This window comes from Budorcas taxicolor, chromosome 11 (assembly GCF_023091745.1).
Source record: "Budorcas taxicolor isolate Tak-1 chromosome 11, Takin1.1, whole genome shotgun sequence".
Classification (NCBI taxonomy): Eukaryota; Metazoa; Chordata; class Mammalia; order Artiodactyla; family Bovidae; genus Budorcas; species Budorcas taxicolor.
Window position 1 is genome coordinate 34,273,312 of NC_068920.1, and position 72,089 is coordinate 34,345,400.

The following is a 72,089-nucleotide window of genomic DNA, read 5'->3' on the forward strand; positions in this document are numbered from 1 at the left end:
AGGGCCTTCCGGGATAATCCCCAGGAACAGAGGTCAGCAAGCATCATCTTCACATTCTCCCTCTGCTATGCTAAAGTAGGTGGGCACCTATTTTTTTACTCTAGGCATTTTTTTTTCTTTTCAGGGGTTTCGTTTTCACACTCCCCACTTGTTATCTCTGTAGCCAGCAGGTGTTACCTTCATACTATCCCTTTGTCACACTCAAGAGCATCAGTATTTCCTGCAGGGGAGCTTTTATGTGGGTCTGGTGTCCCGGTTTTTGTGTCTGGTGTCCCGGTTTTTGTGTCTGCCACCCAAGGAATGCCTTTGGATCACCTGGCTCTGGAGACCAGAGAGGTAGGCATTTTAGGGGTCCAATAGTATCATAAAAATCACATATGGTTCTTGCCAAACTAGCACCCCTCCCCCCAATGCACTGCAGAGAGCAGCCTGAACCACACTTCCAGTCTTTCTGAGAAAGAGGCCAATTTTTTCTCCAGGAATTTTGGCCTGATGGGGCATTCTGGTTTGGCACAATTCTAAGGGGCCACAGAGTTGCTTTCATGGAACAGAAGTCAGCAAAATCTTTGCACTCTCCCCCTGCCTTGCTCCAGCTCACTGGCATCTCCCAGAAAGAAGCTTATAACTTAGTTTGGTGCCAATTTTTTCAGCTGCTTCCAGTACTGGGTCTGGTGACTAGTAGAGCTTAGGCTCAAGAGTCACAAAGACCTGTAACAAACATAGAAAAATTCTTAAACAGCTACCAAGCCAGGGCACAACAAGTGGCAATAGACCCAGGAGCCCAGTATTTCTGTGAAAGTGGTCTATTAGCTTACCATTTTAGCTTCAGCCTGAGGGGCAGGCTTATAATTAAACACACATCTAAGGGCATACTATAACTGTTTCCAGAAACTTTGGAGGGTGGCTCTATCATTTCACTCTCCTCTGCCCTGGTCCACAGTGCCAGTAGCTCTCAGAAGGGAGCTCTTACACTCATCTGGTGCCCTGGATTTTGTGACTGCAAGACTCAACATCTGCAAATCAATCAATGTGATACACCTCATTAATAAATTGAGGAAGAAAAAAACATATGGTTATCTCAATAGATGCAAAAAAAGTTTTTGACAAAATTCAACACTCAGTTCAGTTCAGTTGCTCAGTCATGTTCAACTCTTTGCAACCTTATGAATCACAGCACGCCAGGCCTCCCTGTCCATCACCAATTCCCAGAGTTCACTCAAACTCATGTCCATCGAGTCAGTGATGCCATCCAGCCATCTGATCCTCTGTCATCCCCTTCTCCTCCTGTCCTCAATCTTTCCCAGCATCGGGATCTTTTCAAATGAGTCAGCTCTCTGCATCAGGTGGCCAAAGTATTGGAGTTTCAGCTTCAACATCAGTCCTTCCAATGAACACCCAGGACTGATCTCCTTTAGGATGGACCGGTTGGATCTCCTTGCAGTCCAAGGGATTCTCAAGAGTCTTCTCCAACACCACAGTTCAAAAGCATCAATTCTTCAGCGCTCAGCTTTCTTTATAGTCCAACTCTCACATCCATACATGACTACTGGAAAAACTATAGCCTTGACTAGACAGACCTTTGTTAACAAAGCAATGTCTCTGCTTTTTAATATGCTGTCTAGGTTGGGCCTAACTTTCCTTCCAACGAGTAAGCACCTTTTAATTTCATGGCTGCAATCACCATCTGTAGTGATTTGGGAGCCCAGAAAAATAAAGTCTGACACTCTTTCCACTGTTTCCCCATCTATTTGCCATGAAGTGATGGGACCAGATACCATGATCTTCATTTTCTGAATGCTGAGCTTTAAGCCAACTTTTTCACTCTCTTCTTTCACTTTCATCAAGAGGCTCTTTAGTTCTTCTTCACTTTCTGCCATAAGGGTGGTGTCATCTGCATATCTGAGGTTATTTATATTTCTGCCAGCAATCTTGATTCCAGCTTGTGCTTCTTCCAGCCCAGTGTTTCTCATGATGTACTCTGCTTATAAGTTAAATAAGCAAGGTGACAATATACAGCCTTGACATACTCCTTTTCCTATTTGGAACCAGTCTGTTGTTCCATGTCCAGTTCCAACTGTTGCTTCCTGACCTGCATACAGGTTTCTCAAGAGGCAGGTCAGGTGGTCTGGTATTCCCATCTCTTGAAGAATTTTCCAGTCATATATGACCTTTATTATCTTACAATATGAACATTGATTTATGATTAAAAACATTCAACACTGATTTATGATAAAAACTCTCAAAAATGGGTGTAGAGTGTTCATATTGTAAGATAATAACAGCCATATATGACAAACCCACAGCCAACATCATACTCAACATTGAAAGGTCAAAAGCATTTCCATTATGATCGGGAACAAAACAAGATTGACAACTCCAGCCACTTTTATTCAACATAGTATTAGAAGTCCTAACCATAGCAATCAGACAAAGAAAGAAAGAAAAGGAATACAGTTGGAAAGGAAGAAGTACTTTATTGGAAAAATAAAGTAATTCAGCAAGTTATAGATACAAAATTAATATACAGAAATCTGTTGTATTTACATACACTAATAGTCAGAAATGAAAACAATCTCATTTACAATTGTTTTATAAAGAATAAGATACCTATGAATAAATCTCACCAAGGAGATAAAAGACTCATACTCTAAAAAGTATAAGACATTGATGAAAGAACTTGAAGATAACACAAACAAATGGAAAAAATATAACATGGTGATGGATTGGAAGAACTAATATTGTTAAAATAACCATACTACCCAAGACAATCTACAGATTTCATGCAACCTCTATCAAAATACGGGTACTCTCCGTCCCTCTTCTGATGTCTATATCAGAAGCGTTCTCTGTCCCTTTTCACTTTAATAGAACTCTGCTATACAAAAGCTTTTGCATGATCAACCCTGATCTCTGGTCCCAAAGTTAACCCTTCTTCAGAGAACACAAATCCGACACTCTTCACCGTAAGGTATCATCTTGGGGGCTCATCTGGGATCTTCAGGACAATGTAATAACACTCACAGATCTAGCCTCTCTGCTTTCTCAGTAGGCACGTTTTCTGCTTTAATTTACTAAATCTATGGTGTGCTTGTGTGAATGAGTGACACGCCCTGTGCAAAGCTAGTGATGAGCCAGCCCTGCTCTGCAGTTTCACAGTGCCTCATAATGACTGAAGGCAGCCCCCAAACGGGAAGCCTTGTCAGGGCTTTATACCAACCAGCCAATGCCAAGAGACACCCAAGGTCCCTGTGAAGGTAGCAACCAGAAATGGGCAAAGCGTGTGGACCGAACTTCCCTTTCTCGGTCACCTTTTCTTGGTCTCTTTGACCATTTTGTAATTGTGTGGGGAATTAGAACTACTAACCTAATCTGTCAGATCATAGACTTTCAAGGGACTTATGATCCATGCTGTTACTGTGTACTTTTACTTAGATCCCTTGTATGGAAGCACTTAGCTTGCTAGACTAGGCAAGACTTGCTAGAAAGTTACTAGGAGTACATATGTAGTGAGGTGGAACTCTAGCTCCAGGAACATCTCTCAGGCTAGAGGTTACTCTCTTGGCTGCCTGCCTCAGGAGCCAGTGACCTGAAATTGAGTGTTTGCTATGGCTGTGTCTCCTATCAATATGGATAGAAGCACTGCTGGTGATCATGAGGTTTTTGCGGATACAGATCGGGAATTCCAGGATCTGGTCAGATTGGGAATGCAATGGGCTTCTTCCTTTGGGAGTGCTAGCTCTTAGTGGACCAGAGGGAGCTCTCTGATGGCTTTTGTCTCAACTCCTTAGATATTCTTTTGTGGAATCTGTGGGAATGAACTGGAAGGATTAGTCCTAATAGCTTGAGGACAAAAATCAATTTTTCCTTGTTGGCCAACCATCCACCACCTCTTTTGCTATACTGATGTGGTGACACTCATAAGGGACATCTTGGTTGTAGTTCGTCTCTTTATGACTCACCATTTCTACTGCAGTCAGGACTCTGCTCAGGAATGTGCACAAGCACACGTAAGATGGATGCTTCCCCAGAAGTCCTAGCCTGGGAAACTACTCTGGCAAATAAAACAAAGGTCTTAGTGGACTTTTTCTATAGAACTAGAAATCAATCTGGGATGCCATCAGGTCTACCCCTGGTGCATCTCCACCCCACCTTGGTGGTAGAATCAGAAAGGACGAGTAAGATGCCTGTTTTGATAAGGGACAGACTAAGTCTGACCAAGGAATGAAAGCTTTGGTGGAGAGTCTGTCTACACCCCCATCTAGAGCAGGGAAGGATGCTTCTGGTGGGAAAAAGCCATGGCTGTGGATGCTGCTTTTTTCTCTCTTACAGATGGGAGCTAGCAGGTCCAGAACCACTTATTTAAACTGTATTTTAAAAACTGGACAAGTTCAATCTCCAGAATTCAAAAAGACACACCTGATCTTCTTCTGTGATACTGATTGGCCACAGAATCCTTTGGAAGACAGGAAACTCTGGCCTGTTGAAGGATCTCAATTATTACTGTTTTACAACTAGACCAGGCTTCCCTCATAGCTCAGTCAGTAAAGAGTTGCCTGCAGTGCAGGAGACCCGGGTTCAATTCCTGGATCAGGAAGATCCCCTAGAGAAGGAAATGGCAACCCACTCCAGTATTTTTGCCTGTAGAATCCCATGGACAGAGGAGCCTGGAAGGCTACAGTCGATAGGGTCACAAGAGTTGGGCATGACTGAGCGACTAAGCACACACACTATCAAAATACCAGGGGCATTTTGCACAGAGCTAGAAAAAAATGTGTATGGAACCACAAATGAACCCAAATAGCCAAAACCACCTTGAGAAAGAAGAACAAAGCAGGAGGTATCATACTCCCTGATTTTAAACTATATTTCAGAGCTATAGTAATCAGACTACAATGGTATTGGCAAAACAGCAGATACATAGAACAATGGAACAGAATAGAAAGCCCCAAAATAAACTCACACACAAGTTTATGATAAAAAAGCCAAGAAATCAAAGTGGAAAAGAAAAGTCTTTTCAATTATATGTTTTTGGGAAAACTGGACAGCTACATGGAAAAGAATAAATCTAAAACACTATTTTACACCATATACAAAAATTAACTCAAAATAAATTAAAGTCTTGACCTGAAACCTTGAAACTCCTAGAATAAACATAAGCTGTAAGCTCCTTGACCTTGGTCATGGCAAAGATTTTTTTAATCTGACACCAAAAGGAAGGCAACAAAAGCAAAACTAAACAAGTTAGACTACATCAAACCAAAAAGTTTCTCTTCAGCAAACTATCAACAAAATGAAAAGATAATCCACTGAACTGGAGAAAATATTTGCAAGTTATATATTTGCTAAGAAGCTAATATCCAAAATACATAAAGTTCAGTTCAGTTCAGTTCAGTCACTCAGTCGTGTCCGACTCTTTGTGATCCCATGAATCACAGCACGCCAGGCCTCCTTGTTCATCACCATCTCCCGAAGTTTACTCAGACTCACATCCATCGAGTTGGTGATGCCATCCAGCCGTCTCATCCTCTGTCGTCCCCTTCTCCTCCTGCCCCCAATCCCTCCCAGCATCAGAGTCTTTTCCAATGAGTCAACTCTTCGCATGAGGTGGCCAAAGTAATGGAGTTTCAGCTTCAGCATCATTCCTTCCAAAGAAATCCCAGGGCTGATCTCCTTCAGAATGGACTGGTTGGATCTCCTTGCAGTCCAAGGGACTCTCAAGAGTCTTCTCCAACACCACAGTTCAAAAGCATCAATTCTTTGGCACTCAGCCTTCTTCACAGTCCAACTCTCACAACCATACTTGACCACAGGATAAGCCATAGCCTTGACTAGATGGACCTTAGTCAGCAAAGTAATGTCTCTGCTTTTGAATATACTATCTAGGTTGGTCATAACTTTTCTTCCAAGGAGTAAGCGTCTTTTAATTTCATGGCTGCAGTCACCATCTGCAGTGATTTTGGAGCCCAAAAAAATAAAGTCTGTCACTGTTTCCACTGTTTCCCCATCTATTTCCCATGAAGTGATGGGACCAGATGCTATGATCTTAGTCTTCTGAATGTTGAGCTTTAAGCCAGCTTTTTCACTCTCCTCTTTCACTTTCATCAAGAGGCTTTTTAGTTCCTCTTCACTTTCTGCTATAAGGGTGGTGTCATCTGCATATCTGAGGTTATTGATTTTTCTCCCAGCAACCTTGATTCCAGCTTGTGCTTCTTCCAGCCCAGTGTTTCTCATGATGTACTCTGCATAGAAGTTAAATAAGCAGGGTGACAATATACAGCCTTGATGCACTCCTTTTCCTATTTGGAACCAGTGTGTTGTTCCATGTCCAGTTCTAACTGTTGCTTCCTGACCTGCATACAGATTTCTCAAAATCTTGTACAATTCAAAAGCAGAAATATAAAATCTGATTTAAAAATGGGCAGAGGGAGAGTTCCCTGAAACAGTGGTCAGGATTTCAGGCTTTCACTGCCATGCATACATGCTAAATCACTTCAGTTGTGTCCAACTCTTTTTGAATCTATGGACTGTAGCCCACCGTAGATGAGGTTCAATCCCTGGTTGGGGAACTGAGATCCTGCAAGCTGCATAGTGTGGTCAGAAATAAAATGGGCAAAGGATCTAAATAGATATTTTCTCAAAGAAGACATACAAATGGTGAACAGGTACATGGAAAGATGCTCAACATCAATAAACATCAGGGAAATGCAAATCAAAACCACAATAAGGTATCATCTCAATAAGTAAAATCTTAAGATTAAATGCCGGGGTCGAGCCCCGGTGGATCCAGGGAATTCGAAGCGGGGACGGTGTGGCAAGGAGAGATTTATTTATTTAGAGATATAAAGAGAGATTAGGAAAGAAGAGTATAGTAGGAAATTTTAGTGGAGAAAAGAGGCTGAATAACTTGGTTTATGCGGAGAGCTAGTGAAACCTCAAGACAAGAAGTTTGCACCATCTACGTTAGGCCACCGGTGCCCGTTTGAATAGTGGAGGGTGCCCTGCCTTGGGCTCCCTCTTACATGGGTCTTAGAAGCCAGGGCAAGTAAGTAGACATGGTGAGCCTCCATGCTCCAGATGGGAATTCAGCCTGAAAACAGAGTAAAGAAGACATGGGGAAACCAGTTCAGTGACTTGCCCATCCTTTATTGTTTGTAAAGGCTTTTTATACCTTTTTTTGTACATAGAGATCAATGGATAATACAAAATTATGCAGCATCAGCAGCCCTGACTCTTATGAGACCAGGCTTTCTCTCTGCATGCCTAGCTGTATACACAAGTCTTAGGTGATTTACATCATCTTCTGGCCAGAAGGCCAATTAACATTTTACGTCCCTTTTTTGATAAGGGTTTGTCAACCAGAAGACTTATTTGTCTTAAAAGTGTTATTCTTCCCAAAGTCTGGTGCCACTCTCAGAAAGCACTAAATAAAGTTACATTCTTACATAGCAAAGACATAACAAATGAAAGAAGTACAGTGATTTATAACAAAGAGAAAAGTAATTAACTCAAAAGTCTAGTGTTGCTAACATCAAAACTACTATATTCCTTCTTCTATATCCCAATTACATTGATTAATATCTTTTAGGTGCCTGAAAGATAAAGAATATGGAGACCTGGTAGCAGTCATTGACTCAACAGTGAAACCCATCACCAATATAATTTTTAGCTTTTTAGAAAAGGCTCTATAACTTTAAGATGCTTTAAGCTTTGCACCTCTCACGGCTGGGGGGCTGTAAACAATTCACAAGTTGTAAAAGTCCGGACAGACCGGTCAGGCAAGTTAGAAAGCCATCAGAGGGATTTCTGGATTGAAACACTCTTATTATGCCCAGGAGACTTATTATCTAAAAGCTCTAAGTTAACTTTTTCCAGAAAAAGGTGGTGGGGGGACAGCCCCCTGTTAATGTCAGAAGAGTAGGTGAAAAGCATAATATAGTAAAGCAGGCAGACTCTGGTTTTGGGGGTAGATGATCAGGAAAATCCAGGGGGGACCCCTGAAGCCAGATCACACCTTTGCGTTTTGTCAGGCTTCCTTCCTCATGACCTTTGCCATGGGCAGGATTCCTCATGCTGGCTCCCGGCAATTAAAAAAACTAATTATTTTTTAAAAGAGATATCACCTCAGACCAGTTAGAATGGCTACCATCAAAAAGACAAGAAATAACAAAATGTTGACTAGGGTGTGAAGAAAAGTGAACCTTTGCACACAGTTTGTAAGCATATAAATTGATGCAGTTGCTATTGAAAACAGCATGATGGTTCTTCAAAAACTGCCACGTGATCCAACAATTTCTCATCTAGATATTTTATCAAAGGAAACAAAAACACTAACTTCAAAAAAATATATGCACCCCCATGTTCATTACAGTATATATATATATACATATACATTACAGTATATATATATACATATATATATATATACATATACATTACAGTATATATATATATATATATACAGTGTATATATATATATATATATATGCAATGGAACAAAAACACTAACTAACACTAACAAAGGAATAACTAACACTATCAAAGGAAACAAAAACACTAACTTCAAAAAAATATATGCACCCCCATGTTCATTACAGTATATATATATATACATATACATTATGTATATATATATGTTCATTATGTTCATTATGTTCATTATGTATATATATATGTTCATTATGTATATATATATGTTCATATATATATATACATATACATTACAGTATATATATATATACATATACATTATGTATATATATATGCAATGGAACAAAAACACTAACACTATCAAAGGAATAACTAACACTATCAAAGGAAACAAAAACACTAACTTCAAAAAAATATATGCACCCCCATGTTCATTACAGTATATATATATATACATATACATTACAGTATATATATATATATGTATACATATATATATATGTATACATATATATATACATATACATTACAGTATATATATATATATATACAGTATATATATATATATATATATATATATATATATGCAATGGAACATTATTCAGCCATAAAAATGATATCGACATTTGTGATAGCATGGATGGACCCTGAGGGCATTGTGCTAAGTAAAATAATAGAGAAAGACAAATATCACATAATCTCATTTAGTTTATATGGACTCTTAAAAGAATGGAACTCATAGATAAAGAGAACCAATTGGTGGTTTCCCGGGGTGGTGGGGGTTGGACAAAATTGTGAAGGTGGTCAAAAGGTACAAACTTTGGTTATAACATAGGTAAGTCCTGGGAATGCGAAACACAGCATGCTGACTATAGTTAATAATACTGTATCGTATATTTGAAAGTTGCAGAAAGAGTAGTTCCTAAAAGTTCTCATCACAAGAAATAAGTTGTGACAATGTATTGTCGTTGTTCAGTCACTAAGTGGTGTCCAACTCTTTCGACCCCACGGACTACAGCATGCCACGCTCCCCTCTCCTTCACTATCTTCTGGAGTTTGCTCAAACTCATGTCCATTGAGTCAGTGATGCCATCCAAACCATTTCATCCTCTGCTTGATGATGTTATAGTTGTGATCATTTTACAATTTATACAAATTTTAAATATCATGTTATATACCTGAAACTAATATAATGTTATGTATCAATTACACCCCAATTAAAAATGTAGGATTTTTCTTGGCTATTTACAAATTTATACTATTTGCAAATAGCGCTGCAATGAACCCTGGGGTACATGTGTCTTTTGGAATTATGGTTTTCTCAGGGTATATGCCCAGTAGTGGGATTACTGGGTCATTTGGTCATTCTGTGTTCAGCTTTTTAAGAAATCTCCATATTGTTCTCCACTGTGGCTATATCAATTTACATTTTCACGAAGTGTAAGAGGGCTCCCTTTTAGACATTTAGGCTCAAGAGGGTAGAAATATATGTATACATATGGCTGATTCACATGGTTGTACAGCAGAAACTAATGCAACATTGTAAAGCTATTATATTCCAATTTTTTAAACAACTATGATTTGCATAAAGACAATTAAAAAGAAGCCTCAGGGTATAGATGACTCATATTTGTGTTTAATTATGGTATACTCTATAGCCAGGTAATGGTTTCAATGACCTTCTCTTGAACAGTCTGTGGAGGGAGAATGGAAAGAGAAAAATCCCTTGGGGTCTGATTAGACACTGTTGGCAGCACACAGGCAGAGGCTCCAGGGTCAGTGCAAAAAGCAGCTTCACAGCCAGATCTCTGGCAGGGTGGGGAGGGAGGGGAAGGGGGTCACAGGAAGTGACCTGGTGACTGTGTCAGAATCACTGTAGAATCTGATCTCAGAGGAACAGGCTGATGGGCAGCTGAGAATTCTGGGCAAAAACAAACAGCTATTACAGAAGAGCAGAACCAGTTCCCATCAGAGCATCCTCAGGAGTCAGCGCATGAGCCCTGTAGAAGAGAGAGTGATCACACAGAGCATTCTGAGAGAGGTGCCCCTCACCTCCTCTCAAGGCCCTGCAGCATCAGAGAAAGCTGAGGTGCGGGGCATGTCATCATCACCTCTCCTAACAACTGTGTAAAGGTGAATCTGCTAAAGAGGACACAGCACTTCAGCCTGACGCAGATGTGTGGGAGGCTAGGGAGCAGCTGTTATCCTTGTGGGGAATACTGATATTTCAATCTTTTTTAGTAAATTAGATAATAACACTTCTTCTTTCCACCACACGTAGCCTCTTTCAGTCATACAAAAGCACACTATCAGCAGCTACCAAGCCCGGGGCCCAAAGTGGGCATTATTCTGGTGTCCACAATGAAGATGTGGCTCTGCCTCCAAGTTCCACAGAAAGATGCCACCAGAGTTATGGACTGATTCTGGTGAACAACCTCAGGAGCTTCTTATAGAAACTGGGTGAACTTCTCCCCTAACTCTTGATCCCATAGCAGGGAACAGGCCGATGAACGAGATCACTGTGCCCCGGCACACTCACCTGAACACTTCCTTCCTTGACCTGTTCCCAAAACCCCCACCAAATCAGAACCTCCCCCACTCACCCCAGAGGAAAATGAAATATGCAACTTAATTGGAAATTTATTTCCTTCCTATCCATTGGCCACAAGGCTTTAACTGCCTCCGAAAAAATTTCCCAAAATAAATGAAACTGTCAGTAGAAGAAAGGGAAGTCAACGCTCTGATCCTCTTATAAGAAGAAACTTTTGGAAAGGAAACTCTGAGGAAATGAAGGAATCTAAGGAAGTACACTCCACCTGTCACTTCTGTGGCAGGGCTACCTTTCAACCAGTAAAATCAAACTCCGATGTGTCCTTATGTTGTTCCATTTCCTCTCACTCCCAGCCTTGCCTCCTTCCTTTCTTGATCAGGAGGAAAGAGCTACATATAGAGAAGCCTCCTGAAGAGAGGGTCTCAGTCACAGCCTTCCCCATTTCTCCAGAGTTCCTTACCCTTCTGGCTCCTGTGATGCACAATGAGGCCCAGGCTGAGGAAGATCAGCCCCAGCACGAATCCCCCAACACCACTCAGCATCTTGCTCTGGGCAGATTCAGACTGTGCTCCTGGGAAGCAGAACTTGAGTGTCAGTGTTTGAACCCAAACTCCACAGTCACCGCTTCAGTTCAGTTCAGTCACTCAGTCGTGTCCGACTCTTTGCAACCCCATGAATCACAGTACACTAGGCCTCCCTGTCCATCACCAACTCCTGGAGTTCACTCAAACTCACATCCATCGAGTTGGTGATGCCATCCAGTCATCTCATCCTCTGTCTTCCCCTTTTCCTCCTGCCCCCAATCCCTCCCAGCATCAGAGTCTTTCCAATGAGTCAACTCTTCACATGAGGTGGCCAGAGTACTGGAGCTTCAGCTTTAGCATCATTCCTTCCAAAGAACACCCAGGGCAGATCTCCTTTAGAATGGACTGGTTGGATCTCCTTGCAGTCCAAGGGACTCTCAAGAGACTTCTGGAACACCACAGTTCAAAAGCATCAATTCTTCAGCACTCAGCTTTCTTCACAGTTCAACTCTCACATCCATACATGACCACTGGAAAAACCATAGCCTTGACTAGACGGACCTTTGTTGGCAAAGTAATGTCTCTGCTTTTGAATATGCTATCGAGCTTGTCATAACTTTCCTTCCAAGGAATAAGCGTCTTTTGATTTCATAGCTGCAATCACCATCTGTAGTAATTTTGGAGAGCCAAAAAATAAAGTCTGACACTGTTTCCACTGTTTCCCCATCTATTTCCCATGAAGTGATGGGACCAGATGCTATGATCTTAGTCTTCTGAATGTTGAGCTTTAAGCCAGCTTTTTCACTCTCCTCTTTCACTTTCATCAAGAGGCTTTTTAGTTCCTCTTCACTTTCTGCCATAAGGGTGGTGTCATCTGCGTATCTGAGGTTATTGATTTTTCTCCCAGCAACCTTGATTCCAGCTTGTGCTTCTTCCAGCCCAGTGTTTCTCATGATGTACTCTGCATAGAAGTTAAATAAGCAGGGTGACAGTATACAGCCTTGATGCACTCCTTTTCCTATTTGGAACCAGTGTGTTATTCCATGTCCAGTTCTAACTGTTGCTTCCTGACCTGGATACAGGTTTCTCAAGAGGCAGGTTAGGTGGTCTGGTATTTCCATCTCTTGAAGAATTTTCCACAGTTTGTGGTGATCCACACAGTCAAAGGCTTTGGCATAGTCAATAAAGCAGAAATAGATGTTTTTCTGGAACTCTCTTGCTTTTTTGATGATCCAGCCAATGTTGTCAATTTGATCTCTGGTTCTTCTGCCTTTTCTAAAACCAGCTTGAACATCTGGAAGTTCACGGTTCACGTATTGCTGAAGCCAGGCTTGGAGAATTTTGAGCATTACTTTACTAGCATGTGAGATGACTGCAATTGTGCAGTAGTTTGAGCATCCTTTGGCATTGCCTTTCTTTGGGACTGGAATGAAAACGGACCTTTTCCAGTCCTGTGGCCACTGCTGAGTTTTCCAAATTTGCTGGCATATTGAGTGCAGCACCTTCACAGCATCATCTTTCAGGATTTGAAATAGCTCAACTGGAATTCCATCATCTCCACGAGCTTTGTTCGTAGTGATGGCTTCTAAGGCCCACTTGACTTCACATTCCAGGATGTCTGGCTCTAGGTGAGTGATCATACCATCGTGATTATCTTGGTCATAAAGATCTTTTTTGTACCGTTTTTCTGTGTATTCTTGCCACCTCTTCTTAATGTCTTCTGCTTCTGTTAGGTCCATACCATTTCTGTCCTTTATCGAGCCCATCTTTGCATGAAATGTTCCCTTGGTATCTCTAATTTCCTTGAAGAGATCTCTAGTCTTTCCCATTCTGTTCTTTTCCTCTATTTCTTTGCATTGATCGCTGAGGAAGGCTTTCTTGTCTCTTCTTGCTATTCTTTGGAACTCTGCATTCATATGCTTATATCTTTCCTTTTCTCCTTTGCTTTTTGCTTCTCTTCTTTTCACAGCTATTTGTAAGGCATCCTCAGACAGCCATTTTGCTTTTTTGCATTCCTTTTCCATGGGAATGGTCTTGATTCCTGTCTCCTGTACAATGTCACGAACCTCATTCCATAGTTCATCAGGCACTCTATCTATCAGATCTAGTCCCTTAAATCTATTTCTCACTTCCACTGTATAACCATAAGGGATTTGATTTAGGTCATACCTGAATGGTCTAATGACCCCTTAAGAAGCCTGAAGTACAGGAGGTGGAGGTGTCAGGTGAACCCAGTTCTTCATTCTGACCACCCTTAGAGAAAGGATGCACCAGTAGATTCTTGGACACAGTGGGCAGGTGGGAGAAGAAGAAAGTGTATCTTAGCTCCTCAGGGAAACTTCCATAACCTTAGACCCTAAGTTCTAAATTAGACCCTAGTTCACCTAGGGTCTGTCCTGCAGAGGTTCCAGGGCTGGGCTCTGAGGTCATGGTGTGTAGAGTGAGCTCCCTGTATCTGGAAAGACAATATGACTAGGCTCTTCTGGGGCCCTTGCTATGAGGCATGAGCACTCTTGTGTCCTGTGATTTCAGTAGTGATGCCGAGGACAAAGGGTGAGATGGGATGAACCCAGGAAACTCTGCCCACCCCTGTCCTGTGGGGCCCACAATGAAAGGAAACCAAGTGCCCTTACGCCACTCCACCATGATGGGGCTCTGGAGGCTGGGGTGCTCCACGCGGCAGGTGTAGACATCTCCTCGCTGAAGGGTCACTTCCAACATTACAAGGATCTGGAAGGTCCAGTCCCCATTCCTAATAAGAGGGGTGGACACAATGCCAGCTGTCTCCTCCTGGTCATTCCGGAACCACTGAACCTTGATCTGGCCTGGATAGAAATCTGTCACCGAGCAGACCAGCAGGCTATGGTGGTTTAGAGCCTCAGTCCTGGATGGGGAGATGGTCACTGTAGGTTCCACTGAGGGAGAAATAGGCAGGAAAAGACACAGTGAGACATGAGACCGCACAGCATGTATCCCCCCAGGGAAGAGTCCTTCCTTTGTACCAGAATGGGAAGATCCCCAGGTTCCAAGTCTTGGATTTGATCCAAGCTGGGCCACTTTATTAGGTTGAATAAACACATTATCCAGTTTACTTTTCAGAGTCTCAAGAGATTACCATAATCATTCTATGAGAGCTACTCTGTTTATACCAACTGATAAAATAAAGCACTTCAAAATTTTAAATCGTTATAATATACAGGCCACTATTCATAAAAATTTTTTAATAAAAATAATAAACCTAAACTTGTCCTCTCCTCTACTTCATTTATGCCACATATGCTTTATTTAATTAATTCATTAATTCATTTGGACTTCCCTGGTGGCTCAGATGGTAAAGCGTCTGTCTACAACGCGGGAGACCTGGGTTCGATCCCTGGGTCGGGAAGATTCCCTGGAGAAGGAAATGGCAACCTACTCCAGTACTCTTGTCTAGAAAATCCCATGGACAGAGGAGCCTGGTGCAGGCTACTGTCCATGGGTCGCAAAGAGTCAGACATTTATTCATCTATTCAACAAATATAAATTTGACAAGCACTGGGAATCCAAAGATAGACCATAGACGCTGAATTTACAGAACTTGCAATCTAATAACAGATACAAAAAAAAATGTTATTTCAAAAATTGATAATTTTTAAAGGAAAAGAATGGGAAACTTGAAAACAAACAGCACTGATAAAAAATAAGGTTTGTAAATGCCTTGATTCCTTTATCTTTTCAGATTTCTACTCATGGTCAAACATAACATATTTCCTTACCTATTTTACACATCTTATGCTTTACCTCTTCAGTCATTTTACCACATCTGCCTCATTCTCTTAGTGTGAACTATCTGTAAATATGAGTAAATATCTGTAGATATGAGTAAATATCTTATGAAATGTTTTACTTATTTGATAATATATTATGTATTCTCACTTTCTTTTTTCCACTGTCTTTCAACATTCAAGTGAGCCACCAACCCTACTCCATTCCCTTGCTATTAAGAATAACTGCCTTTTTCAGAAATCAGATATTATTGTAATGTATGTTCTTTCTAGAAAATATTGTAAGATTCTTGCAGAAGTTGGTCTGGGTTAACAAGAAGGTAATGTGAACATTTAACTAAGACTTCCTGAGGTCAGCAGGCAGTCTTGGCACCACAATTACATGATACTCATAAGCCATCAACCGGAAAGGATCATGTCTTCTATTTTGACTTTAACTCTTGATCAGGTTCCTCTTCCTGGGCTCTGACTGAAGCTTTGATCAGCTATATAGGCTTATAAAATCTGCTCATCTCAAACAGGCTGTGAGTAAAAACATTAGGATCATTTTTATGCATAAGAACTGAAATAGAGAAAATATACCAATGTACTTGTCAGCATTAGGATGAAGAAGAAAGCAAGAAAGTGAAAAGTAAGATAAGGGTTATGTGAACATGTTTAGATAAAAGTGGGGTCAGACTAGGGGTTAATCAGTGAGTTTTTTAATCCTTCAAATGCCCTACCCTACCAACATTGAAAATAGGCAGGAACAGACTCATATTGCTCTTCTGATCATAACTGGCTTTCACAAGAGGCTTTGCTTCCTTTAGATTCTATAAACACATGATAAAGAACATGATAGCAGTTTTGTTTGGGGGAAGATTTCAAGACAGTGAATAACTGTTTATAATTACTTAAACAGTTATTATATACCAATATTAGCATATACAAAGTGGTGATGCTAATTGTTAATACACAAGGTTGCTGTGAATTTAAGGGGCATAATATAGATAGTGTTTGGTAAGACAGTTGTCTAGAATTAGGTGCTCATCCATGAGGTATAATCCACTTTCAGAATGTCTACCCTTGACGTGGATGTTGAGGGGAGCTGGGGAGGGTTTAGGCCAATATAATCTGAAACAATTTTTATTCAATAATTAAGTGGAATTAATTTATTTACTCCCAAACTTCAGCTCTATTATGCCATTTGTTAAACTTTTCCAAGAAATTAAAACTTTGCCTTACAAAACCATTCAAGTGTTGTTTTTATTTTTACTAAATACTTTTTCCCTCAGGTTTTGCATTCACAAATTCTAAATTGTTAAGATCCAAGTCAGTAATACTTTACTTTAAAGCATTAAGCAAAATAGTAAAAAATAATGAATAAAGTCAGTTTTTAAGGCCGTATTTACTTTTCTGTTTTCTCTTGAGCCTAAGTGGTTGGGCAACCCAGTACAGTTATTCATTAATTTAACCAAGGTTTATGGAGCTCATAGTATCTGCCAGTGTGTCAAGTACCATGCTGCTGCTGCTAACTTGCTTCAGTCGTGTCCGACTCTGTGGGACCCCATAGACGGCAGCCCACCAGGCTCCCCCGTCCCTAGGATTCTCCAGGCAAGAACACTGGAGTGGGTTGCCATTTCCTTCTCCAATGCATGAAAGTAAAAAGTGAAAGTGAAGTCGCTTCAGTCATGTCCGACTCCCTGCGACCACATGGACTGCAGCCCATCAGGCTCCTCCATCCATGGGACTTTCCAGGCAAGAGTGGGTTGCCATTGCGCCCTCTGCAAGTACCATGCACTCAGGGATAAATAAGGCAATCCCTTGCCTGGAAGAGGTCCAGGCCTAGTGATACAGTGACATTCATTTAAGAAACCAAGATAAAGATGAATAACTATCTGAAACCAAAAGTGAAAATGTATTATTTCATGACTGCAACACATGTGCAAAATACACAGACCCTGGCTGTGAAGCAGCCTTAACGCCACCAGGCTGAGCTGGCAGGCACCTGGTGGGAATGTGCTGAATCAGTGGAAACAATCACCCAGGATAGGACCCTGAGGGGTGACCCTCACCAGGCAGGCCGGGCCGCCTCTGCGGAGAGAGTTCCAGGGCAGCCAATTTCGATTTCCCCCATGGTGCCCTCGGTTCCCCCCTTCTCTGCGTGGGTCTCCAGGCCTCACTGTCCCCCCAGTGGGCCTGGGGACGCCGCCCCGGAGGTCCGGTCCCCTCCCCCGTGCTGAGTCTCTGAGGGTGGAGGGCGCGCCCCCCACAGCCATCAGCCCGAGAGCAGCCAGCACTCACCTCGCCGCTGCAAGGATGTGATGAGCTCCAGTTGGTAGTTGTGTCTGCACACCGTGTCCACCTCGGCCCGCGCCCGCTCCAGGATGTCCTTCTGGCTGTTGAAGTACTCGGCGTCCTGCCGCCCCAGCGGGGAAACCGCCCGGAACTCATTCACGTTGCTGTCGAATCGCACGTGCTCCTGCCGGTTGTAGATCTGTCTTTTCACACCCCGCACCCGCTCTGTCCCATTGGTGAAGTAACACTGGCCTATAAACTGGTACACGAAATCCTCTGCGGAGAGACAGCCACTAGGTCAGGGCTCAGCCCCACAGCCCCAAGTCGGCCACCACCAGCTAGGTCCATAAACCTCAAACTCAAATTCTGAGACTAGAAACCACTGCTGCTCTACACTTCCCCAACCCAGAAACCCATAGTAATAAGTCCAGACAAGGTCTTGGAGGAATGCAGTGTCTTCTCTGGATAAATCATATCTTTAAAAATGAAAAAAAGCCATGCTCACTTTGTCTTGGCACGTGTAGTAGATACACACTTGTCTCCTCCTCACCACTATAACATCCTGAGGCTGCGGGAGAGGGGATTGCCCTCACCTTGTCCTTAGAGGGTGAAAATGAGAAGGTAATATAGCCCTCATTCCCAAAGGGAGGAAATGTGTGATTAAAGACTATCCTGTGATCACACCTCACCCCAAGGGTCCCTCGGAGCTTACTCCCCAAAGTAGTGGCTCAAGGGAGCACTTACCTGGAGAGTCTCTGCCCTCGGCCCCTGGGGTGCTCAGCACCGCCAGGGTCACCATCACAGCTGCTGTCCAAAGACCTCTGGGGATCCGCAGAGCCACCATCCCAGACATACCAGAGAACAAAGGAAGAAGTAATGGTAGTCAACACAGCTCAAACACAGTGGATCTGGCGAACCCACTTCACAGAATAAAAGCCTATGAAAGCTCCCGAGTATGGCAGGATTGGAGAGTCCCTAGGAAAGGAACCAATCAGCACTGGGGCTGAAGTACCTCATCTGTCTCTAGGCAGACATTTTTTTTGACGGTCCTTGATCTATTGCTTGGCACAGTGTCCTCTTCAAATTACACTGGATTGGGCTAAAAATTTTCTCTCAGTTACAAAAGATCTGAAGATTGAATACCTTAGGAGTTTAAAAAATGAAAGGAAAAAATGATTCAAGACATCTCTGATATTTATTTAAAACCTATTGTTCTTGGGATTTGGGATAAGGGGGGGAAAGATGGGGATTATATTTCAGAGAGAGAAAACTATTGTCAGAGAGATGTTCACGTTTATTATTTCAAACATCCTGAGGAGCCTTAAGTTGTGGTGGGGAAAGCAGAATTCTTTAAATAAGTGGTTTTGAACTGCAGTTCTACCACTGATGTGCTTTATGAGAGTCAACAAAATACTGAAACATTTTGCCTCAAACTTCTCCACAAAATGTGAATCATGTTTCATGCATTTTATATCTAAACCTTCATATATACAAACCTAAGGGTAATATGACTTGTTTAATATTATAGAATGTTCCTCAATTGTCATGTGTAGCTGTTGGCAATATCAGGTTAATATGTGAAATAAGAAAACAAGCAAAGAAATTGACAACCAAGAATTCCCTGGCAGTCCAGTGGTTAAGACTCTGCCCTTCTACTACAGAAAGCATAGGTTCTATCCCTGGTTGGGGAACTAGGATTCCACATCCCATGTAGCAAAGACCTTTTTTTTTAATTGATAGTCAGTCCTGCTGGCGAGTGATTGTTTTCATTACTCAAGAATCTGTTGCATTTATTGAGTTAAAATATTTGAAAAGTTAAGTTGACTTTTCTCTTAAAATGTCTTCAGCTGCTCAAATTCTCCCTGAACAATCTGTCAGCAAAAGCACAATCCACTAACATTAACAGCATTAAGGTATAGTTAACTTAGGTTTTGAGGACAGAGAGCAAAATTATGGAGAAGCATTTCCTGGGGCTTGAATAGTACTGATGAGGGAACAGATGCTTAGAGGGCTGTGCCAGCCCTAAGCATCAAATCTCAGTGGCAGAAGTATCAGGGTGTTTTATTAAATAAATATTTTATTTATCAGACCTCTCTTACCCATGACTAGGGGCAGTATCAAATGGACATAGAGAGATTAGAACAACGCCTGACATATGAACAAGGCAATAAGTATCTCTCCCTCTAATCTTTCTCTCCTGAATTTTAGGTTCTTTCAAAATAGAGGACAGGATCTTAAAGCAAAATGTAAAGAGTTTACCAGGTAAAAAGAAATAGGGAAGAGGCAACAACACGAAGTTTCCCTTAGTTGCACATGAAAGTAATGAGTTATTTCAACATTCTGAATTAGGTACATAGCTCCAGAGCACCTGAGACTGAAAAATTTGTCACTGGGCTTCCACCTGCAGTGGTGCACTCAGGACAAAGGTAGGTCCAGAATAAGGAGGGTTTCCAGGGTGGGATGAAAGCACAAAGAAGGAACATCAAACTCAGACCAGTAATTGGGTTGTGGGGCAACAAAGAATAGTCAGAGAGGGATTCTGAAGGTTTCTCAGTTTCCTCAGGCCCACCTCAGGGTCTCTAGGAAGGGCTTTTGGCCCTTCCCCTCCCTCCTGTCATAAGACAGAAGTTCCCTCCCCCCAGTTCTAGGGCTGTACAGTGGAGGCTGCCTCAGACCTGGGAATTATCCAGTCTCACAGACCTCCTCACACAGAATTTTCAACTAGCAACAAGAGTGTCACCTTAAAATCCTTCTTCTGATTGGCGAAAACCTCACGCAAGGCTGTGGTTTGGGCTTCACCTACTGCTTCCCCAAGCCAGGCAGCATTCTCTACATGTTCTAGAGTTCTCGGCCTTCCCCTTATCTCTGCTGAGTTTCTCAGGGAAGTCACTGCTGACTTGGCCTGAGAGGAGGCAACACAGACAACATTCTGATTCCAGGTATTTAGCTGAATCACCCTGTGGAGGCAGGGAGCTTAGGATGAGGCAGTGTGTATCCCACATGAGTAGACAGAGGGATCAACAAACAGTCATTGATACAGGTGAAGGTTGCTGTAGGGAAACTTTCATGGTACATCCTCTGTTCCCCTGAAATGAAAGATAAAAGCTGTGAACTACATCCTTGTGAAAATTCAGGGAGAAATCATTTCTTTGGTCATCATCCATTGGAATCTGTACTTGGTCAATGGGGTTAACTGTGAAAGTAATAATCATCTTGTCCAGAAGGGCCATCCAGGACCCTATTCTGCATTCAACATTCATTGTATATTATGAAAATTTCCATGACCTCCTTAATGCCAGTAGTAATATAATTAGAATTATTTCTTCTCAGAATATTATTTCCCTTTCATATAAAATTGTCAAGCCATTATCCTTAAATTTTTCCAAATCTTTGTGAAGCTACCCATATATGTCCCCTATATGAACACTTAGATGTAATCCATTACATGAATTTTCCATGACATATATAAAGTCCTTTCCCTTTGCACAAAGTTCTCTCTTTAAAATCACATTTTACAGAATCTGAAGGAAGAGTCAAATTAATAACAAAGTGACCATGTATAAGCCATTTCAGTTCTAAAAAACTTAGTTTTACCTCATTGGCAGAAAGAACACACACATCGCAGGACCACTTCATGAAAACAGATATAATTTGTAAATGTGCACTGTAATCTATGGTGAGGTGCATACACATTGGTTTTTTTTGTTTGTTTGTTTGTTTGTTTGTTTGTTTTGGGAGGGTCACTTTTATTAGGTCTGAAGTTTCACCCCCCACCATGCCCTCCCCAAAAACACAGAGAGGATGCCACCAGGGAGAAGGCAGCTGGTGCAGGGGTGAGCAAGGCAAAGGTGAGGACTGCCTCCACCAACCACCACCCCCTCCTCTTTCACGGACATCTGTGGGGGACCTGAGGCAGAGGTGAGGGGCTCCCCCTCTAGCTGCCTCTGCATCTCCGTGATGGCAGTGCAGAGGAGTCTAAGATTCTCAAATGTTTCCAGAAATAAATTAATACCAGGGTAGAATTCCCGGATGCTCCCTTTGGAGTGGGGAGGGCAGGACATGGGCGTATGAAGCTGGGAGTGTCCTAGTCCCAAGCCCAAAGTGGGCCCCCAGGCGTAAAGCAGGGCAGAAAAAGAGGCCTCATAGCAGGGGATGGCCTGCGATGGGGCTGGAGTCCTGAGATGGAGTCTCTCTGATGGGTCCTCTGGTTAGGAGGCTATGGGCTGCGGCTATGCCTGGCGACTGGCCCAGTAGCGGTGGTAGGTGTCCTGGAAGAGGTCCCGGCAGGCGATGTGGGCACGGAGGCGGGCACAGGCCAGGAAAGCCCCGGCAAGCTTCCGGTGCAGAGCATAGGTCTCCTCGGGTGGTGGGTGAAGCCGGTGCCGCAGCAGCACAGGGATGAGGCCCTGCACGCGGCGGGCAGTGTCACCCGCCCCAAAGTCGTAGGGGCCCTGGGTGGCAAAGGGCTCCCCCAGGATCATCACGGCCTCCACGTGGGCATCCGAGAATGCCTTGGTCTCAAAGCCTGTGAGAAATTTGAGGTCTCTCGATTTCTGTAGGACCCGATCTTTATCTCCATTGACTGCAGCCATCACCACCTCAATGTAATGGTCTGTGAATTCGGTCCCAAATTCCCGGCTTGCCCCGAAGTCCAGCAAGGTCACCTGGTGGCTGGAAGCATCATACAGGAAGTTGGCCCAGTTGGGGTCCGTCTGCATGAATCGGAACTCAAACAGCTCCGGAAGACAAAGCCTCAGGAGCTGGAAGCAGATCTGGTTCCGGATGTCCTGGCTCAAGCCCTGGCACTGGTCCAGGGGGACCCCTCCAGCCAGCTCCATGCCCAGCACCCACGTCGTGCACAGCTCCTGAATCACCGCCGGCACCCGAAAGAAGGGGTCATCTGCCAACAGCTGCCTGAAGTTCTGGGCACAGGCCGCCTCTCGACGATAGTCACACTCCCACGCTAGCTCCCGCTGCAAGGCCTGCAGGCTCTGCTCAGCAAACAGGCCCTCCGGCAGGGCCACGCTCATCTTGAGCACCGCCAGCAGGTTTTGGACGTCGCTCTGGATGCTCTGGGCAACGCCTGGGTACTGGATCTTCACGGCCACCTCTGTGCCGTCCCTCAGCACGCCCTGGTGCACCTGCCCTACACATTGGTTTTTAATGTACTAGTAGTCAGTTCATCTTTCCTGAGGTCATTAACAAAGTCTTGTTATTTCTCATTTCTGTTCAGGTGACGGAATCATTGTGGTTTCAGATCCCTAACTCTTATCTCTTTATGGAGATAAAGAGAGGAGAAAACTCAAAATTAGCCACATTTGATCATGAATCCCCAGCATTTTCTCTCTCTGAACCCCATGATCACCCTTGCAGAAAACTGCCATTTTAACTATAATTTCAGATCTTAGAGCCTGGTCTTCTTTTCAGCAGGCTCATAAATGTGGAAACATGAGTGCAAAACAGAATGTAGTAAAAACTGCTGAAAGAAGAAAGTGAAGGCAACTTTATGAACTTCATAGATTGTTAATGACAGAGAGTCCAGGGTTGTATGTCACACATCTTGATTTGATATAGAGAAAGAGGGACTGGCCACTCCTCATTGTAGCTTCTTCCAAACGTCTAAACCCTGTCCTATTCCACATGCCTGAGTGCCCTACTTTCCTAGCCCTCATTGACACGGGTTCCCCCGTGTCTGAGCTCTGACACTTCTATGTGGTTTGGTCTCTAGTGGCTTTTGTCTTCCTTCCCCAAAAGCCAGCAGACCCAGATGGTGGTTACTGTCAGTTACCAATATTTTTATACACCTCCAGAGTTAAGGTCCTGGGTTCCAAAGATGAAAATACATAGATCCTGGATTCTAGCAGTCCACACGTTGGAAGGGAGAAACATATGGGAAAAATAACAGACAAAAGTTTGTAACAGCCACTAAGGAGTATGTCAGATACTACTGACTATAAATAAGACTGCAGTGTTCAAGATTCAGGGGACATTTAAAACTACAAGCTGATAATGATACACATTGGTTCAGTTATTTTCTCTTCTCTTGGAAAGGGTTGGCAATGCAGACCTAGGAGGTGATGATTATCTGTGAATTAATTCATAAATAATAATTTTTCAAGATGATGAGACGAGGAATAAATGGTGTAGAGGTCATGGCACGGTTGAAATAAAGGCTTTTAAGATGCAGTTCTCAGAGGAAATGTTGGCTTAGAAGATAGGCTGTGATCATTCCAGGCAAAGACACACACCTGAGTGGAGACACAGAAGTTTGGCAAGACTGTGGCTGAGGAGTCGGGGGTCATTCACAACCTGTAGTTTGGTATGAGTAGAGGGTAGGATTCAAGTACCCTATGCTTTGTGAGATTTGATCATAGTACCATTGGAAGTTGCCTGGATTTTCATCAGCTTAACAAGAAAACAGAAGGAATTCAAGAAACAGAGTCCCATGACATGCTTTTCCATTCATGAAGCTACCTTGGAAGCAGTGTGAAGGAGACCTTTTCAGAGGGACTGTAGATTACTTTCTGTGATCCAGAAAGGATCCAGGTTAATGTGATGAGCCCAATCCACCAACAGCTATCTTACAGAGGAACCAATGTACCAATGACCAGTTTCGTAAATTTACCAAAATTAATGTACCCTAAACTCTTTTCATTTTTTCTGTTCCTGGTGTTTGCATAAGTTCATATTTGGAAGTGTATCAGAGGCCTGAGAATCATAGACCTCCAAATGTCTGGAGCCCTCCTGCTCTCTCATAGGAGCCCTATTCTCATGCTCCCTGGAACTCCACTCTTTCTGCAAACAAAGAGCTCCAGTTTCCATGAAGCTTCATATCAAATGCATTTGAAAAGACAAAATGAAAACAGGTCACAGATAACTTTAGAAGATGTTTTAAATGTTTTTAATATAAATTGGCTTCCCTGGTAGCTCAAATGGTAAAGAATCTGCCTGTAGTGAAGGAGACTTGGGTTAAATCCATGGGTCAGGAAGATCCCCTGGAGAAGGGAACGGCAACCCACTCCGGTATTCTTGCCTGGAAAATCCCATGGATAGAGGAGACTCAACAGTCCATGGGGTTGCAAAAAGTCAGACATGACTGAACAATTAACACATTCAATATAGATTGGAATAAACATTATAGATAGTTTTTAAACATTTTGCTTGAATTTTGTAAATTTTATGAATTGATTCTCCAAAGAAATTAGCAAAAGAGCCCTTAAAATACTAAAATCTTGACTAAACAAAATGTACTTTTAAAAGGAGTTGAGAGCCAGTATAAATATAAACTGAGATTTTTCTATGTGAAGTGATGACATAGCTGTAATGTTCATGTCCTACGCAAAACCAACACTTCAAAACTGGAAGAGGTGGCTGTTCCAGCTAATGCATAGAAATAAATACAGAAAGTCAATCAAAATAAAGAAATAGAGGCATGTGTTCCAAATGAAAGAACAAGAAAAAAAATCTCATTAGAAAAGGATGATGCTCACTTAAAAAAAAAAATCCTACAAGAAATATGGAAGGACACTCTCATATCTTAAAATACATAAAAAAAAAAAATACTCATAAACTTGGGAGTAAAATAGACGAACATGGTAAGAACGTCAACAAAAAGAGAAATATATATTTAAGAAAATTAAACAGAACACACAGATCTGAAATACAGTAACTAAGCTGAAAAATGTATACAAGAGGTTCAGCAGCAGAACAGGTGAAAGAGAAGAAAGAATCAGTGAACTGGGAGAAAGGCCAGATCTACTCCCCTGATCAGCGAAGCAAAATAACAAACCAAAAAAAAAAAAAAAAAAAAAGGAAAACAGTGAAGACAGCTTAATGAATTTACAGGACAATCTCAGGCACTAACATTTGCCTCTAGGACTCCTGGAGGAGAAGAAAAAGAACAGGACAGAAACTTTATTTGAAGAAAACATAGCTAAGAATTTCTTTAACCTGGAGAAAAATATGGAAGTCCAGATCCAGGAAGCTGGTAGTTTAAATAAATCAATCTTAAGAGATGCATGGGCTTACCTGGTGGCTCAGCTGGTAAAGAATCCACCTGCAATACAGGAGACCTGGGTTTAATCCCTGGGTTGGGAAGAGATGCATTTCAAAACACATATAATTAAAATGTTAAAAGTTAAAGACAAGGAGAGAATCACAGAAGCAGCAAGAAAAAAAAATTACATAAAATGTAGCCCCCATAAGACAATCACATTTTTTAGCACTAACTTTCTAGAAAGGAAAAGTTATTCAAAGTGCTGAAAAAAAAAATTTTTTTTCAACCAAGAATACTCTACTTGGCCACTGTAATTCAAGATTGAAAGAGTGATGAAGAGTTTTCCAGACAATGAAAGCTAAAGGATTTCATCAGAACTAAACTGGCCTTACCAAAAAAAAGAACATATATATGCATATATATATTTATATAGAGAGATCCTTCTTTAAGCTAAAAACAATGAGTGCTAACTAGTAACAAGAAAATAAGTGTAAACTTGCAAGTGTAAGGCTTAAAGGTAAAGGCAAATATACAGTAAAAGTAGTTGATTCATCACTCCTAAAGCAAAAAGGATTAAAAGACAAAAGTAGTAAAAGTAAAATTACTAACTACAATAATTAGTTGAGAAGCAACAGATGAAAAGATGAAAAATGTCATATCAAAAACATAAAACATGAAGGGGATAAAAAGGTAGAGCTTTAGAATACATTCAGATTTAAGTTTTTATCAAATTTAAATAGGCTATTACAAATGTAAGTTATTACATATAAGCTTCATAGTAACCATAAAGCAAGAACTTATAGTAAATACACAAAAGATAAAAAGAAATAAATATAAGCATACTACTAACGAAACTCATGAATCAAAATTCATAAAAACAAGAGAAGAAAGAAACAGAGAAACTACAAACCAGAAATGAATCATTTTTGCTGGTCACAATGGTGTAAAACTAGAAATCAATTACAAGAAGAAAACTGGAAAAAAACACATATATGTGGAGATTAAATAATATGATAGTAAACAGCCAATAGATCAATGAGGAAATCAAAAATGAAATTTTTTAAACTTTCAAATAAGTGAAACTGCAAATAAAGTATACCAAAATGTATAGGATACAGTAGAAGAAGTTTTAAGAAGAAATTTAATAGTCATTTTCACTGCATACCTCACAAAACAAGAAAAATCTAAATAAACAGCTTAACTTTACACCTCAAGGAACTAGAAAAAGAAGAATAAACAAAGCTTAAAGTTGCTAGAAGGAAGGAAATAACAAGGATCAGAGCAGAAATAACAGAAATAGAAACTAAAAGAAAATAGAAAAATCAATGAAACTAAAAGCTACTTCTTTGAAATAATAAAGCTGACAAACTTTTAGCTTGACTCATAGAGAAAAAGATAGAGATCTCAAATAAATAAGATCAGAAAAGAAAGAGACGTTATGACTAATACCATGAATATAAAGGATGATAAGAGAGTGCTGCAATTTTCTGCCAATGAATTGGAAAATATACAAAAATGGATAAATTTCTAGAAAAGTACAATCTTGCAAGTCTGAATCATGAAAGAACTGAAAATCTGAAAAACCAACTAGTAATAAATAGATTAGTTCAGTAACTGTACACCCATGGCGGATTCATGTTGATTTATGGCAAAACCAATACAGTATTGTAAAGTAAAATAAAGTAAAATTTAAAAAAAATAGGATAAATAAATAAATAAATACAACCTCTCAACAAAAAAAAAGAAAGGCAATGCCAAAGAATGCTCAAACTACCGCACAATTACACTCATCTCACATGCTAGTAAAATAATGCTCAAAATTCTCCAAGCCAGGATTTAACAATATGTGAACCATGAACTTCCAGATGTTCAAGCTGGATTTAGAAAAAGCAGAGGAACCAGAGATCAAATTGCGAACATCTGCTGGATCATCGAAAAAGCAAGAGAGTTCCAGAAAAACATCTATTTCCACTTTATTGACTATGCCAAAGCCTCTGTGTGGATCACAATAAACTGTGGAAATTCTGAAACAGATGGGACTACCAGACCACCTGACTTGCCTCTTGAGAAACCTGTATGCAGATCAGAAAGCAACAGATAGAACTGGACATAGAACAACAGACTGGTTCCAAATAGGAAAAGGAATATGTTAAGGCTGTATATTGTCACCTTGCTTATTTAACCTATATGCAGAGTACATCATTAGACATGCTGGGCTGGAGGAAGCACAAGCTGGAATCAAGATTGCCGGGAGAAATATCAATAACCTCAGATATGCAGATGACACCACCCTTATGGTAGCAAGTGAAGAGAAACTAAAAAGCCTCTTGATGAAAGTGAAAGTCGAGAGTGCAAAAGTTGGCTTAAAGCTCAACATTCAAAAAACGAAGATCATGGCATCTGGTCCTATCACTTCATGGCAAATAGATGGAAAAACAACGGAAACAGTGGCAGACTTTATTTTGGGGCCGTCCAAAATCACTGCAGATGATGACTGCAGCCATGAAATTAAAAGACACTTACTCCTTTGAAGAAAAGTTATGACCAACCTAGATAGCATACTCAAAAGCAGAGACATTACTTTGCCAACAAAGGTCCATCTAATCAAGGCTATGGTTCTTCCAGTAGTCATGTATGGGTGTGAGAGTTGGGCTATAAAAAAAGCTGAGCTGTTTACAATAGCCAGGACATGGAAGCAACCTAGATGTCCATCAGCAGACAAATGGATAAGAAAGCTGTGGTACAAATACACAATAGGATATTACTCAGCTATTAAAAAGAATACATTTAAATCCATTCTAATAAGGGAGATGAAACTGGAGCCTATTATACAGAGCAAAGTTAGTCAGAAAGAAAAATATCAATACAGTATATTAATGCATATATGTGGAAATTAGAAAGATGGTAACGATGACCCTATATGTGAGACAGCAAAAGAGACCCAGATGTAAAGAACAGACTTTTGAACTCTGTGGAAAAAGGTGAGGGTGGGATGATTTGAGACAATAGCATTGAAACCTGTACATTATCATATGTGAACCAGATTGCCAATCCAGGTTCAATGCATGAGACAGGGAGCTCAGGGCCGGTGCTCCAGGATGACCCTGAGGGATGGGATGGGGAAGGAGGTGGGAGGGGGTTTCAGGATGGGGAACACATGTACATCCATGGCTTATTCATGTGAATGTATGGCAAAAAACCACAATATTGTAAAGTAATTACCCTCCAATTAAAACAAATTAAAAAAAGAAAAACAAAAAAAAAAGAAAGCTGAGCACTGAAGAATTGATGCTTTTGAACTGTGGTGTTGGAGGAGAATCCTGAGAGTCCCTTGGACTGCAAAGAGATCCAACCAGTCCATCCTAAAGGAGACCAGTCCTGGGTGTTCATTGGAAGGACTGTTGTTGAACCTGAAACTCCAATACTTTGGCCACCTGATGTGAAGAATTGACTCATTTGAAAAGACCCTGATGCTGGGAAAGATTGAGGGCGGGAAGAGAAGGGGACGACAAAGGATGAGGTGGTTGGATGGCATCACTGACTCAATGGGCATGGGTCTGAGTAAATTCCGGGAGCTGGTGATGGACAGGGAGGCCTGGCGTGCTACAGTCCATGGGGTCACAAAGAGTCGGACACTACTAAGAGACTGAACTGAACTGAACTGAACAAAAAAAATCCAGGACCAGATGTTTCCACTGATGAATTTCACTAAACATTCAAGGAAGAATCTGTATCAATTCTATTCAAACTCTTCAAAAAATAGAAGAGAGAACACTTCCAAAACATTTTATGAGGCCACTATTACATTGATACCAAAACCAGACAAGGACAACACAAGAAAAGAAAATTACAGGACAGCATCCCTGGTAAGCATAGATCCAAAACCTCTCAAAAGAATGTTAGCAAACCAAATTCAACAATGCGTTAAAAGGATCATACATCATGATAAGCAGTATATATTTCATGAATGCAAATTTCAACATCTACAAATCAACCCATGTGATACACAACGTTAACAAAATAAAAGATATTAGTATGATCATTTTACTAGAAGGGAGAAAAAACATTTGACAAAATTCAACACCAAAATAGGAAAAGGAGTACATCAAGGCTGTATATTCTCACCCTGTTTATTTAACTTATATGCAGAGTTCATCATGAGAAATGCTGGGCTGGAGGAAGCACAAGCTGGAATCAAGATTGCTGGCAGAAATATAAATAACGTCAGATATGCAGATGACACCACCCTTATGGCAGAAAGTGAAGAAGAACTAAAGAGCCTCTTGATGAAAGTGAAAGAAGAGAGTGAAAAAGTTGGCTTAAAGCTCAACATTCAGGAAACTAAGATCATGGCATCTGGTCCCATTACTTCATGGCAAATAGATGGGGAAACAGTGGAAACAGTGGCTGACTTTATTTTTCTGGGCTCCCAAATCACTACAGATGGTGATTGCAGCCATGAAATTAAAAGAAGCTTACTCCTTGGAAGGAAAGTTATGACCAACCTAGACAGCATATTAAAAAGCAGAGACATTACTTTCAACAAAGGTCCATCTAGTCAAGGCTATGGTTTTTCCAGTGGTCATATATGGATGTGAGAGCTGGACTATCAAGAAAGCTGAGCGCCAAAGAATTGATGCTTTTGAACTGTGGTGTTGGAGAAGACTCTTGAGAGTCCCTTGGACTGCAAGGACATCCAACCAGTCCATCCTAAAGGATATCAGTCCTGGGTGTTCATTGGAAAGAGTGATGTTAAAGCTGAAACTCCATACTTTGGCCACCTGATGTGAAGAGCTGACTCGGTTGAAAAGACCCTGATGCTGGGAAAGATTGAGGGCAGGAGGAGAAGGGGATGACAGAGGATGAAATGGTTAGATGGCATCACAGATTCAATGGACATGGGTTTGGGTGGACTCTGGGAGTTGGTGATAGACAGGGAGGCCTGGAGTGCTGCAGTTCATGGGGTCGCAAAGAGTCAGACACAACTGAGCGACTGAACTGAACTGAACACCCATTTTTGATAAAAATGCTAAACAAAGTTGGTGGAGAGGGAATGTGTCTCAAACATAGTAAAGACCATTTATGAGAAGCCCACAGTTAACATCATACTCAATGGCAAAAAGTCTAAAGCTTTTCTTCTAAGATTGGGAATAAGGCAAAGATTTGTACTCTCAATATTTTTATTTAGCATAGTACTGGAAGTCATAGCCAGAGCAATTAGTCAATAAAAATAAAAGAATTCAAATTGGAAAGGGAGAAATAAAACCATTGCTTAATTTGCATGTCACATGATATTATATATAGAAAACCCTAAAAGTGAAGTTACTCAGTCGTGTCCGACTCTTTGCAACCCCATGGACTGTAGCCTATCAGGCTCCTCCATCCAAGGGGTTTTCCAGGCAAGAGTGCTGGAGTGGATTGCCATTTCCTTCTCCAGGGGATCTTCCCGACTCAGGAATCGAACCCTGGTCTCCCACATTGCAAGCAGACGCTTTATCGTCTGAGCCACTAAGGACTCTGCCAAAAAGCTATTAGAACTAATAAATGAATTCAGTAGAGTTTTAGGCTGCAAAACTAATATACGGAAATCTATGCATTTCTATATACTAATAACAAATTAGAAAGAGAAATTAAGAAAACAATCTCATTTATACTTCCATCCAAAAGGATAAAATAACCTAGGACTTAATTTAACCAAGAAGATGGTCGACCCATACACTGAAAATAATAAAACATTAATAAAAGAAATTGAAGAAGACACAAATAAATGGAAAGATATTCTATATTCATGGATTGGAAGAATTAATATTTTTAAAATGTCCATACTACCCAAAGCAACCTACCTAATTCAGTACAATCCCTATCAAAATTCTAATGGCATTTTTCATACATATAGAAGAAATAATTCTAAAATGTGTATAGAACCACAAAATACCCCCAAATAGTCAAAGCAATCTTGAGAAAGCTACAGGCGACATATATTCCTAACTTCAAACTATATTTTAAAACTATTAATATATTTGCGGAGACTTCCCTGGTGGTTCAGTGGTTAAGAATCTGGCCTTCAATTCAGAGGACTTGGGTTCAATCCCTGGTCAGGCAACTAAGATCCCACATGCTTCAGAGCAACTAAACATTCATGTCACACTGCTGATCCCGTGGGTCAGAACTAGAGTGTCCATAAGGTGCAGCAAAAGATCCTGTGTGACGTAACAGAGACCCAATGTGGCCAAATAAATAAATAGATTTTTTTTAATTGTGTTTGTAGTATAGTTTTCTTGACTAATTTTATAGTAATCAGAATAGTATGATACTGGCGTAAAAATAGACACACAGATTAATGAAACAGAACAGAGAACCCAAAATTAAATCCATGCTTCTATGGGTCAATTAATTTACAACAAAGGAAGCCAAACATACACACTGGAAAAATCACAGTCTCTACAACAAAGTGTTGCAAAAACTGAACAACTATATGCAAAAAAAAACTACACTGAACCACTATTTTACATCATACTCAAAAATTAATTCAAAACAGATTAAAGTCATGAAACCATTAAATTCCTAGAAAACAACATAGGTGGTAAGATCCTTGATACTGGACTTGGTAATAGTTCATAGGATGAAACTACAAGATCTAGAAAAGAATAATCCAGTAGCTGTAATCTGAAGAGTTCCTAGAGGACACACATTGAGTGGAACAGAAATTTTAATCAGAAAGAGCATAGATTCCGTTTGTGGTTAATGGATTTTCATTTGATATTAAGCTATAGACTCAAAGGGACACTATGTAGATTTCTGGAGCCCTTTCTTCAGCTTTTTCTGTTTTTCTCCGATATCTGCCTTTCAAAGTTTATCCTTCTTAACCTTCCCAAACTCAAATCACTTTCTCTTCAACACATCAAATGCATTTTGTTCCTTTTGAGACTTCCTCCTGTGTGCCCTGTTTTGAAAAGGTACTTCAGGAAGAAATTCAAATGAATCATAGTGTTCCTCTTGCTTATGTCCCTCTTGCAGTAACCACAGTCTGATAGGATTTGTTTTCCAATATTTGAAAACAATCACCTTATATATTTTTCCTGTTTTCTAGTTGTTTACATCAGTAGGTGATGTCTGTTACTAATTACTCTATGATGGCCTAAAGTGAAAGTCCTAGCTCAAAATTTTGACCATTTCTATCACAAAACATGTTCCAAAATTTGACCACTGGAAAACTTCTGTTACAGTAGGTTTGCATGAACCTACATTCCCTAAAGATAAGACCAAATGTGCATCTTCTTCCCTATAAGCACTTAGAATATTAAATCACTATTTTACTTGATACTGGATGTTATAGGAATCATAGAGTCATAGGTTTGGGCATACATAACCAAAATCCATTGTGTAATTAGAGTGATATATATGGAACCAGATTTGAATAGATCCAACAGTTAGAACTGGACATGGAACAACAGACTGGTTCCAAATAGGAAAAGGAGTGCATCAAGGCTGTATATTGTCACCCTGCTTATTTAACTTATATGCAGAGTACATCATGAGAAACGCTGGACTGGAAGAAGGACAAGCTGGAATCAAGATTGCCGGGAGAAATATCAATAACCTCAGATATGCAGATGACACCACCCTTATGGCAGAAACTGAAGAGGAACTAAAAAGTCCCTTGATGAAAGTGAAAGTGGAGAGTGAAAAAGTTGGCTTAAAGCTCAATATTCAGAAAACGAAGATCATGGCATCCAGTCCCATCACTTCATGGCAAATAGATGGGGAAGTAGTGGAAACAGTGTCAGACTTTATATTTTGGGGCTCCAAAATCACTGCAGATGGTGATTGTAGCCATGAAATTAAAAGAGGCTTACTCCTTGGAAGAAAAGTTATGACCAACCTAGATAGTAAATTCAAAAGCAGAGACATTACTTTGCCAACTAAGGTCCGTCTAGTCAAGGCTATGGTTTTTCCTGTGGTCATGTATGGATGTGAGAGTTGGACTGTGAAGAAGGCTGAGCACCGAAGAATTGATGCTTTTGAACTGTGGTATTGGAGAAGACTCTTGAGAGTCCCTTGGACTGCAAGGAGATCCAACCAGTCCATTCTGAAGGAGATCAGCCCTGGGATTTCTTTGGAAGGAATGATGCTAAGGCTGAAACTCCAGTACTTTGGCCACCTCGTGTGAAGAGTTGACTCACTGGAAAAGACTCTGATGCTGGGAGGGATTGGGGGCAGAAGGAGAAGGGGACGACAGAGGATGAGATGGCTGGATGGCATCACTGACTGATGGACGTGAGTCTGAGTGAACTCCAGGAGTTGGTGATGGACAGGGAGGCCTGGCGTGCTGCGATTCATGGGGTCGCTAAGAGTCAGACACGACTGAGCGACTGAACTGAACTGAACTGAAGGTACATTAACGAATGAACAGTCTAAACTCCCACATGTTACCTACTTCTACTGAGCTATCATTTCTCCCTGAACCTACATCATGACAATTTTGTTTAAACAACTAGTGAAGGAAGAAAGAATTCTGACTCAGTTTCCAAAAGGGTTGGATTGCATAGTGACATTATTTGAAAGTAGACTGCTGCTACATTACAGCCTCACTTGATGCTGGCTCTCCAGGACTTGGTTACCACCTTAGAATATCGGGAGATGTGGCCTGAGGTATAGATACTCACTCTTGGGCAGTAAATAGTTCATCTGAGTGATCAAACTTCTAAAAGGAACGGGCCTAGTAGATCTAGGACAGAGGAATGTGAAAGAGGTATATAAGTGGATCTCTATGAAAGATAACGTGTTATTTATTTTTTATTATTATGTTATTTTTTCTGGTAAGACTTAATGTGTTTTATATAAAGTCTTACCAGAAATCACCTACATCAAATATCATTCTTGAAAGTGACTAGGAGAACTTACCTTATAGACATCCTGTTGCTTCCCTCCTTGGCCACAGCAGTGATTGTGCAATGAGCCCATGAATAGCATGGCTATAACAGCAGGAAAGAAAGATATACATCCACTCACTAATAGACTTCTTCTCAACAAGGGTGATCTAGTTAATGGCATAGCTGAGTCCCAACATACCAAAAATAGAGAATGACACTGAACTTTTAATATGGCATCATTCTTTGGGAAGATCAAGTTAATTGGCAACAGATTGACTATATAAAAACTTTCCACCTTGGTAGAAAGTGATTTTTCCTTCCTAGATTTGGTATATATTTTGCATATGGGTTCACCATTTTTTGCCCACAGTGCCTCCAATATTATTACCATCCAAGGATTCATGATACATCACATTTATTGGCATAATACCCAGCCACAATATTGCCTTAGATCACAGAACCCATTTAATTACAAAGGAATAAAGGCATTGGGCAACATGGCTCATTATAAAGATGTATCTACACAACAGAATGATTGAACAGTGTTGACTGGAGGACACTGTCCTCTAAGATGTGATATCAGCCTTAAACTAAGGATGTAAACCAAGATGGAGTGACTCCTCTTACTATGAAACTTAGTTGTGGAATTTATGCTAACTGTTCCTATAAACTTGGGTTCTCCCAATTTAGATGTCCTGATTCCTGGAAGAGAAATGCTTCTGGAAAATGACACAGTAAGATTTTAATAAAATTTGACTATGATTGCCATCTCATGCCAGTGGACCAAGAGGTAAACAAAGGAGTTAATGTACTGAATGAAGAAACTAATCTTAATTGCAATAGAAAGCAGGTTGCTCACACACAATAAGGGCAGGGAGGAATATATTTGCAACCCATGAATTTTACTTGACGGTCTTTTAGTACTTTTATGTATGGTAATAACTGACAACAGGTGCTAAAACAATCATCACCCAACAAGTGGAGAGTAAATAAGAATACAGATATTTGTGGGATGGTCGTCTCTGTAATCAATTCAGAAAAATAATCTAGACTAAATTCATAGGATGGGGGGAATCAAGAATGGCTTGTGAAGGAGAGACATGATAAAGATTACTTACAGTCTTAAGGTTGATTGTAGCAGTGGACACTGTTGCAAATCTCACTAACCTTCTTTTCGTCTTCCAGATCAAAATTGTCCACCTTTCCTGACGTCTCTTCTTGAGGAAAAATTGAGGTGTTAATTTTCATTTGAAGATGGAAGGAGACATGTTGAAATATGGGAGCCTGGGTCCCTGCATCGCCACCTAGAGGAGTTACTAATCATCAACATCAACTGCCTGTTGCTGCTGCTGCTGCTGCTGCTAAGTCACTGCAGTCGACTCTGTGCAGCCCCATAGACGGCAGCCCACCAGGCTCCCCCATCCCTGGGATTCTCCAGGCAAGAACACTGGAGTGGGTTGCCATTTCCTTCTCCAGTGCATGAAAGTGAAAGTGAAAGGGAAGTCTCTCAGTCGTGTCCGAGTCTTAGCGACCCCATGGACTGCAGCCTACCAGGCTCCTCCGTCCATGGGATTTTCCAGGCAAGAGTATTGGAGTGGGGAGCCATTGCCTTCTAGTGAGATACAAACTTCTGTATTTGAAGCCATCATACATTTATGAATTTGTTTCAGCAGTTGGACCCACTCTAATTAATATAGGAGGGAAAATTGAGGTAATCAATTTTTACTTGTAAAATAAGCAAATCTCAAAAAGTGTTAATAATAAACTCTCATACATTGATGATGAGTTGCAAATGGAGGAAAATTTGGCGCTAATGACCAAGATTTCAAATATGAAGTCTCTGACCTAGCAATTCTACCCCTAACAATTTATCCTTCATATATCTTGAAGATGTATAAATTAATGAATTTATGAAGTTATTAATTGCATCATTGTTTAAAAGAACAAAGATAGAAAACAACATGACAGTCTCTCACTATCAGACAACTAAGTGGCTATTTTCAAAAAGAAGCAGATATTTAGGTCCAGATATGAAAACACATTAAAGATAAATGATTAATTAGAAAAATCAAAATATCTATAACATATAACGCCAGGGAGGCCTGGCATGCTGCAGTCCATGGGGTCTGCCACAAAGACTCAGACACAACTGAGTGACTGAACTGAACTGAACTGATAATGATTTAATGTTAATAATAGACAGATATTCAGATACTAGATGGAATAGATAATTTTTTACTTGCATATATTTAGAATACTTCTGGAAGGATAACCAGAAAGGGGTAACAATGACTGCCTTCTCAGAGGTATACTTGATAACTCTGTGTTTGGGTTGGGGAGATAGATGATAAATTTTCTACTATAATGATTCTTTGTACCAAATTTTTTGCTATGAACATGTATCAGTTATTTAAAATAAGTTGAATTTTAAAACAAACCAAAAAAAGCATGAAGAAAAATAAAGGAGAATATGACCATTTAATGGTTTCTGTGGACATGTTTCAAAGAAATGACTCTCAATTTGGATGTTAGGATTGTCAGAGATGTAACACAGGATGTCACAAAAACATTCAAGCTGATGATGCCAAATTAGCAGCTAGGGTATGTGTCTAGAATTCAGACCATGTCAATCCTCCCTGCCCATTTCATATCCTATCCTTTAGGGCAAGGCCTTTTCCTCATTGACCTCTCATCTTCTCATGTGCTAAATCAGAACGTAGTGTTTGCCTTTCATTGACATATTACCTCCTAAGTCTACATGGATCAAATCAATGTTTTATTATTTTGAAAGCACCTTATAGAAAGACAACTTTGTTGAAAATTATATTTGAATCTGGGCAGTCTGTCCTATGCTCTTGTACTGATATTACTTCAAAACTACATATATCTATATTCTTCTCACTTGTGGGAAGTTATTACACTGTAGATCAGCTTGAAATAGTTGTGAATCCAAAGTTACTGTATGAAGTTGAGAAGAAAGGCTTTAGTTAGAAATTAATTTATCAAACTAGCAGCCCAGACACTCAGGACAAGAGGAATGATAGCTAAGTGACCACAGAGGATTCTTTTTTAATCACATGGCTAGCTCTTGGAGCAGTGGAAGGCGTCCTTGGCAGCATAAAGTGGTTACTTCACCACAGAGTAACCAAATATGGAATGGTGCTTTAAAAAAAAATTACAGAAGTTGTAATTCAACAATGTAGATCAAACCATTAAATACTTTCCTTTCCAGCTAATAAGGCAGCGTCACTTGTCTCTGGCAGACTAAGTCACTAAGTCTGGTCTAGAAAACAACTTACTTAGAAGAGCAATAAATGTACAAAATATCAAAGCAATAAACTCTACCAGCCGTTTGCACAGTCTAAAGGAAAGAACAGGAGTTGAACAGAAAGTTAGATTTGGAGTTACTTTAATCTAAATATCAATAAGATAGATTTTTACTAAAAATTTTTTTCAGTAATAATAAATGTACAAAATAGTTATTAATAAGAAAAGTGGGATGAGTTTCTCTGTGCTCAGTTGTTCAGTCCAGTCCAACTTTTGTGACCCCATGGGCTGTAGCCCACCAGGCTCCTCTGTCCATGGAATTTTCCAGGCAAGAATATTGGAGTGGATTGCAGTTTCCTACTCCAGTGGACCTTCCTGACCCAGAGATCAAACCCTCATCTCTTGTCTCATGCATTGGCAGGCAGATTTCTGATCACTGTGCCATCTGGGAAGCCCAAGTTTTTCTGTACATGTGTACAAGTGATTATAAAGTTAAATAATTAAAGTATGTTTGTACAGCTACAAAAAAAAGACATTTGTCAAATAAGATTGACTGCACTGAATTATATTAAGATTAATGAGATTGAAAAATTTATTTACAGTATTTTGAGGAAAAGTTTAGTCCTGTGAGTAAATTTTAAGATAGGAAACAGAAGCTTTCATATTATAGATTGTGTTCTCCACTTTTTCATGGCACAGAAGGAGCCACTTTACACCCCTGTAGTCAATCCTGGTCTGTCAGATAAAGGGCAGTAGCTCATGGGGACAGGAAGTCAGTGGGGTATGAGAGGTCAGGAGACAAGTCTTTTGAGAGACTTTTGAGAGATGCTTGATCATCATGACACCTACAGGTGGAATGGAAATGAAAGCAGCATGGTGGTGAGGAAATGCAGTGAGTGAGGAAATTCTAGTGTAAGATCTTAGGGAAAGATGATATTTGAAAAGAATTTTACATCATACTTCTTGGTGTTAGAAATATAATTCAAATTTGATACTCCTCAAGAGACTAAAATAAAGGTTTGAACTGTGTTTTAATTATATGCAGGGAAATTTACTCTTGCTTATTTAAAAGAATTCTACACTGGGGACTACTTTCAAGGCAGAACAAGTTATCCTACTTTTATGTTGGATAAATTCAGAAAGTAGTATAAGCATAATAAAAAGTACATCTTTTTAGTTCAATGGAGTGACGAAAATGTGCTAAAAATGGCATTGTCAATTGCTTTATTATAGGTGAACAAACACATGGATGGTATTCAATTCAGTTCAGTTCAGTTGCTCAGTCGTGTCTGACTCTTTGCAACCCCATGAATTGCAGCACACCAGGCCTCCATGTCCATCACCAACTCCCAGAGTTCACCCAAACTCATGTCCATCAAGTCGATGATGCCATCCAGCCATCTCATCCTCTGTCGTCCCCTTCTCCTCCTGCCCCCAGTCCTTCCCAACATCAGGGTCTTTTCCAATGAGTCAACTCTTTGCATCAGGTGGCCAAAGTATTGCAGTTTCAGCTCCAACATCAGTCCTTCCAATGAACACCCAGGACTGATCTCATTTAGGATGGACTGGTTGAATCTCCTTGCAGTCCAAGGGACTCTCAAGAGTGTTCTCCAACATCACAGTTCAAAAGCATCAGTTCTTCGGTGCTCAGCTTTCTTCACAGTCCAACTCTCACATCCATACATGACCACTGGAAAAACCATAGCCTTAACTAGACGGACCTTTGTTGGCAAAGTAATGTCTCTGCTTTTTAATATGCTGTCTAGGTTGGTCATAATTTTCCTTCCAAGGAGTAAGCCTCTTTTAATTTCATGGCTTCAATCACCATCTGCAGTGATTTTGGAGCCCCAAAAAATAAAGTCTGACATTGTTTGCATTGTTTCCCCATCTATCTACCATGAAGTGATGGGACCGGATGCCATGATCTTCGTTTTCTGAATGTTGAGCTTTAAGCCAACTTTTTCACTCTCCTCTTTCACTTTCATCAAGAGGTTTTTTAGTTCCTCTTCACTTTCTGCCATAAGGGTGGTGTCATCTGCATATCTGAAGTTATTGATATTTCTCCTGGCAATCTTGATTCCACCTTGTGCTTCTTCCAGCCCAGCGTTTCTCATGATGTACTCTGCATGTAAGTTAAATAAGCAGGGTGACAATATACAGTCTTGACGTACTCCTTTTCCTATTTGGAACCAGTCTGTTGTTCCATGTCCAGTTCTAACTGTTGCTTCCTGACCTGCATACGGGTTTCTCAAGAGGCAGGTCAGGTGGTCTGGTATGCCTATCTCTTTAAGAAATTTCCACAGTTTATTGTGATCCACATAGTCAAAGGCTTTGGTATAGTCAATAAAGCAGAAATGGTATTAAGATGAATTAAAAGTTCAAATGAAAAATAATAAGGAACTCAAAATATAGAAAAATATGTATAAGTTAATATTTATTTTCTTTAAAGTGGTAGGATGCTTTTAAACAACAAAAAACAAACTATAGAGAAAATAATGTTCAACTGTATGTTTAAAGCTTCTTATTTCTACATTCAAAAGTTGAAATCTGAAAGAGTGGATATATGTATACATATGACTGGTTCACTTTGCTACACAGCAGGAAACTAACACAACACTGTAAAGTAACTACAGTCCAATAAAAATTAATTGAAAATAGTTTCTGAGAAAGAAAAGTCATCATATGACCACAAGTTACATGAAAAATCAGGAATTACTATGTGAAACACATATCAATCATTAAGTTTTCTAGTTATGTTTTTTAATAAGTATTTAAACCATAAGGGAAAAGAATAAGAAAAATAACATATGTGTATATATATATGTGTGTGTGTATATATGTATAACTGAATCACTCTGCTGATGCTGCTACTAAGTCACTTCAGTCATGTCCGACTCTGTGAGACCCCATAGACGGCAGCCCACCAGGCTCCCCCGTCCCTGGGATTCTCCAGGCAAGAACACTGGAGTGGGTTGCCATTTCCTTCTCCAATGCATGAAAGTGAAAAGTGAAAGTGAAGTCATTCAGTCATGTCCAACTCTTAGCGACCCCATGGACTGCAGCCTACCAGGCTCCTCCACCCATGGGATTTTCCAGGCAAGAGTACTGGAGTGGGCTGCCATTGCCTTCTCTGAATCACTCTGCAGTACAGCAGAAACAACACGATATTATAAATTAACTATACTTCAATAAAATAATTCTTTTTGAAATGCTTAAGATTCAGTATGTAAAACTTAAATGAGCCAGCAATGCTGTATTTATTTTTAGCCATTGTCATAAATTAATTCAAACTCAGCAGTTTAAAGAATACTCATTTATTATCCAGTGTTCTTGGCCAGAAGTGCATGACAGTCTCTCTGCTTAAGGTCTCACCATACTGAAGTCACAAACTGAGATTGCAGTTCTCATCTAAAGGGTAAGGTCCTTTCTATACAAACTTGCTGGATGTTGGTATATGCCAGGAGCCAGAGTGAGGAATCCCACCAATGGCAAAGGTCATGAGGAAGGAAGCCCGACAAAACGCAAAGGCATGATCTGGCTTCAGGGGTTCCCCCTGAGTTTTCCTGAACATCTACCCCCAAAAACCAGAGTCTGCCTGCCTTATTGTACTGTGCTTTCCACACACCACCACTTTTCTCTGGAAAGAGTTAACTCAGGGCTCCAGTTAACAGTCTCCTGCATATAAAAAAAAGGAGTGTTTCAGCTCAAACACTTCTGATGGCTCTCTAACTTGCCTGACAAGTTCCCCAGGACTTTTTACAACTTGTGAATTGTTTACAGCCCCCCAACTGTGAGAGGCACAAAGCTTAAAGCATCTTAAAGATACAGAACCTTTTCTAAAAAGCTAAAAATTATATTGGTGACGGGTTTCACTGTTGAATCAATGATTGCTGCCAAGCTTCCATATTCTTTATCTTTTAGACACCTGAAGGATATTAATCAATTGGGATAGAGAAAAAGGAATATAGTAGTTTTGATATTAGCAACACTAGACTTTTGAGTTAATTACTTTTCTTGTGTTATAAATCACTGTACTCCTTTTACTTGTTATAAATTGTTGTATCCTTGCTATATAAGAATGCAACTTTATTTAGTGCTTTCTGAGAGTGGCACCAGACTTTGAGAAGAAGAACACTGTTAGGACAAATAAGTCTTCTGGTTGACAAACCCTTATCAGAAAAGGGCCGTAAAATGTTAATTGGCCTTCTGGCCAGAAGATGATGTAAATCACCTAAGACTTGTGTATACAACTAGGTATGCAGAGAGAAAGCCTGGTCTCGATAAGAGTCAGGGCTGCTGATGCTGCATAATTTTATATTATCCATTGATCTCTATGTACAAAAAAAAAAAGGTACAAAAGCCCTTTCCGGACAATAGAGGATGGGCCAGTCATTGGAAAGAATGGTTTCCCCCGTGTCCTCTTTACCTTATTTTCTGGCTAAATTCCCATCTGGGTCGTGGAGGCTCGCCATGTCTACTTACTTGCCCTGGCCTCTAAGATCCGTGACAGAGGGAGCCCAAGGCAGGGCACCCTCCGATATTCAAACGGGCGCCGGTGGCCTAACGTAGATGGTGCAAACTTCTTGTCCTGAAGTTCTATTAGTTCTCCATGTAAACCAAGTTATTCAGCCTCTTTTCTCCACTAAATTTTCCTACTATACTATTTTTTCCTAATCTTATATTTCTAAATAAATAAGTTTTTCCTCGCCTATTCGTTTCCCCTTCGAATCACCCTGGATACACCGGGGCTGGACTCCAGCAGGTATAATTCATTCCTACCCATTCACTTGTTGCCTCTGTTCTGAAATTTCAAACTTTCTTCTGTTATCATTTTCTTTCTGTTTGGAGAACTTCCCTTAGCCATTGTTTAAGGGTAGATTTACTACCAAAAACATTTTCTTAGTTTTCTCTTGTCTAGAAATGTCTTTATTTCCCCTTAATTCCTGAAGGATAGTTTTGTCAGATACAGAGTAATTCATGATTGACAGTTCTTTATTTTCAACACCTGCAAACCATTGTTTCACATCTGTCTGGGCATTGTGGCTTCGGGTGACAAATCCATGGTCATCTATCATAAAATTTGATGTTCCCTTATCATAATGTATCATTTTTCTCTGACAGATTTTAAGACTTTTTTCCCCTTTAATTTCAGAAGTTTAATAACCCATGTCTCTTGGTGTGAATTTTTTTTATTTTATTTTTACTTTATTTTACTTTACAATACTGTATTGGTTTTGCCATACATTGACATGAATCCACCACAGGTGTATACAAGCTCCCAATCCTGAATCCCCCTCCCACCTCCCACCCTATATCATCTCTCTGGATCATCCCCATGCACCAGCCCCAAGCATCCTGTATCCTGTATCGAACATAGATTGGCACCTCGTTCCTTACATGGTAGTATACATGTTTCAATGCCATTCTCCTAAATCATCCCACCCTCTCCCTCTCCCTCAGAGCCCAAAGGTCCGTTCTATACATCTGTGTCTCTTCTGCTGTCTCGCATACAGGGTCATCATTACCATCTTTCTAAATTCCGTATATATGTGTCAGTATACTGTATTGGTGTTTTTCTTTCTGGCTTACTTCACTCTGTATAATCGGCTCCAGTTTCATCCACCTCATTAGAACTGATTCAAATGTATTCTTTTTAATGGCTGAGTAATACTCCATTGTGAATATGTACCATGGCTTTCTTATCCATTCATCTGCTGATGGACATCTAGGTTGTTTCCATGTCCTAGCTATTATAAACAGTGCTGCGATGAACATTGGGGTACATGTGCTTCTTTCAATTCTGGTTTCCTTGGTGTGTATGCCCAGCAGTGGGATTGCTGGGTCATAAGGCAGCTCTATTTGCAATTTTTTAAGGAATTTCCACACTGTTCTCCACAGTGGCTGTACTAGTTTGCATTCCCATCAACAGTGTAAGAGGGTTCCCTTTTCTCCACATCCTCTCCAGCATTTATTGCTTGTAGACTTTTGGATCGCAGCCATTCTGACTGGTGTGAAATGGTACCTCATTGTGGTCTTGATTTGCATTTCTCTGTGAATTTCTTTAGGTAAAACCTATTTGAGTTTTGTTCAGATTTTTGAATCTATAGGATTCTTATGTCTTTATCCAAACTTGGGGATTCTTTAGCCGTTATTTCTTTGACTGCTTTTTAACAATACTCCCTTTTCCTTCTCTTGGGCTCTGATAATTAAAATGTTAGGTATTCTGTTATTAATCCATAAGTCTCAGAGTCTCTGTTTATATTTTTTAGTTTGTTTTCTCTCTATTGCTCAAATTGAGTAAATTCTATTAATCTGTCCTCAAGTTCACTGATTTTATTCTCTGTTGTCTCCAGTCTACTATTGAATCTTTTTGACAATTATTTTATTTATTTTTTAGTTCTGTGATTTCTACTCGGCTCTTTTTTTATAACTTCTACTTCTTTACTTAAATTTTCCATTATTTTCATTTGTTTTGAGATATTTTATAATTGCTAATCAAAGCACTTTGTGATGGATGTTTTAAATTTCCTCTCAGACACTTCCAACATCTGACCTGTCTTGGTATCAGTTGATTGTTATTTCTCATTCAAGGTTCTCTTCCTGATTCTTGGTATGAAAAGAGCAATATTTTATTATATCTTGGACATTTTGGCTATTATGTTAGGAAACTCTGGATTCTGTTCAAATATCTTATTTTAGCTGATGGTCACCCAATTCTAAAGGAAATCAACCCTGAATACTCACTGGGAGGACTGATGCTGAAGCTGAAGCTCCAATACTTTGGCCACCTGATGCAGAGAGTCAACTCATTGAAAAAGACCCTCATGCTGGGAAAGATTGAAGGCAAAAGAAGAAGTGGGGGGCAGAGAATGAGATGGTTAGATGGCATCACCGACTCAATGGGTGTGAATTTGAGCAAACTGCGGGAGATAGTGGAAGACAGAGGAGCCTGGCGTGCTGCAGTTCATGGAGTCGCAAAGAGTCAGACATGACTTAGTGACTGAACAACAACAACTTGATATTCATGGCATGGTAAGCTTCTTTTATTCAAAGCTTCACTGTCTCAAAGCTGTCTACTAGTTCTCTCTCATGATGAGTAATGTTGATTCTCTGGTGTTGATTTGTGGAAGAAATAAGCACAAGATAGAGTCTCTGGTAAATAATGTCCACAGGTCTGGATCACTCTAAGAGTTGAGGAATCTGTCTCCAATAGGTATGGATGTGTCAGTTTGGACAATATTAAGACTATATTAAGAGATCCCTTGCATGTCACAACACCTAGAGTTTGGCTGTAATTCAGGGGAACTCTGATTTTTTTTATCAGGAGACTGATGGCAGCTGGAGTGTGTTGGGAGTGGATGACTGGGGTGAGTGGGTTCAATAGACATGAACTTGGGCAAACTTCAGGAGGTGGTGAGGGACAGGAAGCCTGGTGTGCCACAGTCTGTGGTATTACAAAGAGTCGGACACGACTTGGAGACAGAACAACAAGACTCTTCTTGATCTTGGCACTTGTTCTTGGCCTAATTTTCAAGCTGTGGTTCTAAAAACAGTTTTGTTTTAGGATCCCCTTTAGTGCTATTCTGGTGTGTTTCATTTATGTTATACCACTGGGACTTCCATTCAGACCAAGCCTGTGTCATCTACGGTGGCAGAAAGCACTGCCAGGACCAACCAGCACTGCTGGGTGGAGGATGGGCAAAGGTATTTCTTGGCTGCCACTAACAGAATTCCCCTGGGTCAGCTCAATATTTAGAGAATTCTGTATGCACTATGGAAGCAAAGAGAAAGACAGTTAATCTACATATGGAGGCACTGGGCTTCCCTGGTAGCTCAGCTGGTAAAGAATCCGCCTGCAATGTAGGAGACTCCGGTTCGATTCCTAGGTTGGGAAGATCCCCTGAAGAAGGCATAGGCTACCCACTCCAGCATTCCTGGACATCCCTAGTGGCTCAGCTGGTAAAGAAGCTGCCTGCAATGTGGGAGACCTGGGTTCAATCCCTGGGTTGGGAAGATTCCTGGAGAAGAACATGACAATCAACTCCAGTATTCTTGTCTGGAGAATCCCCAGGGACAGAGGAGCCTGGTGGGCTACAGTCCATAGAGTCACAAGGAGTCAGACATGACTGAGAGATTAAGCACAGCACAGCATGGAGGCAGGGGATAGGGGAGGTGGGAGGTGGCAGGGCCTCCCAGGGAGGGGACAAACTCAAGGGAGAGTTCTTGGGAGTTGTAATCCAGAAAATCCTGTTGGGACACCATATCAGTGATGACCTCATCTGTCCATGAAGTTTCTTTGAAATTCCCACCCCTCTTGTCAGGAGCAGGCTTACACACATGTGAAAAGACTCTGATTTAATATCGTCCCTCCTTTCATAGACAGATCCCTCTGGTCCACTCTGAGTGGAGGCTGCATCAGAACCAGGGGATTTCCCAGTCCCTTCCAGGCCTCTGAGTACAAAGTCTTCATCTAGCAACTGAGGTGTCATCAAAGGGGATTTTTCTGATTGGCCACAACCTGACCAGGCAGAGTATGGTTTGGGTGTCTTCAAAGTTCCTTCTCAACTCAGTCCTCATCATTGCTCTGCAACTCAGAACAGCCACTGCTGAGCCCACCTTGAGAAGAGGATGGTCCTGAACAGAGCTCTGATTCTGGGGGCCCTCGCCCTGACCACCATGATGAGCCCCAGTGGAGGTGAAGACATTGTGGGTGAGTGCACAGTTGAGGGATGTAGAGATTAGAATTGGGGAACAGGGAATCAGAGGGAAAATCAAGAAAGACTGGCCTAGAAATAGTAGAGACCCTCACACCTTTCTCCATACTCAGTCAGTTAGTTCAGTCACTCAGTTGTGTCTGACTCTTTGCAACCCTATAGACTGCAGCACGCCAGTCTTCCCTGTCCATCACCAACACCCGGACCCTGCTCAAACTCATGTCCATCGAGTTGGTGATGCCATCCAACCATCTCATCCTCTGTCAACCCCTTCTCCTCCTGCCTTTAATCTTGCCCAGCATTAGGGTCTTTTCCAATGAGTCAGTTCTTCGCATCAGGTAGCCAAAGTATTGGAGCTTCAGCTTCAGCATCAGTCCTTCCGATGAATGTTCAGGACTGATTTCCTTTAGGATCGACTGGTTTGATCTCCTTGTAGTCCAGGGGACTCTCAAGAGTCTTCTCAGTATTAGGCAAATAAAAAATTACAGTTGTTCCTCCTTCAGGAAACCAGAGTCCAGACACACTCTCTTTATTACCGGTGCTGTTGCAGAGTTCACCAAGGTCGTCACTCAGTTTCCAATACTGGAGCCAGTGAATGTGTTCTGGAGGGCCCTAAGGCAATCAGTTCATTTTTGATTGCCTCAAAGATTAGCGATGTTTCCACAAGTAGACGTCTTGTTACCAAAAATTCCATAAACTATCACTCCCAAATTTATCTGAACAACTTTGGAAGCCTTTTATATATTTCTTCTAAAGTTTTTCTTGGGGTGAATAGTTCCATGAATTATGAATACTGTGTGGATATGAAGAAGGTTGACCTTTTCTTAGTCTCAGATCTAAAACTGGCATTTCCATGATGGCATCTGGCACAGCGGGTAGATGAGCAAGCCCAGTCGAGTACTTTTATATAAAGCACTTTGCCACATGGGCATCACTTGATCTCAGTTACTCCATATATGTCACCTCACAAATAAAGTTGTGAGGCATGCTTTCTAAGTAATTAAGATACACAAATGTCAAAGATTACTCTATTTTTTAGTATTACCATTATAAGTGTAGCTTTGATTTTTTTCTTTAACAAAGTAAAAACCTTCCTTATTTTTATTTTAAAATTGAGAACTTTATGATAAAAAAAAACTTGCTGAATTAAATTGTATTGTTTTCAAACTGTCAGTTCAAATCACCTGTTCTTCACCATATCTGTAGAAGTCCTTCAAGGAGAATGGGCAAGCACAGGTTATTTATTTGGTTCCTTAGGCCCCTCTGCCTTTGCTGTCCCCCTCTTTCTACCCTCTGTTCATACATGCCTTCATCTTCCTTTCCTTCCAAGATCCATCCCTTGCCCACATCTCTGTTGTTTATGGACAAGAAGAGTGAGTTTGTAAAACCAAAGTAGAATGGCCAGATAGTTCAAAGGGGAAGAGAAAAGGAGGTTACTCTAATCTTCAGCAACTTTATTAGCCGTGGCTTCTCCCATTCTAATTTTGTGTGATAGCAAGTTTCACCTGCTTCCCCAGAGCACTTCCACATTTTCTTTCTTCAACATCACACCAGAGTGTCCTGGTCAAGCTCAACTTACCCATTAGGCACACTGGGCACAGTGCTGAGGGCCTGAATGCTTATAAGGCCCCATGAAAATACTTTATTATTTTAATTAGAAGAAAAACTGAAAATTTATGGTAGAAGAAAATGTTTTAATTTTAATTTAGCCTGTACTATTTTTGCCTTTATACCAATATAGTCGAAAATATGATCTTTAGTATTTTTATGGGGGTGGGCCCACCTGAGCAACAGTGCTTAAGGCTCACAAGTCATAATGCTTCCCTGGTCACTGCTGATTCTGACCGTCATATAGCTCTGCTACCTATGTGTCTTTAAGTCTTCCCCAAAGTTTCTTTGATCCTCAAGAATAGTAACTGACATTTTGTACACATTTTTGAGCACATAGCAAGCTAAGTTTTGGGGGATTCAAAAATGAAAAGACATGCTATCTGCCTCATTTGGGGTGCTAAGATTAGTCATGCTAAGAAAATGGTGTAGAAAAGCAGAAGGTGTATTGCTGAGCAGGGCAATGGACCCAGCTGAGGCTGAAGCTATAAGAGTGATTGGTTCCAGTTGGCGCAGCAGTGTAATGTGGTTCAGTGTGGGCAACCCAGGACAAGTACCAGATGAGAAGGAATAATTGCATATATTCATGTTTGAAAAGGAGTCAAGAATACTCACTACAAGGATAAAGAAGTTTTGTTAGAAGGCCTTTCATTATAATTGATCCAGAAAGGGGGTAAAGATGAGCAATAGACTAACTTGAAAGCAGGACATTGGGATGGAGAGATTGGAGATTAGAATGCAATTTTTTTTAAAAAATGTGTAATGAGAGAACTTGGTTTAAATAGTTGATAACTAAGTAGAAACTTCGGGAATGAGCTAGAGGTGTCCAGGAAATCTTAAAAGATCATTTCATTCCAGGGGCAAAAAACAGACCCCTGAAAAGACCAAGGAACATGAAAGGAAAATCTCATTTGGTTTGATTGACAGATGAGGTCAGATGAGGGTGCAGGATATACCCATCACAGAACTGATCAGTACGCAGCACTTGGTCCTTTTCTCACCTGACTCCCATTACTCAACAGATTCCTTGTTGACAGAGACCATGCCTGATTGATGTTTTATTCTTTGTCTCTCCCAATGTCTGAAACCCTGTTGATATTCATGAAATGAGGAAGTTGGGAAAGAGAAAATATTTAAAGACTCATATGTGTCTGGATAAAATTGTCCATACTTGGGCAGAGTCTAACTGAGTTGGTTGCCACTCTTCTTTAGCATCCTTAGAAAAGTACATTGTCCATTTGAAGAAAAGGGCTATAATTCACTCTGAATCCTCAACAAGTTTGTGTTGAATCAGAAAAAGGAGTTTAGTTACCTCCTTAAAGAAAAATATGGTTTTCCCTGATGGCTCAGACGGTAAAGAAGTCATCTGCAGTGGAGAAGACCTGGGTTTGATCCCTGGGTCGGGAAGATCCCCTGGAGAAGGAAATGGCTACCCACTACAGTATTCTTGCCTGGATAATCCCACGGACAGAGGAACCCAGCAGGCTAAAGTCAATGGGATCGCAAAGCGTTGGACACGACTGAGTGGCTTTCACATTAAAGAAAGAAATAAGGGGAAGGAAGTGTCAGAAATGCAAAATAAAGCTTCCATTTTTTTATTTCAGAAGGAATCAGGCATTCTTCTTTAAGAATCACTACAGTTAACAAAATGGACACCTTAGAGGCATTGTTTATTCTCTATATGCTTTGTTATGTTGTCACTGTGCTTGTCATACTGTTTCTTATACCTTATAAAAGAGGACTCTCTTTTAAAATAGTAGGATCATGTGTGCTTTTCCTTGGTTAAAAAATAAAATAAAGAAGGAATCTCTATGCAGTAAATGTTCTGCTCTGAGTCAGCCCCGAGGGGAAAAGAATCACAATGAATGTGTTATTATCTGATGAAAAATTAAGTGAGAGAAAAAACTTTTGAAGAAGAGGAAACAAAGCTAATACCAGGAAAATTCATTCATTCCCTTCTTTCTTCTCTCTTTCCATTATAATCTTTATTACAGACTACAATGTGCCAGGCACTGAGCTGGGCAGGCAGGAAATAGCAGTAAACGAAGCCTGTGAAATCCTGCCCTTGTGAGCATACGAGCTCAGTCGTGATGGACTCTCAAACCCATGGACTGTAGCCTTTCCCTTCTCCAGGGGATCTTCCCAACCCAGGGATCGAACCCAGGTCTCCTGCACTGCAGGCGGATTCTTTACCAGCCAAGCCACAAGGGACTCTCAAGAATCACATATGTTACAGTGCAAAAGCAGCCTGGATTCTAACAGGACAGCTACCAACACTTAGGGAAAAGGAAGCAGGTGCTGGCACTTTGCTTAGAGACATTGTGCCAAAGGTGAAGCCCACCGTGTTTGAAAGTTAGTTTCTTCAGCTACTTTGTTTAATATGGCCTTTTCTCTCTGTTTTCCACCTTCCTGCTCCTCACCCTCACTTATCAGCTGACCACTTTGGCTCCTATGGCACAGAGATCTACCAATCTCATGGTCCCTCTGGCCAGTACACCCAGGAATTTGATGGAGACGAGCTGTTTTATGTGGACCTGGGGAAGAAGGAGACTGTCTGGAGGCTGCCTATGTTTAGCCAGTTTGCAGGTTTTGATCCACAGGGTGCACTGAGTGAAATAGCTACAGCAAAACAAAACTTGGATATCCTGACTAAACGCTCCAACTTTACCCCTGCTATCAATGGTAAGTGTCCACCATTCTACTTCTCTTTACTGAATCTATTCTTTCATATCAGGCTTCACTCCCTTCTTCTCTAAGGAGAGATATCGTTCACCACGCTATGAAACTTTCCCAAGTGTCCCCAGATTTCATAGTAATTATTGAACACTCATCCTCTCCCACCTCAAAGATCACATATTTCCATGTAATATAAGGACCTTTACTCCCATAACATATTCCTTGAATCCCTCAAGGAGGAGTCCCACAGACCTCCTCCTTAACAAGCATGCCCACAGACAGCACGGGGATAAAGCATGGGCAACGTATAGCATCTCCCAGCAGAAGGCGGACAAGAGCTCCTCCTCTGTCAGACTGGGAAACGTTGGTGAGAGGGCTCCCCCAGGAGGCAGTGCAGAATCAGGGCCAAGCTTTTCCCATTTCACATCTGTGCTGTTTTCTCACCATAGAGGTTCCTGAGGTGACTGTGTTTTCCAAGTCTCCCGTGATGCTGGGTCAGCCCAACACCCTCATCTGTCACGTGGACAACATTTTTCCCCCTGTGATCAACATCACATGGCTGAAGAATGGGCATGCAGTCACAGAGGGTGTTTCTGAGACCAGCTTCCTTCCCAAGGATGATCATTCCTTCCTCAAGATTGGTTATCTCACCTTCCTCCCTTCTGATGATGACGTTTATGACTGCAAAGTGGAGCACTGGGGCCTGGATGAGCCACTTCTGAAACACTGGGGTATGTACGAGTTCCACCCCTTTCGGTACTCTCTCTTTTTCTACCAAGTACAAAACACTCTGAGTTTTGGTCCCTCAATCTCACAGTCCAAAGCTTGTTTTCCACACTTCAAGGTTTCTAAAATTATAGAAACCTTCATTCTCTTCCCTAAGCCTGGTGCCCTGAGTTTTTGTAGCATGAACACCACACCTCCTGCCCAATCTCATACACAGGCACATGAACCAACACTCAGTATTCTGACTTTCATAACTTCACTTTTCCAGAGCCTGAGACTCCAGCCCCTATGTCAGAGCTGACAGAGACTGTGGTCTGTGCCCTGGGGTTGACCGTGGGCCTTGTGGGCATCGTGGTGGGCACCATCTTCATCATCCAAGGCCTGCGCTCAGGTGGGGCCTCCAGACACCAGGGTCCCTTGTGAGTCGCACCCTAGAAAGGAAGGTAAGGATTCATATTTGTCAGTGCCACAGACACACTTCAGGAGAAAGTGAAGCGGGAAGAAATTGTAGACACAAACGTGGTTGAAAAGTTGTGGGAAAGTTGGGAACCAGCATGACTACAGCACAGAAGCTCCCTAGGACTCATCAGTTTCATGCCTTTCCTGTTGCAGGTGCTCTGCCCATCTATGATTGCAGAAGAGAGGACGTTCTAGACGACCTAGAACTAGTTTCTGGCCAAGTTCATCATATACTCTCTCTTCCCCTACACTCTGCCCCTCCTCTCTTCTCTGGGACTTAAGATGCTGTATCATCTCAGAGCTCACATATACCCCAGAGTTCTCCCCTGACTTTCTGATATTTTTTTCTGTTCTCAGTAGTTGCCTACCATGAGATCACTGGCTCCCTAGTGACCCCAACCCCATATCACCATGGAAGCAATAAACTCCCCTTCAATAGAAATGTTTCCTGTCTTTCATCTCGGAGCTGACCAAGATCATGTTCTCTTATGCTTTAGGCCCCTTAATTTCATTTCTCAGATCATGTTTCATGCTGAAGAACATAAGAGCAACTTTTATAAATTCATAATATTTCAGTATGTTCACTATGGTTAATATTTCTCTCTTCCTACTATTTCCAATCTTGGCTCTTGGCACTTCCATCCACCCCTTAATTCAGGCATCAGTGAAAGTAATATATACCTTTTTTCCTTGGTTTATATTTGTTATAGCAGAAATACAAAAACCAAGAGAGAAGTCTGTACTCATCTTTTTTTTTTTTTTTTGGCTGCACTGTCCAGCCTGTGAGATTTTAGTTCTCCAACCTGGCATCGAACTCAGAACCACAGCAAAGAAAGCTGGGTGTTAACTACTGGAATGCCAGGGAATTCCCAATTCTGTACCCATTTTAATACAGCTTTTTAAAGCTATGACAGAAAAATAAGAGAAAAGAATTTTGAACTCAAAAGTACGGAAAGTCAAATGTTTGATACCAAATGTCAAAATTTGTTTCCAATACTTTAAATTTGTGAAGAATGCATTATAATAGTAAAAGCATTGTCTCCTGTCCTCAACCTTAAGGAGATAAGAATTCTCTAGATATAGAAAGAATGGAAAGTCAGTTAGGAGAGGATTAGAGTAAGATAATAATACAGATATTTGAGAAGGACCAAAAACTTGTCCTTACTTAGGGTTAGTAACCCTAATGTGAATGGGATGGAGTAGAAATCACGGACATACTTAGGGTCCCTAGAACCCAGGTGTAGTTTGTCTCACCTGCTAGGTGAATTCCTGCTATATAAGCACACAGACTTTCCTGGCATGGCCTGTGAGGAACGGGAGAGTGAATATGGCTGCAGTGTGTCTCCAGGCAGATAAGCCTAAGCCAGGCCCGCTGGATTCCTGTGCATCCCTGTTTGCCCTGGAAATAGCAAAACACCCAATAACCCCAGCCCTCTGCCCATGACCCCCCTGGCTAAGGAAAGCATGAATCTATGAGAGAGAAATCCCAGGAGGGACAACGTCACTGAGGTAATGCCGCAGCACCTATGAGTGCGATGTTCTCCTCTAGATTCACTGTCTCCAGCGGAAATCCGTGTGGAGGAAGTGGATCAACAGATGGATCCCCTGGCTTTCCTGAGTGTGTCCAAACGTCACTCTCGAGAGTGTGTGTGACTTGACTTGGAGTCATTGTGCCTTTGAGAATGTTTTACGCACATTGCCTCAGACTTTCCACTCTGCAATTATTGAGTCCATGCATTGCATCTTGGATGGTATTATGGAGCAGCTATGAAATGTATGAGACGGTCCCTGCCCCATGCCTGCATCAGGGAGCTCAAAATATAATTGGTAAAAAAGACACAATATTAACACAATATCGTACAGCTTAGTTTGGTGCAAAGAAACCTAAATCCAGGTTCAGGACTCAGCACTTTATACCTAGTATTTATATTTTATAACCTTGGCTAAAGTATTTAACATTTCTAAGCTGTAGTCTTTTCATCCATTATATGGGGTGTTGATATGTTCCTTGTAGACCTAGTGACAGAATTCAAATAATCTTGTTATATAGGAAGTGTCTTACACACAGTATACAAATACATTTAAAAAAATTTCTAGTTATATTCACAATTAGTTTATTTAAAAGGATAGATCAAATCATATAGAAAGCACATTTTCTGAGCCTTTTAGTGATTTAAGAGATTCAAACATGCAGTATAGATGAATTTTTTCACATATTAGTTGGACAGTTATTTTTTCCAGAATGAGAGAAGCTGAGATTGAGCTAGACTAACAGAATAAATAGGGTCCAGTTGCCAAAGACCTATCATTGGTGAAGGGGTTGCTAAGAGAACACTTCAGGAAAGTTGTAACATTTGATTTTGGATTTGTTATGAACAGTTGACTCATTGGAGAAGACTCTGATGCTGGGAGGGATTGGGGGCAGGAGGAGAAGGGGACGACAGAGGATGAGATGGCTGGATGGCATCACTGACTCAGTGGACATGAGTTTGGGTAAACTCCAGGAGTTGGTGAGGGACAGGGAGGCCTGGCATGCTGCGATTCATGGAGTCACAAAGAGTCGGACATGACTGAGCAACTGAACTGAACTGAACGAAAAATATATTCCCCTCTCCCATGACCTATAATTTTTAGCCAAGTTGTGTTACATGTAAATGGATATTTATGCATGTTTACTTGGAAAAGGAGTAGGGAAGATTCAAGGAGAAAAAGCTATCTGTGAGGGAGAAGTAAGAGAATAATTGAAAATGCAGAGTAGGAATTAGCAAATGCAGGAAATCTGAACCAGAGGTGATCAAGAAAAGGTAGCTAACAGAGCCCAGAGGATTTCTAGGGAACAGAAACTACTCTGAAACTATAATAAGAGATACATGTCATACATTTGTCCAAACCCATAGAATACGTATCAAGTGAGCCCTAAAGTAAACGATGAACTTTGGGTGATAATGATGTGTCAAGGTAAATTCATCTAGTGTAAAAAAAAATGTAGGGGATGTTGATAGTAGCATAGGATATGCTTGATGGAGCAACTTCTGCTTTACTTTGCGAGTGTATTTTTCTTTTTAGGTTATTTACTTTTATTTTTAGCTTAAAAATTTTTTAACTGGGGTATAATTGCTTTGCAATGTTGTATATTGTCTGCTGTACAACAAAGTGAATCAACTATATGTATACATATATTCCCTCCCTCTTGGATTTCCCACTCACTTCACCCCCATCCCACCCATCTAGGTCATCACAGAGCACCAAGCTCAGCTCCCTGAGCTATACTGCATGCTCCCATTAGCTAGTTATTTCACACATGGTAGCAAATTTGGAAAACTCAGCAGTGGCCACAGGACTGGAAAAGGTCAGCTTTCATTCCAATCCCAAAGAAAGGCAAGGCCAAAGAATGCTCAAACTACCGCACAATTGCACTCATCTCACATGCTAGTAAAGTAATGCTCAAAATTCTCCAAGCCAGGTTTCATTCAGCAATATGTGAACCGTGAACTTCCTGATGTTCAAGCTGGTTTTCGAAAAGGCAGAGGAACCAGAGATCAAATTGCCAACATCCGCTGGATCATGGAAAAAGCAAGACAGTTCCAGAAAAACATCTATTTCTGCTTTATTGACTATGCCAAAGCCTTTGACTGTGTGGATCACAATAAACTGTGGAAAATTCTGAGAGAGATAGGAATACCAGACCACTTGACCTGCCTCTTGAGAAATCTGTATGCAGGTCAGGAAGCAACAGTTAGAACTGGACATGGAACAGACTGGTCCCAAATAGGAAAAGGAGTACATCAAGGCTGTATATTGTCACCCTGCTTATTTAACTTACATACAGAGTACGTCATGAGAAACGCTGGACTGGAAGAAACACAAGCTACAATCAAGATTGCGGGGAGAAATATCAATAACCTCAGATATACAGATGACACCACCCTTATGGCAGGAAGTGAAGAGGAACTAAAAAGCCTCTTGATAAAAGTGAAAGAGGAGAGTGAAAAAGTTGGCTTAAAGCTCAACATTCAGAAAACGAAGATCATGGCATCTGGTCCCAGCACTTCATGGCAAATAGATGGGCAAACAGTGGAAACAGTGTCAGACTTTATTTTGGGGGGCTCCAAAATCACTGCAGATGGTGACTGCAGCCATGAAATTAAAAGACGCTTACTCCTTGGAAGAAAAGTTATGACCAACCTAGATAGCATATTCAAAAGCAGAGACATTACTTTGCCGACTAAGGTCTGTCTAGTCAAGGCTATGGTTTTTCCAGTAGTCATGTATGGATGTGAGAGTTGGACTCTGAAGAAGGCTGAGCGCTGAAGAATTGATGCTTTTGAACTGTGGTGTTGGAGAAGACTCTTGAGAGTCCCTTGGACTGCAAGGAGATCCAACCAGTCCATTCTGAAGGAGATCAGCCCTGGGATTTCTTTGGAAGGAATGATGCTAAAGCTGAAACTCCAGTACTTTGGCCACCTCCTGCAAAGAGTTGACTCATTGGAAAAGACTCTGATGCTGGGAGGGATTAGGGGCAGGAGGAGAAGGGGACGACAGAGGATGAGATGGCTGGATGGCATCACTGACTCGATGGATGTGAATCTGAGTGAACTCCGGGAGTTGGTGATGGACAGGGAGGCCTGGCGTGCTGCGATTCATGGGGTTGCAAAGAGTGGACACGACTGAGCGACTGAACTGAACTGAACTGAACTGAGTGAACATGTGTCAATGTTACTCTTCCAACTCATCCCCCCTCCCCCGCCCTCAGACTCCATATCTACATATCTGTTCTCTACATCTGTGTCTGTTTCTGGTTTGTAAGTAAGATTGTCTATATCAATTTTTTCAGATGCCATGTATATGCATCAATATACTGTGTATATTTTTAAGTGAAAGAAAATATCAGCAATTATTATCCTAAACATATAAAATTTAAATTTCAGTAAAAAAAAGATAGATCACCTGCATATGAACAAATGTACATTTTGGCAATAGGATTTTGAGTAAGAAAATTTAAGTGTCAATGATTCATAAGGTAAGAACTCAGCATAGCATAATAATACACTCCAGGTCTACCTGTGCTGTTGCAAAAGGAAAATTTCATTCTTTTTATGCTGAGTAATATTCCATTTTATATATATGCACACACACCACATCTTCTTCAACCATTAATCTGTTGATGAACACTTAGTTTGCTTCTGCATCTTGGCTATCATAAGTTATGCTACTAAGAACATTGGGGAGTATATACCTTTTTGAATTAGTTTTTTTCTTTCCTTCAGATATATACCCTGGAGTGAAAGTGCTGGATACTTTAAATGAAGTATAACCCTATAAAAACATCAAATCACTATTCTGTACACCTGAAACTAACATTGTAAACAGCAATCAAAAAATAAATAAATTTTAACTTATTTATTTTTTATTGCTGTTTACAACCTGCCTGACTTCAGGCTCTACTACAAAGCCACCGTCATCAAGACAGTATGGTACTGGCACAAAGACAGAAATATAGATCAATGGAACAAAATAGAAAGCCCAGAGATAAATCCACACACCTATGGACACCTTATCTTCAACAAAGGAGGCAAGAATATACAATGGATTAAAGACAATCTCTTTAACAAGTGGTGCTGGGAAAATTGGTCAACCACTTGTAAAAGAATGAAACAAGATCACTTTCTAACATCATACACAAAAATAAACTCAAAATGGATTAAAGATCTAAATGTAAGACCAGAAACTATAAAACTCCTAGAGGAGAACGTAGGCAAAACACTCTCCGACCTAAATCACAGCAGGATCCTCTATGATCCACCTCCCAGAATACTGGAAATAAAAGCAAAAATAAACAAATGGGATCTAATTAATATTAAAAGTTTCTGCACAACAAAGGAAACTATAAACAAGGTGAAAAGACAGCCTTCGGAATGGGAGAAAATAATAGCAAATGAAGCAACTGACAAACAACTAATCTCAAAAATATACAAGCAACTTATGCAGCTCAATTCCAGAAAAATAAACGACCCAATCAAAAAATGGGCCAAAGAACTAAATAGACATTTCTCCAAAGAAGACACACAGATGGCTAACAAACACATGAAAAGATGCTCAACATCACTCATCATCAGAGAAACGCAAATCAAGACCACAATGAGTCAGAATGGCCGCAATCCAAAAGTCTACAAGCAATAAATGCTGGAGAGGATGTGGAGAAAAGGGAACCCTCCTACACTGTTGGTGGGAATGCAAACTAGTACAGCCACTGTGGAGAACAGTGTGGAGATTCCTTAAAAAACTGAAAACAGAACTGCCTTATGACCCAGCAATCCCACTGCTGGGCATATACACCAAGGAAACCAGAATTGAAAGAGACACGTGTACCCCAATGTTCATCACAGCACTGTTTATAATAGCCAGGACATGGAAGCAACCTAGATGTCCATCAGCAGATGAATGGATAAGAAAGCAGTGGTACATATATACAGTGGAGTATTACTCAGCCATTAAAAAGAATACATTTGAATCAGTTCTAATGAGGTGGATGAAAGTGGAGCCGATTATACAGAGTGAAGTAAGCCAGAAAGAAAAACACCAGTACAGTATACTAACACATATATACAGAATTTAGAAAGATGGTAATGATAACCCTGTATGCGAGACAGCAAAAGAGACACAGATGTAAAGAATAGACTTTTGGACTCTATGGGAGAGGGAGAGGGTGGGATGATTTTGGAGAATGGCATTGAAACATGTATACTATCATGTAAGAACGAATCGCCAGTCTAGGTTCGATACAGGATACAGGATGCTTGGGGCTGGTGCACTGGGATGACCCAGAGAGATGACATGGGGAGAGTGGTGGGAGGGGGGTTCAGGGTGGGGTACTCATATACACCTGTGGCGGTCTCATGTCAATATAGGGCAAAACCAATACAGTATTGTAAAGTAAAAAAATTAAATAAATAAATAAATATTCATAAACAAACAAATAAATAAAAATTTAAAAATAAAAACAAATAAAATCATGTGTTATATAACAAAAAGTTTATGGGACTAGAAATATTTGATATATAAAATAAATTACAATTAATTAATTGGAATATATTTTGCTCTGAATGACTAATGAAGGTATAATATAATTAGCTTAGTGTAAAAACTAATAAGAATTGATGCTTTTGAACTGCGGTGCTGGAGAAGACTCTTGAGAGTCCCTTGGACTGCAAGGAGATCCAACAAATCCATCCTACAAGAGATCAGTCCTGAGTGTTCATCGGCAGGACTGATGTTGAAGCTTAAACTCCAATACTTTTGCCACCTGATGCAAAGAACTGACTCATTTGAAAAGACCCTGATGCTGGGAAAGATTGAAGGCGGGATGGTTGGATGGCATCACTGACTCAATGGACATGAGTTTGAGTAAACTCCAGGAGCTGGTGATGGACAGGGAGGCCTGGCATGCTGCAGTTCACGGGATCGCAAAGAGTTGGACACAACTGAGCAACTGAACTGAACTGAATACAAACTTTAAAAATTTAATTCTAAAAAATAAAGGCTTTGTTAATACCTGATATAGTGCTATACAAAAGTTACATAATTGAAAAATCACATTTCTTCAGCAAATAATTTGCAAGGAAAAATAATGAACAGGGAAATTTATACATTTAAAACAAAACTGAAGAACCATATAAACCAAATGCTAGTTTTTTTTTGGATTCATATTCAAACTAAACAACTATTTAAAAATTATTGTGAGACAAAAAAAATGAACAGTGACTGTATTAAGCAATTATTTACCTAAATTTAGGTATGATAATAGCATTGTTTTTATATTTCTAGAGTTATTATATTTTAGATTTTCATAGTAAAATAGTTAGGAATGAAATGATATAATATCTAAGATTATCTTAAAAATAATCCAGTAGGCATATAACATTAAGTGGGTGAATTTACAGAACTGTCTATGAATTGGCCATTGTTAAAACTGGACTACTGATACACGATACTGTTCTCCCTACTACTGTATATAGTTGAAATTTTCCATAATACAATGGTCTTTCTAAGTATTCAGGAATGCCCAAAGAAGTAAACAGAAAAACATTCTATTTGAAGTTATGCTGGTTTTTAAGGTTTTCCTCATTTTTATTGCAGTTAGGAAACCTAGAGACTCCAAATCCTGCTCTAGAGCACAGAACCTCTCAGATATGTAACCCTAAAGAGTGTTCATGCCATGAGAAATAACAGCAAAGGAAAGCAAAGTTAATGCTCACTTTATTATTGGCTGAACTAAGCCCCAGACTATTGATATGATTATTAATTCAATCTATAATGCACAAATGGTCATTAAGCAGCAATGCTGTGACACATACCATACTACATTCCAAGTGTAATTTTTAAATAGATTTATTTGTTTGTTTATTTTTGGCTGCATTGGGTCTTTGTTGCAGCACACAGACTGTCTCTAGTTTTGGAGAGCAGGAGCTACTCTCTAGTTGCAGTGAGCCAGCTTCTCATTGTGGTGGCTTCTCTTGTCGTGGAGCATGGACTCTAGGGTTCGTGGGCTTAAGCAGCTGAAGCACGCCAGCTCAGTAGTTGTGGCATACAGGCTCAGCTGCCCCATAGCATGTGGGATTCTCCTGGACCAGGGATCAAACCAGTGTCTCCTGCACTGGCAGGTGGACTCTCTACCACTAGACCTCCAGGGAAGTCCCCCAAGTGTATTAATGTCATATGAAAAGAGACACATTCATTGTCTTTGAAGAATTTACACTCCAGAAGGAGGAAATATACACATACGGAATAATTTCACAAATATATCATTATAAATGCTAAGGAAAACAAAAATGCAATATGATAAAGTATTACACAGAAATCAAGCCTTACAAATTGCTGTGAAAAGGAGAGAGGCAAAAAGCAAAGGAGAAAAGGAAAGATATAAGCATATGAATGCAGAGTTCCAGAGAAGAGCAAGAAGAGATAAGAAAGCCTTCTTCAGCGATCAATGCAAAGAAATCGAGGAAAACAACAGAATGGGAAAGACTAGAGATCTCTTCAAGGAAATTAGAGATACCAAGGGAACATTTCACGCAAAGATGGGCTCGATAAAGGACAGAAGTGGTATGGACCTAACAGAAGCAGAAGATATTAAGAAGAGGTGGCAAGAATACACAGAAGAACTGTACAAAAAAGATCTTCATGACCCAGATAATCATGATGATGTGATCACTAATCTAGAGCCAGACATCTTGGAATGTGAAGTCAAGTGGGCCTTAGAAAGCATCACTACGAACAAAGCTAGTGGAGGTGATGGAATTCCAGTGGAGCTATTTTCAAATCCTGAAAGATGATGCTGTGAAAGTGCTGCACTCAATATGCCAGCAAATTTGGAAAACTCAGCAGTGGCCACAGGACTGGAAAAGGTCAGTTTTCATTCCAATCCCAAAGAAAGGCAAGGCCAAAGAATGCTCAAACTACCACACAATTGCACTCATCTCACATGCTAGTAAAGTAATGCTCAAAATTCTCCAAGCCAGGCTTCAGCAATACATGAACCGTGAACTCCCTGATGTTCAAGCTGGCTTTAGAAAAGGCAGAGGAACCAGAGATCAAATTGCCAACATCCACTGGATCATGGAAAAAGCAAGAGAGTTCCAGAAAAACATCTATTTCTGCTTTATTGACTATGCCAAAGCCTTTGACTACGTGGATCACAATAAACTGTGAAAAATTCTGAAAGAGATGGGAATAGCAGACCACCTGACCTGCCTCTTGAGAAATCTGTATGCAGGTCAGGAAGCAACAGTTAGAACTGGACATGGAACAACAGACTGGTTCCAAATAGGAAAAGGAGTACATCAAGGCTGTATATTGTCACCCTGCTTATTGAACTTATATGCAGAGTACATCATGAGAAACGCTGGACTGGAAGAAACACAAGCTGGAATCAAGATTGCCGGGAGAAATATCAATAACCTCAGATATGCAGATGACACCACCCTTATGGCAGAAAGTGAAGAGGAGCTAAAAAGCCTCTTGATGAAAGTGAAAGAGAAGAGCGAAAAAGTTGGCTTAAAGCTCAACATTCAGAAAACAAAGATCATGGCATCCGGTCCCATCACTTCATGGGAAATAGACCGAGAAACAGTGGAAACAATGTCAGACTTTATTTTTGGGGGCTCCAAAATCACTGCAGATGGTGACCACAGCCATGAAATGAAAAGACGCTTACTCCTTGGAAGGAAAGTGATGACCAACCTAGATAGCATATTCAAAAGCAGACATATTACTTTGCCGACTAAGGTCCATCTAGTCAAGGCTATGGTTTTTCCAGTGGTCATGTATGGATGTGAGAGTTGGACTGTGAAGAAGGCTGAGCACCGAACAATTGATGCTTTTGAACTGTGGTGTTGGAGAAGACTCTTGAGAGTCCCTTGGACTGCAAGGAGATCCAACCAGTCCACTCTGAAGGAGATCAACCCTGGGATTTCTTTGGAAGGAATGATGCTAAAGCTGAAACTCCAGTACTTTGGCCACCTCATGAGAAGGGTTGACTCATTGGAAAAGACTCTGATGCAAGGAGAGATTGGGGGCAGGAGGAGAAAGGGACGACAGAGGATGAGATGGCTAGATGGCATCACGGACTCGATGGACATGAGTCTGAGTGAACTCCGGGAGATGGTGATGAACAGAGAGGCCTGGCGTGCTGCAAATCATGGGGTCGCAAAGAGTCGGACACGACTGAGCGACTGAACTGAACTGAAGTGAGAGAAGACTTGAATAAGTGAGATGAAATAATATGGTTTATAGTAAGTTAAAGACAAGGTTAAATTAAGGAGGGCAAAGCACAGGTTTTAGAAAATTTTGCAGTACAAAAGAGATTATGAAAAAAAAATTATCACATTTAGTAAAAAAAGTTTATGTAAGAGCAAGAAAGTTATTTAAATTCTTTCTAATTAGAATCCTAATGAAAAGAAATTGTAGTTTTAAAAATAATAATGAAAGGCTAAAGAAAATGGAAGATGTAATACATGTAATGGAAAGATTGAAAATTAAATCAACAAAATCTCCCTGAAAAAAAAGACAAAGAAATGTAATATATGGTAGAAAAGATAAAACACAGAGATTTGACCTCAGAATATCAAGTAACAGAGTTAAAAAGAGAAAGAGAAACATGAAGGAGGAAAATTATGGAAAGAAGTAAAAGAAACTTTTCCAGTTATGAATGACTTAATTCTTTACATAGAATGAGGACTTTCATATAGTCAGCAAAATTAATGAAAAAAGACTCATCACTATATACATTTTAAATTTTTAAAGTCATTTTAAAATTCTAAACTCCTTTATGGATCACTACCTGTGGCAAATGGGATAGCATAATTCAAAGAAGCCATGAGCCATGTCATGTATGGCCACCCAAGGTGAATGGGTCATAGCAGACAGTTCTGATAAAACACGATCCACTAGAGGAGGTAATGGCATACTACTCCATTATACTTGAGAACCCCATGAACTGTATAAACAGGCAAAAAGATATGACACCGAAAGATGAGCTCCACCCCCTCCCCAGGTCAGAAGGTGTCCAATATGCTACTAGGGAAGAGCAGAGGACAACTACTAATAGCTCAGAAAGAATGAAGCGGCTGGGCCAAAGCAGAAGTCACACTCAGCTGTGGATGTGTCTGGCGATGAAAGTGAAATCTGATCCTGTAAAGAACAGTATTGCATAGGAACCTGGGATGCTAGGTTAGGTAAACTGGAGGTGGTCAAGCAGGAGATGGCAAGAGTAACCATAATATCTTAGGAATCAGTGAACTGAGATGGACAGGAACGGGTGACTTTAACTCAGATAACCATTATATCTATGACTGTGGCCAAGAATCCCATAGAAGAAACAGAGTAGTCCTCATAATCAACAGGAGTCCAAAATGCAGTACTTGGGTGCAACCTCAAAAACAACAGAATGATCTTGTTTTGTTTCTAAGGTAAACCATTCAACATCACAATAATACAAGTCTATACACCAACCACAGATGCTGAAGAAGCTGAAGTTGATCAGTTCTGTGAAGACTAGAAGACCTCCCAGATCTAACACCAAAAAAATATGTCCTCTTCACCACAGGGGATTAGGATGTACAAAAGTAGAAGTCAAGAGATACCTGGAGTAACAGGAAAGTTTGGCCTCAGAGTACAAAATGAAGCAGGGCAAAGGCTAACAGAATTCTACCAAGAGAATGCACTGTTCATAGCAAACACCTTTTTTCAACAATACAAGAGAGAAGACTCTACACATGGACATCACCAAATGGTCAATATCAAAATCAGATTGATTATATTCTTTGTAGCTGAAGATGGAGAAGCTGTATACAGACAGCAGAAACAAGACCTGGAATTGATTGATTGTACCTCAGATCATCAGCTCAGTTCCTCACAACAAAATTCAGGCTTAAACTAAAGAAAGTGGGGAAAACCACTAGGCCAGTCAGGTACAACTTAAATCAAATCCCCTATGAATATACAGTGGAGGTGATTAATAGATTCAAGGGATTAGATCTAGTAAACAGAATGCCTGAAGAACTAAGGACAAAGGTTCATAATATTGTACAGAAGACAGTGAACAACCCGTTTCAAAGAAAAAGAAATGCAAGAAGGGAAAGTGCTTGTCTGGGGAGGCTTTATAAATAGCTCCTATAAATGAATAGAGGAAAGAAGAGAAGCAAAAAGCAAGGGAGAAAGGGAAAGTTACACCCAACTAAATGCAGAGTTCCAGAGAATAGCAAGGAGAGACAAGAAAGTGTTCTTCAACAAACAATGCAGAAAAATAGAGGAAAACAACAGAGATCTCTTCAAGAAAACTGGAAATATCAAAGGAACATTTCATCCAAAGATAGGCACAATGAATGAGAGAAACAGTAAAGACCTAATAGAAGCTGAATAGATTGCAAGGATACAAAGAACTGTACAAAAAAGACCTTAATGATCTGAATAACCACAGTGGTGTGGTCACTCACCTAGACCCTGGAGTGTGAAGTCAACTGGGCCTTAGGAAGCACTACTGCCAATAAAGCTAGTGGAGGTGATGGAATTCCAGCAGAGCTATTTAAAATCCTAAAAGATTAAATGCTGCACTCAATATGTAAGCAAATTTGGAAAACCCAGCAGTGGCCACAGGGCTGGAAAATGTTGATCCTCATCCCAATTCCCAAGAAGGGCAGTACTAAAGAATGTTCAAGCCACCAGACAATTGCATTCATTTCCAAAACTAGTAAGGTTATACTCAAAATCCAGCAGGCTAGGCTTCAGCAGTATGTAAACTGAGAACTCCCAGATGTTCAAACTGGGTTAAGAAAAGGCAGAGGAACCAGAAATCAAATTGCCAACATTCACAGGATCTTAAAGAAAACAAGGAAATTTCAGAAGAGCATCTACCTCTGTTTCATTGACTATGCTAAAGCCTTCGACTGTGTAGAACAAAACAAACTGTGGAAAACTCTTAAAGAGATGGGAATACCAGACCATCTTACCTGTCTCCTGAGAAACCTGTATGCAAGTCAACAAGCAACATTAGAACATTGTATAGAAAAACTGGTGGGTTCAGGACTGAGAAAAGCATATGACAAGGTTATTTATGGTCACCTCGTTTATTTAACCTATATGCAGAGCACACCATGTGAAAAGTTGGGTTGGGTAAGTTACAGGCTGAAATCAAGATTGTCCCGAGAAATATCAACAACTTCTGATATGCAGAGGATACCACTCTAATAGAAGAAAGTAAAGAGGAACTAAATAGCCTCTTGATGAGGATGGAGAGTGAAAAAGCTGGCCTAAAACTCAATATTAAAAAAACTAAGATCATGGCATCCAGTCTGATCACTTCAAGGCAAGTAAAAGGGGAAAAGGTGGAAGCAGTGACAGATTTCCTCTCCTTGGTCTAAAATCACTGTGCGTGATGACTGCAGCCATGAAAATAGAAGACGATTGTTTCTTGGAAGGAAAAATATGACAAACCTAAACAGTGTGTTAAAAAGCAAAGAGATCATTTTGCCAAAAAAATGTCCATATAGTCAACGCTATGGTCTTTCCAGTGTCACCTACGAATGTGAGAGAAGTCAGAGCACCAAAGAAATGATGCTTTTGAACTGTGGTGGCGGAGAAAACTCTTGAGAGTCTCTTGGACAGCAAGGAGATCAAACCAGTCTATCATATAGGAGGTCAATCCTGAATACTCATTGAAAGGACTGATGCTGAAGCCGAATCTCCAATACTCTGGCCACCTGATGTGAACATCTAACTCGTTGGAAATGACCCTGATGCTGGGAAAGATTGAGGCAAGGAGAAGAAGGGAATAAGAGAGGATGAGATGGTTGGATGGCATCACCGATTCAATGGACATGAACTTAGGCAACCTCCAGAAGATGGTGAAAGACAGGGAAGCCTGATGTGGAGTTGTGAAGAGTCAGACACGACTTGGAGACTGAACAGCAACAAAATTCGGAAAATCTCAAGGGTTAAAAGAAGATCATCTCAGTAGAAGAAACAAAACAAACAAAACAGACCTATGTTAAATTGTCAAATACTTCTATCATTAAGAAATGAGAAACACCTCTAAGTTCTAAAAGAAAATTATTTTCTTTAATAAATATATACCTTTGCAAAATCACAATCAGGTACGAAGAAAGAATATAAGTACTGTTAAACATGAAAGGATACAAAATGAACCTACCACATATGATTTTAATGGAAACTGATTAAGAATGTGACTCAGTAAAGTGAGGTTGTTAATCAGGAAATAAGAATGTGCTTGCGGAATGAAATCGGCAACATGATCGAAAAAGAGTCTTTCACTCGTATCTCCCTCTCAACAACAATTTGACGTCCATTCCTGGACAAAGATGTCTTTGTGGGAGCTATGGAATCCAACAGCATATGCTAAAGAATCCAGGAGGAGACTCGCCCACCCATGCATCACATAACAAGCATACAGAACTTGGTCATGGCTAGGGACCCTGCAATGGCCCACAAACTGGCTCAGAGCTTCTTAGCTATGATCTGGAAGCCCCTGGAGAACAATTTTAGACACTTTGTGGAAGTCCAACTTTGCAGTGGAGAACTTCAAGGACACCACTGGAGCAGAGAAATACAATTTGGACACACTGGAGAGAGTAGGAGGAAGACCTCACTCCTCCCCAAGGCAGCACAGATTGGTGCCAGGAAGGACCTTCTCAACCTATGAATTATCCTGGAGGGGAAAGTGAAAACTTGTGAGGGAACATCTGTCTTCTTCAACTGTGCAGGAAACTGCCAAAGAGATTCATTTCTCTCTTACCCTATCCAGAGTACACTATGTCATGAGCTACATAACTGGGGTGGGAAGAGGCTGGTACGGTGGCAGATAGAACTTTAGGAAGGTATGAAAAAGGCACAGATTCCTCAAGAAGTCTACTAACAATCCACTGGGGAGGCCTCATCACTGAATCCCATCAACCTGCCCACAGGCACTCCTAACAGTACCTGCACCTCACCCATGCACACTCCACACTGTAGTCAGCTTCCTGTGTGCACTCCTGACAGCAGCAAGAGTGAGCTCTGGCAGACAACTAAAAAGCAGCACAGAAAGCCAGTCCAAAGCCAGTCCCTGTAGGCCAGGGAGAGAACAGGAACTTGAACTTCAGCTCCATTCTTGGGAAAGCAAAAGGGAAGCTGTCAGCATCCAGCAAGTTGCATTGCAGAATCAAGAGAGGGCATACAATTTAAAGAATTCTGTCGCAAGAAAGAACAAGAAGTGTGGTGCAGGCACATCCATAAAAGGTCTGAGAGGGTCTAAGAAGCCCCAGAAGAACCGACAAAAAAAGATATTACAGAAAAACTGAATGAACGTTTTGGCTTTCTTTCCTGAAGTCAGCTAGTAAAAACTAGTATGGATGTGAGAGTTGGACCATAAAGAAAGCTGAGCACCGAAGAATTGATGCTTTTGAAATGTGGTATTGGAGAAGACTCTTGAGAGTCCCTTGGACTGCAAAGAGATCCAACCAGTCCATCCTAAAGGAGATCAGTCCTGGGTGTTCATTGGAAGGACTGATGCTGAAGCTGAAGCTCAAATGGTTGCATGGCATCACCGACTTGATGGACATGAGTTTGAGCAAGCTCCAGGAGTTGGTGATGGAAAGGGAAACCTGGCATGCTGCAGTCCATGGGGTTGCAAAGAGTCAGACATGACTGAGTTATTGAACTGAACTGAGAGGTGATGATTGCTACTTCAAAGGCAGAGACAGAAATGCAAGACTTCAATAAACATGAAAAATCAAAGAAACATAATATCACCAAATAATCTTCCAGTAACTGACACCAAGACATGGAAATCTATAATTTACCCAATAAAAGTTTATTTTAAAGAAACTCAATAAATCACAAGAAAACACAGTAAGACAATTCAGTAAAATCTGGAAAACAATACATGAGCAAAATTATAAGTTTAATAGAGAGATAGAGGTCATAAAAAACAGAAATTAGGAATATGAAAAACACAATAGATTAAATGAAAAATGCAGTAGTGTCGAGAATAAAGTGTATCAAGCAGAAGAAAGAATTAGAAGCTAAGAACTTTGAAATTAGCCAAGTCGGAATAAAAAAAGAATAAAAAGTGAAGAAAGCCTACGTGATCTATAGAATACCATCAAATGTAACCCTTGTTGAATTGCTGGCATCCCAAAAGACGAGAGAGAGGAAAAGGAACAAAAAGCTTATTTAAAGAAACAATGGCTGAGAACTTACCAAATCAGAGGAGAGAGCTGTATGTAAGTTCATAAAGCTCAAAGGTTAAGAAACAAATGCAACTTAAATAGATCTTCTCAAAGATGCGTTATAAAAAAAACTGCAAAAAAATTCAAAGATAAGAATATAATCTTAAAAGCAGCAAGAGAAACTAAACTGGTAATTTACACAGAAAACATAATAAGGATATCAGGTTTCTCAACAGAAACTTGATATTTAAGGACAGAGAATGATGACCTATTTAAAACTTGCTGAAAGAGGCTGGGTCATGAGGTAGCTGAAGGAAGGTCATGAACTCACCTCCTCCAATGGACACACTCAGTCTACAGCTACAAATGGAATAATTTCCTCTGGAAGAAAAAAAAAATCTAAAAATTGGTTCAACAATGCCTGCACATCAGGCAAATGAGAAGAAACCCACATCAAGGCAGGAGAGGGAGAGTCATAAGCTTGCCATAAACCCCACCCTGGGCACAGCAACCCACAGTTGGGAAGGAACTCAAAACCAAGAGCTTCTCCTGAGGAGCAAGGGGTGTGAGCACAACAGTGGGCATCCCAATCAGTAAGGCCTGCACCTAAGAGATAAGCCCCCCAGACATCTAGCTTTGAAAGCCAATGGGTCTCATGTTTTGAGTGAACTCAAAAATGGCTCTCAAAGGAATCACACACAGACTCACTTGACCCAGGTCCCAGTGCAGAAGCAGCCATTTGTAAAGTATTCAGACTTTATGGGAACGAGGCTCATTTGATGACCTTAAAATGTTAGCCTAAGGGACAGGGGCCTGCTGGGATACTCTCCCGGGACAGAGGCTGGCAGGCACCATTTTGCTGTCACTTTCTTCTATGCTAAAATGGGCAGGCATCTATTTTTTCATTCTAGGAATTTTTTTTTTCTTTTCAGATGTTCAGTCTTTAACTCCTCCTTTGCATCACTGTAGCCAGCAGGTGCTGGCTTTACACTTTCCCTGTGCTACCCTCCAGAGCACCACTATGTCATGCAGGTGAGCTTTCACATAGGCTGGGTGTCCCAGTTTTTATGACTGCCACCCAGAGGATGCCTTTGGATCACCTGGCTCTGAAAGTTTGCGGTCTATCGGAGCACCACACAGAGAGCAGACTGAAACACACTCCTAGTCTTTCTAAGAAAGAGGCCTATTTTTTTATCCAGGAGCTTTGGTATGAGGGCAGGTTTCTGGTTTGACACAGTTCTAGGGGGCTATAGAGGTGCTCTCATGAATCCAAAGCCAGTAGACAAAATCTTTGCACACTTCCCCTGCCTTGCTCCCGCTCACTGGTATCTCTCAGAAAGCAGCTTATACATTTGTCTGGTGCCCTAATTCTTCCAGCTGGTACCAGGAGATAATTCTATACTGTCTGGCTCTGGTGACTAGTGGCGCTTAGGCTCATGGGTCACAAAGCACTATAACAAATGTAGAGAAGTTCTTAAATAGTTACCAACCCAGGGCACAGCAAGAGGCAACAGTATTTCTGTGAAAGAGGCCTATTAGCTTACCACCATAGCTGTAGCCTGAGGGGTAGGTTTCTAACTAAACAAAGATCTAAGGACTGACTTTAACCCTTTCCAGAGAACTTGCAGGGTGGCATTATCATTTTACTCTTCCCTGCCATGCTCACAGTGCCAATGGCTCTCAGAAGGGAGCTCTTACACCCATCTGGGGCCCTGGATTCTGTGGCTGCAAAATTCAACATCTGTGTGATACATCATATTAAAAAATCACAGAATAAAAATCATGATTATCTCAATAGATGCAGAAAAGGCTTTTACAAAATTCAACACTTGTTTATGATAAAAAGTCTCAACAGAAGTGGGTCTAGAGGGTTCATGTGCTATGCTAAGTCACTTCAGTCATGTCTGACTCTTTGTGACTCTATGGACTGTAACTGGCCAAGTTCCTCTGTCCATGGGATTCTCCAGACAAGAGTACTGCAGCAGGTTGCCATGCCATCCTCCAAGGGATCTTCCCAACCCAGGGATCAAACCCACATCTCCTGTGTCTCCTGCATTGGCAGGTGAGTTCTTTACCACTAGCGCCACCTGGGAAGCCTCAACATAATAAAGACCATGTATGACATACCCGATGCCAACATCCAGAGGCTCAAACAGTAAAGAATCCACTTCCAATTATATTAATAATATAGGTAAGTCCTGAGGATGTCATGTGCAGCATGGTTACTACCGTTAACAATACGGTATTGCATATTTGAAAGTTGCTAAATCTTTTTAAGTTTCACTATGCTTTAATTATTTTGACCCACAATAACTCACAAACCTCTCTGTGACACAAAAGATTGTCATGGGTATTCCTCATTTCATTCAAAATATTGTAAAGATTCCACTATTTGCAATTCTGTTATTTGAAAACTAAAATAGTCCACAAATTTCTTTAACAGGGCACAATAAACTTCAACACATGGAGATATGCTGATGTGACTGAATGAATGAAGATATAGCTGCAGCTTTCAGGGCTGGAGTACTGCTCTGTCTACTTTATCTTACGTGACTTCTCAGTTGTGACACAGGATGTTTGTTAGCTAGACATTATAGTGATCATTTTGCAATATAAACAAATATTATATCACCATGCTGTATACCTGAAATTAATGTTATATATCAATTATGCCTCAATAGAAATTCTTAATAAACAAGAAGGCTCACGGTACAGATAATTTATATTCATGTTTAATTATGATATACTCTATAACCAGGTAATGGTTTCAATGTGCTTCCCTTGAATGATCTGCAGAGGGAGAATGGAAACAGAAAAATCCCTTGGGGTCTGAGTAGACGCTGTTGGCAGTGCACAGGCAGAGGCTCCAGGGTCCATGCAGGAAGCAGCATCGCAGCCAAATCCTTAGGGCAGGGGTCACAAGGGGTGAACTGGTGATTGTGTCAGAGTTAATCTAAGAAAGACTCTGATCTCAGAGGAGGACAGGCTGAACATGGGAGTGAAAATGGGAACAGAAACAATTCTCAGGGTCTGAGCAGATGCGGTTGGCAGTACATAGGAAGGTGCAGGAAGCAGCATCGTTACAGCCAGATCCCTGTTGGGGCGGGTGGTCACAGGAAGTGACCTGGTGACTGCATCAGAGTCACTATAGGATCTGATCTCAGAGGAACAGAGAGACGGGCAGCTGGGAATTCTGGGCAAGAACAGGCAGCTATTACAGAAGAGCGAAGTCCAATCTCCATCAAAGTATCCTCGGGAGTCAGCGCACGAGCCCTGTAGAAGAGAGTGATCACACACAGCACCCTGAGGGAGGCGCCCCTCACCTCCTCTAAGGTGCCTGCAGCATCAGACAGAGAAAGCTGAGTTCCAGGGCGTGTCATCATCACCTCCCCAACACCTGGATAAAGGTGACTCTCCCAAAGAGGACGCAGCACTCCAGGCTGACACAGATGTGCGGGAGGCTGGGGAGCAGCTGTTATCCTTCTGGGGGATATGAAGATTTCAAT

At 40.7% G+C, this 72,089-nt stretch overlaps 4 protein-coding genes across 4 annotated transcripts in view; 1 reads left to right on the forward strand and 3 right to left on the reverse strand.

Moving 5' to 3' along the window:
- Window positions 1-10,090: 10,090 nt before the first annotated feature.
- LOC128055330 (boLa class II histocompatibility antigen, DQB*0101 beta chain-like) lies at window positions 10,091-18,430 on the reverse strand. Its single transcript, XM_052647841.1, has 5 exons — window positions 18,288-18,430; window positions 17,550-17,819; window positions 14,136-14,417; window positions 11,439-11,549; window positions 10,091-10,427 (listed from the first exon to the last, which is right to left on the reverse strand). The coding sequence occupies exons 1-5, from the start codon at window positions 18,394-18,396 to the stop codon at window positions 10,414-10,416; spliced, it is 786 nt and encodes a 261-aa protein (XP_052503801.1). The 5' UTR covers window positions 18,397-18,430; the 3' UTR covers window positions 10,091-10,413.
- Window positions 18,431-21,772: 3,342 nt separating this feature from the next.
- Window positions 21,773-34,512, reverse strand: LOC128055607 (atypical kinase COQ8B, mitochondrial-like). Its single transcript, XM_052648201.1, has 2 exons — window positions 34,444-34,512; window positions 21,773-22,711 (listed from the first exon to the last, which is right to left on the reverse strand). Exons 1-2 carry the CDS (start codon window positions 34,510-34,512, stop codon window positions 21,773-21,775), a joined length of 1,008 nt encoding a protein of 335 aa, XP_052504161.1.
- An 11,742-nt stretch (window positions 34,513-46,254) lies between these two features.
- On the forward strand, window positions 46,255-52,291 carry LOC128055331 (SLA class II histocompatibility antigen, DQ haplotype D alpha chain-like). Its single transcript, XM_052647843.1, has 5 exons — window positions 46,255-46,389; window positions 50,435-50,683; window positions 51,127-51,408; window positions 51,672-51,846; window positions 52,016-52,291. Exons 1-4 carry the CDS (start codon window positions 46,308-46,310, stop codon window positions 51,824-51,826), a joined length of 768 nt encoding a protein of 255 aa, XP_052503803.1. The 5' UTR covers window positions 46,255-46,307; the 3' UTR covers window positions 51,827-51,846; window positions 52,016-52,291.
- A 19,044-nt stretch (window positions 52,292-71,335) lies between these two features.
- LOC128055329 (boLa class II histocompatibility antigen, DQB*0101 beta chain) overlaps window positions 71,336-72,089 on the reverse strand; it is a 9,292-nt gene continuing 8,538 nt past the window's right edge. The window contains exon 5 of the mRNA XM_052647840.1: window positions 71,336-71,856. Within this exon, the coding sequence (XP_052503800.1) occupies window positions 71,843-71,856 (14 nt within the window). The 3' untranslated portion in view covers window positions 71,336-71,842. The remainder of the gene's footprint in view (window positions 71,857-72,089) is intronic.

Coding starts and splice junctions, on each gene's coding strand:
- LOC128055330 (XM_052647841.1), bottom strand. CDS start 18,396: ATGTCTGGGATGGTGGCTCTGCGGATCCCCAGAGGTCTTTGGACAGCA. Junction 14,418..17,549: donor CACATCCTTGCAGCGGCGAG/GTGAGTGCTGGC, acceptor TTTCTCCCTCAG/TGGAACCTACAGTGACCATC. Junction 11,550..14,135: donor CCCCATCATGGTGGAGTGGC/GTAAGGGCACTT, acceptor TCTGCTTCCCAG/GAGCACAGTCTGAATCTGCC.
- LOC128055607 (XM_052648201.1), bottom strand. CDS start 34,512: ATGCTATTCATGGGCTCATTGCACAATCACTGCTGTGGCCAAGGAGGG. Junction 22,712..34,443: donor AGCAACAGGATGTCTATAAG/GTAAGTTCTCCT, acceptor ACTGACTACTAG/TACATTAAAAACCAATGTGT.
- LOC128055331 (XM_052647843.1), top strand. CDS start 46,308: ATGGTCCTGAACAGAGCTCTGATTCTGGGGGCCCTCGCCCTGACCACC. Junction 46,390..50,434: donor TGGAGGTGAAGACATTGTGG/GTGAGTGCACAG, acceptor CTCACTTATCAG/CTGACCACTTTGGCTCCTAT. Junction 51,409..51,671: donor GCCACTTCTGAAACACTGGG/GTATGTACGAGT, acceptor TCACTTTTCCAG/AGCCTGAGACTCCAGCCCCT.